At 42.1% G+C, this 71452-nt stretch overlaps 4 protein-coding genes and 1 long non-coding RNA gene across 7 annotated transcripts; 2 read left to right on the top strand and 3 right to left on the bottom strand.

Moving 5' to 3' along the window:
- Nucleotides 1–14744: 14744 nt before the first annotated feature.
- On the bottom strand, nt 14745–15945 carry LOC120654037. The gene is made up of 3 exons (XR_005666950.1): nt 15832–15945; nt 15642–15745; nt 14745–14852 (listed from the first exon to the last, which is right to left on the bottom strand). It is a non-coding gene; the product is annotated as an uncharacterized LOC120654037 (long non-coding RNA).
- Nucleotides 15946–24680: 8735 nt separating this feature from the next.
- On the top strand, nt 24681–34348 carry LOC120653441. Its single transcript, XM_039931191.1, has 9 exons — nt 24681–24811; nt 25051–25317; nt 25684–25840; nt 25921–26188; nt 26287–26512; nt 26591–26717; nt 28934–29149; nt 29598–30137; nt 33851–34348. The coding sequence occupies exons 3-9, from the start codon at nt 25685–25687 to the stop codon at nt 34346–34348; spliced, it is 2031 nt and encodes a 676-aa protein (XP_039787125.1). The 5' UTR covers nt 24681–24811; nt 25051–25317; nt 25684.
- An 887-nt stretch (nt 34349–35235) lies between these two features.
- On the top strand, nt 35236–45919 carry LOC120655598 (coatomer subunit beta'-2-like). 3 transcript variants are annotated; one of them, XM_039933497.1, is made up of 10 exons: nt 35236–35506; nt 37546–37569; nt 37665–37720; nt 37793–37847; nt 42473–42512; nt 42602–42921; nt 43017–43148; nt 43254–43399; nt 44782–44850; nt 45694–45919. In XM_039933497.1, exons 1-10 carry the CDS (start codon nt 35255–35257, stop codon nt 45728–45730), a joined length of 1131 nt encoding a protein of 376 aa, XP_039789431.1. In that variant the 5' UTR covers nt 35236–35254; the 3' UTR covers nt 45731–45919. The 3 variants fall into 3 exon arrangements, with proteins under 3 accessions (XP_039789431.1, XP_039789430.1, XP_039789429.1); XM_039933496.1 differs by lacking the exon at nt 45694–45919 and adding an exon at nt 45127–45596; XM_039933495.1 differs by lacking the exon at nt 45694–45919 and adding an exon at nt 45124–45596.
- Nucleotides 45920–48457: 2538 nt separating this feature from the next.
- Nucleotides 48458–50618, bottom strand: LOC120655597 (GTPase activating protein 1). The gene is made up of 3 exons (XM_039933494.1): nt 50291–50618; nt 49929–50024; nt 48458–48932 (listed from the first exon to the last, which is right to left on the bottom strand). The coding sequence occupies exons 1-3, from the start codon at nt 50402–50404 to the stop codon at nt 48645–48647; spliced, it is 498 nt and encodes a 165-aa protein (XP_039789428.1). The 5' UTR covers nt 50405–50618; the 3' UTR covers nt 48458–48644.
- Nucleotides 50619–61742: 11124 nt separating this feature from the next.
- LOC120655596 (guanylate-binding protein 4-like) lies at nt 61743–70797 on the bottom strand. The gene is made up of 14 exons (XM_039933493.1): nt 70297–70797; nt 68993–69154; nt 68735–68800; nt 68011–68154; nt 67804–67917; nt 67562–67663; nt 67276–67461; nt 66456–66545; nt 66250–66384; nt 65192–65314; nt 64782–64867; nt 63447–64059; nt 63286–63363; nt 61743–63188 (listed from the first exon to the last, which is right to left on the bottom strand). Exons 1-14 carry the CDS (start codon nt 70633–70635, stop codon nt 62145–62147), a joined length of 3282 nt encoding a protein of 1093 aa, XP_039789427.1. The 5' UTR covers nt 70636–70797; the 3' UTR covers nt 61743–62144.
- Between the last annotated feature and the right edge of the window lie 655 nt (nt 70798–71452).

The raw sequence follows: 71452 nt of genomic DNA, 5'->3' as shown, positions 1-71452 counted from the left end.
GATCTTTTTGGTTTGGAGTAACTTACCTGCGGGGCAAGAGTAGTAAGCTTCAATGGTCCCTGCTCCTCCGGCTTGGTCTGTGCTTGGATTGCGCTCCTGTGCTTGTACCCCCGGAGGTGGGCCCCATCGTCGCCGACCTAACTCTCGCGGTTACGCCTTACCAACGAGATTCTTTTTAAAGGCCTCGTAGTGAGTCGCTGGCCATCTCACCTAAGGAAGTGTGATGAACAACTGGCGTAGCTCACGACTTGTGGGTAAAGATGTGCAACCTCTGCAGAATGTAAAACTGGTATACTAGCCGTGCTCACGGTTATGAGCGGCCCAGATCCTCCTTTTGATTAGTGAAGTTATCTCCTTCCGACGAGGGAGGTGCTTCTCGGGGTTACCTTGGTGGCTTGGTCTTGGTTTGGTTCTCAGTAGTAGTATGATTAATTCTGATTAATTACTATGTAACTGGGTTAATGGTAATTCATCAACTAGTAGTAAATAGCTTAAATAAAATCTTGCCAACACTTAAAAGCTAATGCAGTTGAGTCAGCCAGCCTAGAGCCTCATAGTTTGTGTTATACTTGTTGAGTACAAGTTGTGTACTCACCCTTGCCTCTTCTCTACTTTTTCCTCTTGGTTTCGCTACTGCTGCTCAGTTCCTGCCGACGCGAGGGAGTTCGCTCAGCGCTACCAGGACTACGAGGACTTCTAGGTGTTCGTCTCCCAGTCGACGTCCCTGTGGCGCCCTGCTTCAGCTTCGGAGAGCTTTATCGTATTTTGTACTTCGCTTCCGCTGTATCAGACATTTTGTCATTATTATAATAAATAACATTCGTATTCGCTTTATTATGTCTTTTTACGTGATATGTGCTATGATATACTGTTCATTCTGTTGTATATACGTGTGACTTGATCCTGGCACGTATATGATTGCTCGGTTTATGTTCTTTTATAAACCGGGTGTTACAGGTGGTTCTGCCACAATACCCCCTGGGGAAAGCAAAAAGAAGTTAGTGCAAGAGAGCAAATGCCACCTATGGGATGCACCATATCTGTACCGAGTCTGTGCAGATAGGTTGCGCAGATGTTGTGTACCTACGGCAGAAGGACGATCATAGAGAAATGCCATGCAGCACCATATGGAGGTCACTATGGTGTATTTCGCACTGAAGCAAAAATCTGGCAGAGCGGTTTCTATTGGCCATCTATGTATGAAGATACAAAGAACTTCACCCGCAGATGTCCAAAATGCCAGAGGCCTAGAGTGATCACAGCTCGCGATTCAATGCCCCTAAACTACAATCTTCAAGTCGAACTTTTTGATGTCTGGGGTATTGATTACATGGGACCTTTTGTAAGATCCCAAGGATGCAAGTATATTCTGGTCGCCGTAGATTACGTCTCCAAATGGGTTGAAGCCATGCCATGCAAAGCCGCAGATGCAAAGCATGCCCGTAAGATGTTCCATGAGATTATCTTTCTAAGGTTTGGCACACCACAGATGGTAATCAGTGATGGAGGGTCACACTTCATTGACTCAGCCTTCCGGAACTTTCTCAAGGAACTAGGGATAAGGCACAACATCGCGACTCCGTATCACCCTCAGACCAGCGGTCAAGCAGAAACATCTAACAAGCAAATCAAGAATATTCAGCAGAAGACCATGAATGAGATGGGGAGGGGATGGAAGCTGAAATTACTGGATGCACTGTGGGCATACCGTACAGCATACAAGACACCCATTGGAATGTCACCCTATCAGCTTGTCTACGGGAAAACTTGCCACTTACCCGTAGAGCTGGAGCACAGAGCGCATTGGGCTATCCGGAAGTGGAACATGGTTCTTAAAATAGCCGGAGAATACCAGAAGCGTCAAATCTCGGAATTGGAAGAATGGAGAGACAAAGCTTATCATAGTGCCTCGATTTACAAAGAAAGAACCAAGAGATGGCACGATAAGCGATTGAAGCCTAAGAACTTCAATCTCGGAGACAAGATATTGCTCTTTAATTCCAGGGTCAAGTTATTTGGTCATGGGAAACTACGAAGCAAATGGCAAGGACCGTATCACGTCATCGACACATCACCACATGGAGCCATCACGATACAAGATGATGATGGTAACGCCTATAAGGTAAACGGTCAATGACTCAAGCTTTTCCTAGACCATAATAAAGCTCTTGACGAGGAGATAGATGTGATTGACTTAGTCGATCCCGTACTTATATTCAAAAAGAGCCATATAGGACAAAAGGGCAGGTGGGCCCATCCTACCTCTCAAACATACAACCCCACCAGTTGACCCGCGCAAGCTGGGGCCCACTGGGGGCCAGCTTGGGTCGGCCGACCTATAGGTCGGCCGAATCTGGGCCAGCCCCAGTGAGGCCCAGCTTCAGGGCACGGCCTCCTTGACCCACCTAGAGTCTAATTCCGTGAGGCGTGACGGTGTTTCGCGACGAGAAAAGGTGTCTTGTACCCTTCTTCTTCTCTTCAGAAACCCTAAACTCCACACCTTGTTTCCATCTTTTCCCCAAAATCCCCATTGATTCCAACAGCATCCCACCATTATCAACCCATGGCCGGCAAAGGAGAATCCAAAACTGTAGCCACCACACCGGCCATGACTCCTCCAGAGACTCTTCCAGCAATCAACACCCCAACTCCTGCAACTGAGGAAACAATGGAAGACGTGGCGACCATTGTGCAGCCCCTGGCCATGGTCCCGGCCGAGGGGAACTGCGGAGAGGAAGATCGAGGTGGAAGAGCTTCGGGATGACTTATGTCTTCTGCGGAGAGGGTTGAGCGCTAAGATGAAGCGCTTGTTTGTGGCTACGGGTCACAAGGACCTCTATTAGGAATCACTTCCTAAGAAAGGTCATTATCATAGGTCTAGTTGGGCGCTAGTCTTAGTCGAGTCGTTTAGGTTTAGGTCAGTCTAGTTGCGCCCAGTCTTTATTTCATCTAGATTTGTGAACTTTGGCTCCCCGGTGTTAATGCCGGCAGAGCCCCATTATCTTTCATATTTGGTTTGTTTTGTTTATGATCGAAGAGCAGGTCGAAAACAAGTGGGGGGGAGGAATCCCATGACGCTACACATCCATGATCACATTCACACGTCACGTGCACCTCCCGCTCTGACTCATGAGTTTGCACTACCTCACTTGTTTCCTCCCTTTAGCGTTTCTAAACATGAGAATATCTTTTCAAATTCTTGAACCTGTTTAAGAAATTTGCTAATAAGAGCTCTTGATAGATGCCATGAATAAATATTTTTCATGCTGCGCTTAAGTTTGTGAACCATATTTTATAGGACCCATGATGCTTAGTTGTTGACTAACGTGACATGTCTGGTTTAAAGTTGTTCGTCTCTTTCATGTTGACCAGTCTGTGATTTTTTATTTATAAAAACAAAAACTAAGTTCTTGGTCTTATCTCTTTATCCACCATGCTACCAGAGCCATATGATACGATCCACTTGAAAATAAAAAAAATCCCATGCTATGTCTCTTGGCTACATGATTGAGCTTGATCAAATTTTGTAACCCATCGTGGTTCTGCTCTGTTTACGCACTTAATTTAAGGTTTTATGTTTAGATGAATCTCGTGCTCCTTAAATACTGTCTGACAATGTTACTAAAAAAATAGAGAGAGAGAGATGAAAAGATGGCATGCCAAAGAAGCATGACCAAAAAAAAAGAGAGAGAGAGAAAAGATGGCATGCCAAAGAAGCATGACCCAGCAAATAAAACCAGACATGAAAAGGAGCATGTATTTATCTGTGCACTAACCTGATCAGTCATAAATATGAGTATAAACCTGTGGATCCAATCTTTGATCTTGCAACAGATTTGAGCCAAGCAGATGACATTCTACCTCATCCATCGAAACTCCACATATACCATCAGAGGCAGTGAGGTAAAATAAGGATAAATGCTGGTAAGAGGCTACGAGCGACTCTGAGAGACCCATGGAGGAGAGTAAGACCATGAACAATCTTTTCTAAAAAAAATCAAAAATCCCCAAGTCTGGCAACATGACAGGATGACACTTGAAGCCAAGATCATTCCGTTCTTCAACAACTCAAGATATCATGGTAGACACATTCAAGTTCACAAGCAAGAGCAAGGTATGAAATAACTTTTATGCAGGATATTCTATCAGGAAGCAAGGTACTCGGGACAAGCAAAGGGCCAAGTGTGGGGGATCTTGTTGACGGTCACTAACGACTAATTTTGACCGTCAACTCCTGCACAAAAAGGAACCAAAATGTGAAATAAATACTAGTATAGATTTATTTACTAACAAATTCCACAGATGATGTTCTAGAATGTGTGCAGGTGATTTTGAGCTAATTTTGCAGCATAATGGTGTGGTTTGATCCAAGACATAACGTTCCAACAAATCAGGAAGCGACACATGTCAAAACATGGATTAAAAGGGCCCACCAGAGCAATAAACCAAAACAACAAAAGCCAAACCCCGTGCCATTGACAAGTGGGCCCAGGAAGTGACCCACAGACCAAAGTGCAAGGTCGGTGGGCCCACTGGGGGTTCGGCCGACCAAGCAGGCCGGCCGACCTATAAGTGGGCCCCACCGCCTTTGGGTTCCATGTGGAGGTCTCCCATTGGCTGCTAATGGCTGTTTGATGAAGCTCGGCTACAGCTAACCCCGTGGCTCCCTCCTATAAATACAAGGGGGGTAGAGGAATGAACACACACACATCACACCCTCTCAACTCACGTTTCTCCCTTGGAGCTTGAGGCCTTCATCCTAGATGCTTAGGTAGACTAGGAGGTGTAGAAGAAGAGAAGGAGAGTGAGGAGGAGTCGGGGGAAGTGCCGGGTTTGTCGACACTTTTCTCCGCTTGTACCTCGACGGATGCTTATTCGGTTGTAAGTGTTCGAGACTTTCTTTGTTTGTTTATTTGGAATTAGAGTTTAGATCACAAGTTATTATCTCTGTCTTATATTAGTTGATGTGTATGCTAGCGAGTAGCATTTGATCTTAGCTTAAGACCCCGGATAGAAAAGGGTAATCTTGGCCAGGGCTAAGGTTAGTAGGGAAAGGCGTAGACGTGGTGTCTAGGCTGGACTATACCACTCAGTTGTCTGATAGTCCCACAGTTTGTAGAGGTAGCCAGCAGGTGGTGACAGCCCTGTTCGAGCCTTTTAGTAATCCTCCATGTTCGGATATTGGATAGAGCTCATATTGGAGCTACCGGCTTGTATAAGTCGGTCGATACCTTTAGCTCGAAGTATAACGGCGACGTGATCTCTTCTTCTAGGCATAGATTCTAGATATAAAAAGTTATCTCTTTTGTCTTCTCCACACCAGCGTGTGTGTCTTTGGATGAGCTTGAACCTGTAGATAGCGTACTCACGTTTCTCAGTGGATATGATACCATGGAATACTCTTGGGTGAAAGCTACAATGGTATCCGTGCGCTTGCGGATTTTATTCGTGACGTTGCAAAATACCAACACGCAGGCGGGGAGGCTTCTGAAAGTCCCCGAGAGCTTCGAAAGGTACGTCTCCACAACCACCCGACAGTACGTGGGACATGTACTCGGGTTGGTGAGGTCCTACTAGCCACGTACTCCCCTTGATCCACTTGGGAAGGGCGCGAAGGCTGACTGTACTGATGAGCAATTCAATCAGTATCAGCAAGAGACCTCTGGCATAGCAGATCAGATAGTGGAGACTTTAAACAAATCTGGGTCTCCCTGAACTGCTTGTGAAAATTGTTTGGCATGTGGGCCACAAGTACTTTGAACAAATGTTTAATATTTGTGTAATGTCAAGTACTTGTTTTATTGTTGGATTATACAATCCTTTTTGTTGAGTATTTGATACTCGAAAGGAATGAGTTCCGGCAGCATCGCGCCTGCTCAATCGTGATAGTGGATACAAAGAGTTGCATCCATAGGTGCCTTACATGGTAGAGTATTCTCGATTAGGGTCGAGTTGTATGGTTCTTAATCAGAACTCTAGTGCTGACCGGATAGGATTGAATCCCGTAAGATTAACCAAGTGGGAAAAGCACTTTGTGAGAGGGTATTTTGAGATGCAGATTTCCTTTTGAAAGGATATGCGTTAATGGTGCTCTTGTGGACTTGATTGTCCAATCAAACAAGGGAGAGCTCTTATCGAGTACTTGGAGAGTTAGGAGCTTAGAGGATGTTCTTTGATACATAGGTGAACAGGAGACTCTCATCAACTACACAGAGTGCCAAGGGAAAACAGAACACTTTTGATATCTCGAGCAAGTGAGTAACACCAGTCAAGTACTCAAGGCAAAAAATTCTGAAGTTGAAACTCCCTTAGTGGTCCAAGCAAGCAGAAGACTCGTGTCAACCTATTTAGGGTATCAAGAACTTGTTTTATGCTTCTTGGAATGACTTTCACAGTTGACCGATTAGGATAGACCTTATCTGGTCACCCAAGTGGGAAAAACTTTTTGTGAAAATATCCCCAAACTACTCGATCCAGCGAGTAGTATGTCCTACAAAAGGGCTGGATTGCTTTATAAAATAGGTCTGTTAGGATGAACTCCATCGAGTTACCCAAGACGAAAATATTTTAGAAATATCGCGAACTTACTCGAGCAAGGCGAGTAAGGTGTCCTACCTAAGGACTGGAGTAATTCTTAAGATAGATCAGTTAGGATGAACCCCGTCGAGTTACCCAATATGAAACCATCTTAAAAATATCCAAAATCTACTCGAGCCAATGAGTAGGGTGTCCTAACCAAGGACTGGAGTAATCCTTAGGACAGATCTATTAGGGTGAACCCCGTCGAGTTACCCAAGATGAAATCGTTGTAATGATATCCAAGACCTACCCAAGCCAGCGAGTAGGGTGTCCTAACCAAGGACTGGAGTGACTCTTAGGACAGGTATGTTAGGATGAACCCCGTCGGGTTACCCAAGACGAAAATGTCATAAAAGTATCCAAAACCTACTCAAGCCAGCGAGTAGGGTGTCCTAACCAAGGACTGGAGTAACTCTTATGATAGGTCTGTTAGGATGAAACCCGTCGGGTTACCCAAGACGAAAATGTCGTAAAAGTATCCAAAACCTACTCGAGCTAGCGAGTAGGGTGTCCTAAGCAAGGACTGGAGTGATTCTTAACACAGGTCTGTTTGGATGAACCCCGTCAGGTTACCCAAGACGAAAATATCAAAAGAATATCCAAAACCTACTCGAGCCAGCGAGTAGGGTGTCCTAACCAAGGACTGGAGTAATCCTTAAGACAGGTCTGTTAGGATGAACCCCGTCGGGTTACCCAAAATGAAAATGTCGAAAGGATATCCAAACCAAGGACTGGATTGATCTCTAAAATAGACCTGTTAGGATGAACTCCGACAAGTTACCCAAGACGAAAATATTTTAGAAATATCCCAAACTTACGCGAGCAAGGCGAGTAAGGTGTCCTACCCAAGGACTGGATCTTCGCCTCATAGCAATTCTCAAGCAGAGAAGCCATTTCTTTCTCTCTCTGATACAAATTCCCATCTCATGAATTTTTCTAAAAAAAAATTCTTAAGAAAATATAGGGCTGGCCTTTAAGATAGGATTCCATAATTGCAAATTTTTTTAGGACTCAAAAAGAAAGCAATAAGACTGAACGAAAAGTGGATTTTAGACCTGGCTGACTCGAGTTAGGATAAATCTGTTAGGATGAACCCCGTCGAGTTACCCAAGATGAAACCATCTTAAAAATATCCGAGACCTACTCGAGCCAGCGAGTAGGGTGTCCTAACCAAAGACTGGAGTAATTCTTAGGACAGATCTGTTAGGATGAACCCCGTCGGGTTACCCAAGACGAAACCATCGTACGAATATCCAAAACCTACTCAAGCCAGCGAGTAGGGTGTTCTAACCAAGGACTAGAGTAATTCTTAGGACAGACCTGTTAGGATGAACCCCGTCGGGTTACCCAAGACGAAACCATCGTAAGAATATCATAAACCTACTCGAGCCAGCGAGTAGGGTGTCCTAACCAAGGACTGGAGTAATTCTTAGGACAGATATGTTAGGATGAACCCCGTCGGGTTACCCAAGACGAAACCGTCATAAGAATATCCAAAACCTACTCGAGCCAGCGAGTAGGGTGTCCTAACCAAGGACTGGAGTAATTTTTAGGACATATCTATTAGGGTGAACCCCGTTGGGTTACCCAAGATGAAACCATCGTAAGAATATCATAAACCTACTCGAGCCAGTGAGTAGGGTGTCCTAACCAAGGACTGGAGTGATTCTTAGGACAGATCTGTTAGGATGAACCCCGTCGGGTTACCCAAGACAAAAATTTCAAAAGAATACTCGAGGTAAACCATAGCGGACTACTCGATAGTTGCTCCATGTTGAGCAGAGCTCCCAAAGTAGTATAAGTGATGGGGTGTAGGTCAGATGAGCGAGAGCATAGTAGTCGATTTATGAGATAATCAACTTTTATTAAAAACTTGTCGAAATTACAGTAATTGTAACATGACGGACTCTGACTCTTAAGACCTACCCCTTGCTCCTATATATGAGCAATGGTTTATACAACTGAATAAGATTATTCACGGGGAAACTAATCGATATTGCGGTCGACTAGATTTTGGGTAAAGTCTCTTTTACCTGTGGTGCCCCAAGGGCTTTGTGGAGTGAGTTGCACTCGAAGATCGTGTGAGAGATCTTTGGGTGCATGAAGCACTTGCGTAGGAGTGTTTTGTTGATCTTGTCTCTGCCAAGAGATGTTTCTCCATGGTGTTGGGTGCGAGGCTTACCCTGAGGAAGAATGTGCCGGAATGCGGTAGTTGGAAGAAGGGTTGTATGCCTTTATTTCCTCGCGCTTCTTTCTCCTTGAGATGATGACGTTGCGTGCATCGCGACCAATGTTGATCATATTGCTTAGGTCGCTGTTGGAGTAGTCATAGTTGTCGCCTTGCTGTTCCTGTTGGCAGTTGGCGAGGCGGTGGTGCCTAAACGCCCTTTTCTGGTTAAGCAGGTGGCGACGCTCGTAGAGATCTTCTATTGCGTGCTGCTCTTCCAGTTGGATAGTGACTGTTACTGCTGGAGGAGGTGCAGGCGGATCTTGCTTTGTAGCAGCTTGGGCTTCTGTGACTATGGGGGGAGTAGTTTCCATGTTGTCGGAAAGATACTCGTCGAAGTCGTCAAAATTGTAGTCATCGAGATTGAGATGCTCCGTGGAGTCATCCTCTGGTTCATAGACTTCAGAGATGCGAACTATGAGGATTTCATGGCAAAGATCTTGAATTTCTTGGTCTTGTTTGCTTGAAGACGGGTCTAGCGCAGTGCACTGCTGAAAGGGAAGATCCGTTGGCTGGGAGTTCAAAGCGTTGGGATCTTGTGCCTCCTTTAGGCGCACTGTCCGTCCTTGCGGCGTTGCATATATGACCAAGTTTGGGAGGGAGTCCTGATCGGACTTGGAATTCTTAGTCGAGTTGGATTCGACTTTCTTGCTATACTGGATTAGGTCATCCAGTTCATCCTCCGAATCAGAAGAGTACTCGGAGTCGGAATCGCCGATTTTTGAATATGTGTGCTTTGGCTGAGCGAGAAGCGGAATGCCCATCTCTACGCGCAGGGCGTTCTCATTCATCCAATGAAGCCATAATTGCGTGGGAGTCAATCCTTCACGCTCCTTGATCCAGGGTTTGTCGAAGATCGACTTGCTGGATTCTTCTGAAGCTTTGGATTTTCCCTTTTTGAGCTTGGGCAGTTCCCAGAGAGTATCAGCATTCTGGGGCGGATGGGCCATAGCATCCATGAACAGATCGACGCTGTCAGACCATTCTTCGAGATCATCGAATGGTTCAAAGTTGTCGAGGCTGTTCATGAATTGATCAAAGTCCTGATCGAATAAGGATTCGGCTGGTTCAGGAATCCGACTATGAGCAGGTTTTGGTGAAGGATTCTGAGGTTTCCTGGAGAAAGATGTTCCCATCCGAACAAGCCGGGGGTTTGACCTTCTAGATCTCCCGCAGATTCCTCCTCCCGATTTCTGCTTCTTGTTTTGCAGAGTGCCTTCAGCCATCTTAATGCAGTCAACGAGCATAGAATCTACTCGATCGACCCCTGAGAGTATATCACCCGACCGTTCCTGTGGTGGGTTCAATGCCTCTGGGTTCTGCTGTGTTTTTGATGAGCCAAGAGCGGATTCTGCAAGTTTAATGCATCCCTTTATTGATCGTGAAACTCGATCTACTCCATCGAGTAGTTCTGAGTTATCGATCTTGGGGTGTTTGATTGACTTGAGATAAGTCAGGTATTTTCTAAGGGTTTTAGAAAATTGGAGATTTTCGGGATCAGAATTTGTATCGGACTCGGCTAACTCGAGAATTCGAGTTGGAGTCGACATGTTTTCTGGAATATCCGAACTAAGCTCGGGTGGAGCTTGCTTTCCGTCGAGTTCTGCAATCTCGCAGACGTCGGCGGATTGGAAAGTGGTTTTCAGTTTAGGCGAGTTGGGCGTGACAAGGTGGCTTGAGAAGCCGCCCGATCTGTCAGCCGTGCAAGCCCAGGAACCGAAAACAAGGGTTGTGCCCTCAGGCACGTTGTTGGCGTCGCTTGATCCGACCATCGAATTCGCCAATGAACTTGCCGAACCCCCTACCTGGCGCGCCAGCTGTCGGTGTTTACCGCCAAGCCTGCTTAGGGATACCCTTAGCAGTAAGGTTTGTAGGTAGGGATCAACTGCTCTGGAACTCAATGGTGCAAGGAACACAAAGATTTAGACAGGTTCGGGCCACGAGTTGTGTAATACCCTACGTCCTGTGTGGTTGTTTGTATTGCCTTAGGTGTTGATGTGTTTCGAGGGGGTCCCTGCCCGCCCTTATATATCTGGGGGGACAGGGTTACATGGAAAGTCCTAGCCGAGTACAGTTGGAGTCCTACTATAACACAATCGGGTAGTTTCCTTTGTACTGCAGCTAGTTCTATGCCTATACGGGTAATTACAAGAGAAGTAAGGTACATCCATGAGCTATCCCTTATTCTAGAATATTCTATGCCTATAAGCAGTCCCGCTGCCCCAGGTCTGACACATGTTGTTCACACGAATACGATGATCCGGACCCCGAGCTAGAGCATATAGCATATCACTAACTTTTCCCTGTGCATGTAGTTCGCTGATCTGCGCTCACAATTATTTGAAAATAGGTGAACAAATATATAGTGTTGTTATCCATAAATAATTTATAAACAAATTACGAATAATCAAATTATACAATAAAATGACTCATCTTACCCTCGAACCATGATACAAATTGTTCCCTGTGCCTTTTATCAACATTCGCTGGATTTTTCCCTCTCAATTCTTTCTTATGCTCACTGCGAGAAAAATGATGATAGGTCTTGTCAATTACATATGCAGTCAACAAAATAAAATACGATTTCACTAGAACCATACTCTATCCATGGAATGACCTCATCACAATTAGATAACATGTAGTGTCTCATCATCCGGAGGTCATCAGAAGATGCAGACTCGACCTAACCACTTCTCTTCTTACTGAAGACCATGCTGCTGAATACACTCAAACCAGATGGTGGTTCACTAACAGTGCTCCTTTCTTGATGGTTTGGCCGATTAAGCTTTGTACTAACATCTTCAAAGAATTGAGAACAAAATCTAAGACACTCCTCTGAGATGTATCCCTCTGCTATCGAACTTTCTGGGCAAGCTATGTTTCTCACATAACCTTTGAGGGTATGTAGGTATCTCTCCACTGGATACATCCATCTATAGGAAACAGGGCCTCCTAATCTAGCCTCCCAAGCAATATGAGCTGACAAGTGCATCATAATATCAAAAAATGCTGGAGAGAATATCATCTCAAGCCGACAAAGAGTCTCTCCAATAGAATTGCAGAGTTTCTCAAGTTCAGATACCTCAAGCTCCTTTGAACATATTTTGTTAAAAAAAATTGCTGAGCTAGATCAATGGGATCACTACATCTGTAGGCAATATGCCACCAAGGGTAAAAGCTTTTGAAATATAATATGGTAGTCATGACTTTTATGTCCAGCAACCTTGCAACCTTAGACATCAATAGATCATGAAGAAAGTTGCATAGAATTTGCTTCAGCCCTAGACTCAACTTGTACAATCCTACTGGCAACTTGTATTTACCTTTTTCGAGCACAAGATGTTGATCCTTCCTTATGCCCATATCCTGCAGATCAAGTCGAGCCTTCTCAGTGTCCTTAGCTTTACTTGCTATCTCGAGCAAAGTCCCTAGCAAGGCCTCACATATATTCTTCTCAATATGCATCACATCAAGATTATGGCATATAAGCAATGAAGACCAGTACGGAAGAAAAAAATACTCTTCTTCCTCCAGTTGTGCCATCTATTATCTTCCTCACGCTGCTTCCTCTTCTTGCAAGTAGTCCTTCCAAAAGTTACTTGCTCAAAACTCATACTGCTATAAGACTTGTTCACCACTCAGTGGCACTGGAGCCTCCCTGTGTTCAACCTTGTGATTGAAGCTTCCTTCGCCACCTGTGGTCTGATGGCAAACAACGGCGATGCCCCATGTAGCAATGCTTCGATCCAAATTTTAACCACAAGTAATCAGTATCCTTATGGCAATAAGGGCAAGCAAACTTCCCTTTTTTGCTCCATCCAGATAGCATCGCATAAGCGGGAAAATCGTTTACTATCCAGAGTAGAACTGCACGCAGTGTAAAATTCTTTTTCACCTTTGCATCCCATGTTTCTACTCCTTTCTCGCAGGGCTCTTTGAGCTCATTGATCAAAGGCTGCAAATACACATCAATGTTATTTCCTGGAGATTTAGGCCCAGGAATCAACATTGACATCATCCAATACAATTGTTTCAAGCACAACCAAGGAGGCAGGTTATAAGAAATTAAGATAACCGGCTATGTTGTATAAGTCACGTTCAACATCCCAAATGGATCGAAGCCATCTGATGCAAGTCCTAGCTTTACATTACGTGGGTCAAATGCAAAGTGCTGATAAGTGTCATCTACGTGCTTCCAAGCCAAAGAATTGGCTGGGTGCCGCACTTTACCATCTTTAATCAATTCTTCTACGTGCCAACGCATATAGGCCGATGTCGTGTCATTCATATATAATCTTTGCAGCCAGGGAATAAGTGGAAAATGCCTAAGAATTTTACGAGGAACCTTCTTCTTTTTAACTCCACCATCTTCCACATCATTAGTCCCCTCAGAGTTTGTATGTTCCCACCTACTCTCCTCACATAATGGAAATTTGTCCAACTTCTCGTACTCCCCACGAAATAACACGCAGTCATTGAAACAGGCATGAATCTTTTCGTAGCTGAGGCCAAAGTCTCGAACTACCTTTCGAATTTTATCCATAGTATTTGGGACACAATGTTCTTCGGGGAGCACAAGGCAGATCAAGTGAAGTATTTGCTCCATTGCACTGTTGCTTATACCGAACATGCACTTAATCTGAAATAGCCTGACAATGAAGGATACTTGGCTAGCCTCCTTGCATCCAGGGTACAATTCCTTCCTGCCTTCTTCCATTAACTTGAAAATTTTTCTTGCCGTAACATTTGGCTCATCTTCATTTATTTCTCCATGGCAAGTACCACTAATTAGTGAGTTAAGCAGATTCCTGACAAAACCTTCATCACCACCTTCACTGATATTGCAAGCATCATCATTCATAGGTTCAGCAGCATGAACAACTGTTTTGCTTTTTATGAAACCATTATCCAACACTCTACGAAACACGTGTTCTACAACCTCTTCTCTGGACTTGTATGCCATGCCTCGACGCATGCAACATGGACATGCTGCTGTCTCTCCTACATATGTTCCTTCAAATGTATGTTCAATGAATTTCTGTAATGCCCCAGAAGAAAACAGAATAATCCTCCGGGGAATTACCACACGACAGCACAAACAAATAACAGATTTCGCGGAAGCAAAAGAAATCATTCAGATAGATTAACACAGATTTCACTGGAGCGAAATAAACATTTCACAAACAGAACCATGTGAGAGAATTTAAAACAACATCAAAATCTCCACATCCAAACATTTTATTATAAAGCATTTATTCAACATATATTGAAAAGTGAGTGCACACGTGCTGCTACTCCCATCCCAAGCATGCAACGTCAAGGCTCAAGCACCTGTGAGGGGAAAATTAAAGTGTGAGGTTTATGGAAAAAAAACTCAGCAAGCAAATTGCTTGAACCAAGCTATTTAAATCACAATTTGATTAAACATCAGATTAACAATTAGATAAAAAGAAGGATCATACTGAGACAATGAATAACTTCAGGTAGTTAAATATATGAAAACTTCATATCAATACATCAATGCACATGCAAAAGGTGCAAAGCAATGCATGACTTCACTTCAGACAACGAATAACTACGTGTAGAGAAATATATGAAAACTTCATATCAATACTCCAATGCACATGCAAATGGTGCAATCCAATGCGTGACTTCACTTCTACCCACAAATCCCAAGGAAGGAAGTGAGGGCTGCAACCACATTGCTACATCTCAATGTGCGTTGCTGTACCGGTACTTACCGCACCAATCCGGCTACGGTTTCTTCATATGCATATTCAATATGAGAGTGCAAATGTATGATTGTAATGCATGAACTTCATATACCTCTAAATTTTATAACTTCAAGAGTAATGCCACAAGTGGAAAAACATATAAATTCACAAATAAAGCAAAATTTAGATCTTATCTAGCTAGTGTGAGCTTCAAAAATTTAATGGAGGCAATTCAAATAACAAAGTTAAAGCGAGTAGACCATATCGCTATGTTTACTTGCCTTCACCGAAGATCAAGAATGTGAGCTAAGCACGGTCCGAAGGTGCACCACCTGTTCACGAATATATCTCAGCACCAAAACAAGCACACTTCAAAATAAAGACATCGAGTAAAGCAATCCTACACCCAAACACAACGTTCTCACATCAACATATGCTAATCTAGTGGAAACAGCAGAACTGTTGCTTCTCCTTTTTGGAGTCTTTAATTCTGATTGTCAAAAATTCTGATATTTTGCAAGAAGAAAGATAACTTCATAGCCTAAAACTTTTTAGTTATCCAAAAGTAGAGGGAAAATAATCATCATTGGGTAAATTTGAGGTGAATTTTAATCTGACAATCAGATAGATCCTGCAGAACAGTCATACTAAAACTGTCATAACTGAAACTCCAAAATTCATATGAATTTGAACTTTACCAATATGGAAAGCTTGCGAAATTATCTACAACTCTTTTAACTACCAGAAAGTCCAATGCTGCCATTATGATACCCTAAACTTCATGTTAACATAGGCTGCCCAGAATTACGAGACTGAAAAACAGTCAGATTCCAACCTTAGTTTCTCCCTCATCTTAAATCCAATTGAGGTGTTCTTTATGGCCACGGAAAGATCTCGAAGTTTTCTCCAACTCATATAAAGGTTTAATATTTTTCTGAGGTCATTAATATCACAAAAAACTGCTAGAAACAGAAACTGCGCAGATTGACAGCGTGCTGAGAACAGCGACGAGGGTAAACCCTTAACCCTAATCCAAACGACGACTAACACCACTAATCCCATGAGCTAAAAACTTCTGAAAACTGAGGGAAAACATGTTCAATAGCAAGGGAATGACTCACCTAGGGTTTGCCCTTGAAAAAAAACAAAGGGATCGGTGATGGTGATGACAACTACGGCGAATCCACTCTGTTCCCTCTTGTTCCTTGCATCCAACCTCGCTGCACTACACCACACAAGGCGGCACCACCATGAACAGCGAGGAGAAGCCATGGAGATTGGGAAAAATGGAAAGAGGAGAGGAAATCCAACCGGTTTTTGAAGAGGAACGGCGACGACGGATGGCGGCGTGCCCTAATCTTCATCCTCTTCTCTTCTCTTCTCTTCCTCTCCCTCTCCCCTCTCTTCTTTGGATCACGGCACAAGGGGTTGGCGGCGCAGGTAGGGGTCAGGATATTAGGGTTTGGAGATTACTGTAGCGCGCATCTACTGTATCACGGGCCCGTCTGCCTGGCAGCTAAAAAACTATAACTTGTTCATCCAATCTCCAAATGCGTCATGTAAATAGTCAAACGAAATGTACTCGACGAGCTCTACGCAACCACAATGTCTGTTTTTCCATTCGAGAAATGGATTAAAAAATAATTTTGGCAATCAACTTTTACGCTTTCCCATGTAGAAAGTGTATTTTGCCATTTCTTCATTTTGGGTGTTACAATTTCTCAAACCCAACATGCCAAGCAGGATCTGTGTTAGGCAAAAGCATCCAACTATAATCTTCTTGTGACATATTGCAAAATCCAGGCAAGCAAGTAACCTTTGCAAAAGTGTGCTAGCAGTAAGTATTAATTAAAACAATAAAATACGTGAATATACATGAATAAGTACGAAAGATCACATTTCATGATGGATATATACCTTAAATTCAGGGATTCAGATGAGATCGATTTTTCAAGCAGGGAGCACTAGAGATTCGTCGGCACGTCGATCAATTTCCTCGCCGGCCCTAGGCGCGCTAGCATTGCCTTGGGGGACCGTATCCTTCAAGCAGGGAGCACTGGAGATTCGTCAGCAAGTCTGGGATCGTAGAATATCAGGGCTCTCACCGCCGCACGTGTGTTGCATAGTCTCATCACACTTTTGTGTGGGCCATAGGGTTTTCTGTGGGCCAATTCTTTTTGGTCGTTGCTATAGCCTAGCTTTGTTGCAATGATTCCTTATTTTGTTTCTATATCTAATCCATGCTGCAACGACCCTTAAGTTCGTTGCCATATCTCTTAGCCTCGCAGCAACAACCATTAAATCGTTGCAACACAATTACCACATTGCAATGCCTCTGGTTTGCATCGCAATATCCAAGCTTCCATTGCCAACAACCTGGTATGCGTCGCAACATCTATGCTTCCATTTGCAACGACTAAATGTTGTGTTGCCATAACAAGAATCAATTGCAACAGAAGAGAATAGTAATAGCAACACTTCATTTTGGTTGTGACATCATCAAGAATAGCAACCAATCCAAGAAACGTTGTATTAGCCTCACCCTACATGCAACCCATATTTTTTCGTTGGGAATACCCCACCTTGTTGCAACGATCAAAAATATGCGTTGTGATATCTCCTACTTATCGCAACCAACAAAATTTTAATCGCGCACTAAGATTTAGGTTGCAACAAGTCACCCTAACGCAACCAAAATCGCCTGCCGTTGCGCTAAACCTACGTATCGCAACAAAATTATGGGTGTCGCAATAAAAACCGGTCGCATTAGCCAATTTTTCTGGTAGTGGATTTTCATTGATGAAACCCTGGGTTACAAGAATGGCGATGTTAACTATGTTCAATATCTCTTGCTTCAGAATAATCGTTAGATGATGTAACGTAGGCATGCAATCAAACTTTTGCGATTATGTATTCTCTATGAATTTGTTAAATCTTCTATCTCTAAGTGTGGGTTTGTGAGTTGGGACTATGTATTTCACACTATGCATGTGGCTGTGAACTTATGTTAGTATCGTTTGTTTATGTGTTTTCATGTAGTCATATCGGGTTTGTTGGATGATTGAGTATCGTACGGGTTTATTTTCGTAATATATCCACAATGAGTCCAAGTGTCATAATTAGAGTAAGGCTTGACAAAACACAAACAATACCGAACATTAATATATCTCATATTATTACAAATTTTAAAATACATAAATGCATGAGATATTAGCCGCATATATTTAAGAGGTAACAATTCTTGATTCGGCATCTTTGCGTGCCCACGACTTGTCATCTTTTCGTATGCCTGCTTCTATAATCTTCATCTTCTGTTGTAGGTCTGTGAAGAGGTTCATTTGATCATACTGATTATATTCTGTCACATCATCGATATCCTCGACTCCTATGATATCTTGATTTCCATGGACGACAACATGTTTTGTGTTCTTTGCAGGATCAACTACATAGAGTACCTGTGCGACCTGTAAAGCAAGTACCCATGGGTCGTCGTTATAACCAATATTGTTGAGGTCGACAATTGTGAGCCCATAGCTGTCCACCTCAACACCATTGGGGTGTTTGACCCAATGACACTGAAAGACCGGGATTTGTATGTAGCAACCATAGTGAACTTCCCATATATCATCTATGACACCAAAATATGTTGTATTTTGACCCGGTGTCTCATACAAGGCCTCAATACAAACACCACTATTCTGGGACAGGGTCTTCTTATCCTTGGGCGGCAATATAGAATAGATATCCATTTATATCATACCCTTGCCATGATGTGACCTGGCTAGAAGGGTCAGCTGCAAACCTTTTGATCATTTGCTCCTCGACAGTCTCCCCATCTGGTAGATCTTGGTCCTTCAACCATGTAGTAAGTCGACGTTTGTGCTCTCTCATGACCCAATCATCCGAGCGGCCATTACATTCTGCATGAATCATGCTCAAGTGTTCATCGACTAAAGGTGTCATTACCGTGAGATGCTGCATGATGCAATAATATGCTTGTTGCACATCTTTGAAATCTTTGTCGATGAAGGTTTTCCCCAATAATTATGGAATTGGCAAACCAAGGGACACGTTATCCTTTAGGTAACCTAGGAAAGACTCGATGACTCCCTCAGTATTATATCCCTCTATCATGGACCCCTCAGGATGAGCATGATTCAGTACATACCAGTTGAGGATAGGCATAAAGCGCTCATACGTCCACATTTCATGTAGATAAAGTGGACCAAGTGCTTGTATCTGATCGATAATGTGAATCATTTGGTGTTCGGTTATATCAGAATAACCCAGAGGGAAGCACATCTCGAGCTGCGCCATAGTCTACATAATGAATTCTTTAAGATCCTGCAACTCATCTTCATCGATCACCTTTTGTGAAATCCTATTGAAGAAGTAACACAACCGAGTGATTACCATCTTTACATATACTGGCTTGATTGCTACGATTGCAATCGGGAGGAACACAGTCAGCAGCACATGACAATCATGATAGTTATAGCCGCATAGTGATAAATCTATCATCGAGACTAGTTTTCTTATGTTGGCCGTGAAACGACTCGGGACTCGGATCCCTCTTAAGATATCACACATTGCCTTCTTCTCATCATGTGTCAAGTTCTAGGTAGCTGAGGGGAGTTCATATCTGCCATTCCCTTTATCCACGGGGTGAAGATCTTGTCTTATCTTCATGGCTACCAAGTCCTGACGCGACTTCAAGGTATCCTTTGTTTTGGCAGATGTCTCCAGGAGGAGCCCTAATGTGTTCCCAAACACATTCTTCTTCAGGTGCATACCATCGATTGCATGGCAAACCTCAAGATCCGCCCAATATGGCAAGTACTTGTGGAACATGGACTGTTTCTTGAATGGTATGCCATCGATAGGTGTCTTATCTCTCTTTCTCTTCTTCCCATCCTCCTTCTTCCCATAAATGACCAGGATGGTCCGAACCATTTTGAAAACATAGTGCTCGTCTCCTTGCACTGGAGCAGAATGGAAGTCAGGCTTGCCATCAAAATGATTTTAGAACTTCTTACATTGGTACATATGTCCTTCCACCAAGAAGCGTTTATACCCAAGGTAAACTACCTTTCGAGAACCTTCAAGGAAAGGCGATACGGTGCCATCCACACACACCGTGCATTCGGTCCTACCTTTGATCTATCCTGACAAGACAAACAATGCCTGATAATCATGGATGGTGAAGAATATAATAGCTATAAGATTAAAGGGCTGCCGTGCAAAACGATCAAAGATATTGATACTCTCCTTCCATAAAATTTACATCTCTTGCATCAGAGGCTCATGAAAATCATTTATATCGATGCCAGGATGCTTGGGGCCCTGTATAAGCACAGATAGAAAAAGATACTTCCTCTTCTGGCACAACCATGTTGGCAGGTTGTACATCGTCAGTATCACAGGCCATGTGTTGTGGGGGCTACTTCTTTCACCAAACAGATTCATTCCATCCATACTCAACGCAAACCAAACATTTCTTGGATCATTCCCAAATTCCACATAATTCTTGTCATTGAATTCCTTCCACTTCCGAGCATCAGCTGGATGTCGGAGCTTTCCGTCACCCTTCTTGCGCTGATCTAAATTCCACCATCGCATCATATCAACATCCTTTGGGTTCGAGAAGAAATACCTAAGGCAATCGGAAATATGGAGGTACCACATAACCATGGTGGGAATTTTGCGTTGTTTCTTAGAAATGCCTATAGTAGCGTTGAAAGTGATCGGGTGCTCTAGCCTAAGAGGGGGAGGGGGTGAATTAGGCACTAATAAAAACTTAGACCTATGGCTCCAACTAGTTTGCACAAAGCTTAAACTAAAACACGCTATCTAGATGTGCAACTAGGTTGTTCTAGTGTGAAACCCCTATCCCAAAAGAGTTTAGCAACCTATAGCCTTTCCTATCAAGAAACTATTCTATGAAAGTAAAGGCACATAAATTGCTAGTATGAAATGCGGAAGCTTAAAGAGAGGGACAGGAGATAGCAAACTCTTGACGCGGGTGTTTATCCCGTGGTTCGGTTAGCCACAAAGGCACACCTACATCCACGTTGTTGTAGCACTCACTAAGAGTATTGCTACTCGGCCACCAAGTCTCTTCCGTGAACACAATCACGGTCACCTTGGCCCCGGGTTCCACTAAGGAGGTTCTCCACAAAGGATGGGGGTCTCCACGTCCCCCGCACAAAGTGTCGTCGCCGCTCCACACCAAGTCGGAGGGTCGATGATGTTGCCGGCGAGCTTCACGCTCCAAGGTGCCGGCGCACCAAGCTCTTGTTTTGGTTTACTAGAGAACCACAGCACAAAGGCTCAAGGCCTTGCAATCACACTCACTAAGAGCTAATCTAGCACTCACACTTTACAAAGCTAGTGCTATAAGCTAAGGATATGATCTATGAGCTCTTGTATGGCTTGGAGATGTTCTTGGATGTGTATGAGGTGTCTTGGGACTCCAGCAAGCTTCAAATGGCCGGGGTGAGGCGTATATATAGGCCACCAAGTCTTGTAGCCATTGCTCCAACGGTTAGCTGAAAATCTGCGTACCACCGGAAGAACCGATGCCTCTTGGCGGGGTAGCGTCGGTTCATCCAGTCACTCATAACACGAAGTAGCCGTTGGACTCCTGTCGGCTGACGCAGAGACCACCGGTTGAACCGATGCTTTGCACCGATGCCTCACCAGTTCAACCGGTGCTGAAGGAATCTTCTCCTGGACGCTGACGTCATTACACCGGTGGTATGCACCGATGCCCCGTCGGTTGAACCAGTGCTGAAGAAACTTCTCCTGGGCACTTGACATCGTCTCTGGTACAAAGAACGGCCAATGCACCGATGCCCTTTCTTGGACCGTCGGTTCAACCGGTGCCTGTAGGCTGACTTGGCTTCGATTTCCTCCTGTACCAAACATCGTAGCGTCGGTTCTTCCGACAAGCGTCGGATGCACCGGTGCCCCTGGCGTCGGTTCTTCCGGTGCTAGCGGAACCCCCGTAGGGGCTGCCCTTCGGGCCTTGCTACGCCTATTTTCTCTTTCTCTTTGTCATCACTTGAACCTAAAAGCCTGAGAATGATCATCTTAACAATCATATTAGTCCAAGTGTTGTGTTGTCATTCGATCACCAAAATCACTCGAAATGGCATAAATGGTGCCATGTTCGTTACAAGCGTCATCTGCCTCAACGGTTGGACTTGGATTGTCGTCACCACAATAACCCGCATTGTTTTTGTACCAACTTGCAGAACATGCAGGGCATTTATTCAAGTCTTTGAAACTATCCCCACAATACAAAATACAATGATTTGGGTATGAATGGATTGTTTCAACACCCATCATGAACGGGCTAGCAAGCTTCTTGGCTCGATATGTGTTGGCTGGTACTTTATTTGGCTTTGGAAGCAACCAAACCAAGATACATAGTAGATTGTTGAAACTACCATCTGACAAACTATGCTTAGCCTTCAGAGTCAACAACTCCAATATGAAACGAAGGACAGTCCAGTGTTTCAGGCATCCCTTTGATCACTCATATATATTTTTCTCTACTGATTTTCTCACAGCCTCAAAGTATGGCAACCCCCTAGCACTAGCAGTCAATACCTCTGTTTTGGTGTGGCGCAACAACTGGCTCCGAAAATCTCCGTCATCAAGTTCATATTCACTACTATCACTACCGATGGGCCTGTCATCGACATCATCACTATGGAATCCACCCACTCCATCATCAATGTTGACACCATCATCTCTTCTATCAACATCATAATAAGCATCAAACATTCTGTCGAACTCCTCGCCTTGTATGATTTCATCTAGTGGATTATTCGTCGGAGGGGGAGCATCTATCTCGCCATGTTTCTTCCAGATTGTGTAGTCCTTAACAAAACAACTCACCATCACATGCGATCTGATTGTAGTTGGGTCACTAAATACTTTCAAATTCCTGCAGGCTCTGCACAGGAAATGTATCAATTGTGTATTCTCCTTTCTTGCGTGGTTCTCCGCAACTTTAATGAATTTATCAAGTTCTCCACGAAAATATGTGTCTAACCTATTTGCATTGTACATCCATGCCCTATCCAAATATGAACAGCAACAAATAATAAATAATGGATTAAAACATTCATAAATTCTTATCTCCAAGGAAAACCATAAATGGCAATAAAAATATACACCTTTAAATGCGTGGATACTGAGAAAAGTAATTTACATAGTACTAAACGAGAAAAATTAAAACCAAAGATCATGCATAAATTAAAACCTATTATCGTACCACTACATCTTAAAAAAGTTCATGCATGTGTGTAAAAAAAAGGAAAAAAATCAAATCTTCTTCTCCCTGCTCCATAGATCTAGTAAATAATTTGTTTAGGAATGAGGGTAAAACATATAGATCTAGTCCAAATGCTTAGATAATCTTGTTCTCCTACTAAAATAGCACAACTTCATCCAAAAGTTTGAGGCAAATAGTATCTTAAATGGCTAATCCACAATATGGAGATCTAGATCTAGGGAGAGGCAAAGTGAGCTCCATTTGAGCCATAAATCTAACAAAAAATTTTACAAATGACAAGGATTTAGCATTAACTTACCTTCTAGAGCCCCCAACTCGATGGAAATCAAGTTGAAAACCTCCCCTTTTTTCTTTTTTTTCAGATAGTGTGCCCTCCCAAGCCAAATGGGGGTCGGGAGGAGGAAGAAGGTGCACAGAATTTGTACACTAGGAGAGGGTTGGCGGTGAACCGCCCGTAAACATCCATTTGTAAAGGTGGCTCACTCCCCTTCTCCCAGCCGGCCCTAAAAATGGACGCCATTTGTAAGGGCAGCCGTGGGGTGAGCCGCCCCTACAAATGGTATTTATAGGGGTGGCTCGATCGCTACAGTACCGAGAATTATTTGTATAGGTCAAATTTTGGTCCGTTCCTAAAAAATGGGCCATTGCTACAAATTTTTTTTGCAGCAGTGAACCAAACAGCCCCTAAAAGATATCATCTGTTCTCCATACTTTGTACTCCCTCCGTTCCAAATAATAAGTCATTCCAAGAATTTTGGAGAGTCAAACCATTTTAAAGTTTGATCAAAATTATAGAGAGAAATACAAAGATTTATGACATCAAATAGGTATACTTTAAAAATATAACTAACAAATAATCGAATGATACTTAATTGGTATCGTAAATGTTATTATCTTGTTGTATAAATTTGGTCAAACTTAGAAAATTTTGATTCTCCAAGATTCTTGGAATGACTTATAATTTGGAACGGAGGGAGTACATTGATATGATATGATGTTTTTTACAGCCGTAGCACTGTATGACCACGAACTTAGTAAAAAAGTAGAAAAAGTTTAGGATAGTGGTTGCCTCGATCGACGCCTCCACCATATATGGCCCGTATGCCTGTATATCGTGCTGGCATCTCGAGAACGTCCATGTGTTCACATTGGGACAAGCAGCGGGTACACGGAAACTAGAAACCACGGCCCAACCTTTTTAATTTACAAATGCAGCTTTAATTTTTTGTCGTTGGTTTGGTAACCTTTTCATATGTCTATAAAACGGTGTTGTGGAAGACTTTTTTAATTTTGTGGATTTGACGGCTCAATTTTCGAAAATGCTTATAGGAATAGGATCTGCATTTCGTGGGTTCATAAGGTTGAGTTTACGTGTGTTTCGAATGTTTGAGTTGTGCTGTGTAATCTTAAAAAAAGATGAGCCAAATATGTAGTAGGACTAGCGGGAGTTATCAAAATACTCTATACTCCCTCCGCGAGTTTTCCATTTTAAATAATTTTAAATTTCATAAAATTTATAGAAAATAATATTAATATATTTGTTACAAAATAAGTATTATTAGATTTATTATATATTTGAAGACATAAATATTAGTAATTTTTATATAAACTTGATTAAATTTGAAATTGTGTTTGAGTTCTGGGAAGGCGAGTCGCATTGTTTTTTACCTAGGGAGTAGTGTTGACGGGGAGGTAGCTCTAACAAACTATACTCCAAGAGACTTGATTAGTTTACCAAGTCCTCCAAATCCCAGGAGATATTTCGATACCACTTGCAGGTACGACTACAATAAAAAAAAGCATGGGCGCATCACGCTTAAATTAAGAAATCATATTTGGCTATTAGCATAAAAAATTGATCCATTATATGCCTATGTCCCTAATTGCGTGCCTTTGTCCCTCCGTGACCAAGAACACAAATGAGTAACTGAAATCAGATCTGTATGTCTGACGGGAGTGCAACTCTCCAGTCCTAACAACGAGCAGGTGTGTACGGCTCTTTATATCCATTATATGCCTATAGTATCCTTCTTATCTCTACTGAACATGTATAGATCTAGCACACTAGATTCTTCTTACCTATTCATTCTCTTTTTGCCTCAAATCTGCAAGCCTGTTTGCGTCTTTTAGATCTGCACGTCGATTTAATTTGCTTCTTAGTGACAAGCATCTTGTTTGTGTCTTCAGATCTCTGCAAGCCTGATAGTTTATCCTCATTTTGACAGGCATCTTTTTGTCTCCTTTATACTTCGTGTTTTATGGTTTAGTCCCGTCATAGGATACTGTCCCCAGCATTTCCCGCAGCTACCAGCAAAATCTCTCTCGCACAGGTGCGCACTTCATTTTTAAGTTTCTCTAGTTGTCTTCTCGCTCATGGTTAATGATTGCTTATGGATATCTCTCAAGCTAGTTGACCTCAAGCTTTAGATCTAATGTCTTGAACATCTGAAAGATTCAAAAGTCTTCATTACAACACTGCAGGTCTTCTCCAGGTAATTGCCATATTTTTTTCCTTGATAAGAACATCATGGGACCGGCTTTTTCGATAACATTCTATCCAATTCATCAAGTTTAGCATGTTCTGAAATACTCCACAAAGTTTATGCTGCATCATCCAACTTGCTGCCAACTTTGTAGGTTTTTTCATGAAGGAAAAATGACCCCTTGTAGAATAATAATGAATAAACCGGACATACTATGTGACAATGTAGTTCTTTAATCAAAATTAAGAAAACATATTGTGCAATATGCCACTGCTTTTGCAATCCAATCTCAGCTTGTACTAGCTACATACATACGCATGGATGAGCTTGAATTTGATTGCTCTAATTTTGTATGCTCATTGCGATACTTATTAGAATGGAAGAAATTTATCTGAACCATGACCCTCTAGAGAGTATACTGGATGGAAGGACCAACCCAACAAATTTACCATTACCATATTTACGATACATAACCCAAAATTTCTCCGAGGAGCGAAAAATCGGAAGTGGTGGGTTCGCAGATGTTTACAAGGTATTGCTAATTTTAGCTGCACATTTCGTGCAAGTTTCCTCAGTGAAAAAAATGTTAGGCTAATAACAGAAGTTAAACAGGGGGTGCTCAGCAACAACAGGATTGTTGCTGTGAAGAAGCTTTCCAATGAACAGACAATCACAGAGGAGACATTTTATCGCGAGGTTGATAATCTAATGGAAGTTAAGCACAAGAATATGGTACAGTTTCTAGGCTTCTGTGCTAATACAGAGGACATACCTGTGAAAGACCCAGAATTAGAAGAAAAATATGTTTATGCGGAGCAGAGGGAAAGATTGCTATGCTTTGAATATATAAGCAATGGAAGTCTTGACAGATATCTTAGTGGTATGGAAATAAATGTGCAAATTGGCACGTGATCAAGTTATTAGCTTTGTTTGTAGTCTTTCTTCCCTTTACTCACTGATTATTATGTACTTATGCAGGTGAATTAAGAGGACTTGAATGGAATGCTCGTTATCAAATAATTAGGAATATTTGTGAAGGATTACGGTATCTCCATGAGGACAAACATATGATTCATAGGGATCTCAAGCCTCAAAATGTATTGTTAGATGATTTTATGGTGCCTAAAATTGCGGATTTTGGTATATCAAAACTCCTTGACGATGGAGCATCAAAAGCCATCACTAAAAGTCCATGGTCTTCACTGTAAGCTTTGCGTGAAAAGAAGCTAATGCTTTCTGCAATGTTTTTGTTAAGTCATATTAAAATCACATTTTTATGCAGAGGATATTGTGCTCCGGAATTCACAGCGCGTGGCGAGGTTTCATTCAAATTTGACATTTATAGCTTGGGTGTTATTATCACCGAGCTTGTGACTGGACGTAGAAGCCGAAACCCCAGTATTCAAAACGTAAGAATTATTTACCTCACTATTTTACAAAGAGAAGATCGATGCACAAATTTTACCTTTTATGTACTGCACTTCTTAGATGAGTACTTTATATACCATATAAAATCAAGTTGGTTGGCTGGCAAGATTACAACGCACATGCTAATTCAAAAAAAAAATATCAGAGCACAAAACCTTCTCGTATTTATCTAGTGCTTCATTGTCTTGACGTATACAGAAAATTAATTAGCGAGTCCATCAACAAAATCGAGGGCATTGGCACCAAATATCTCAAAACATACGCCATGCTATATAGTTTTAAATGGATATATTTTGGACAAGCCTCAAATGCTTTTGATTGGAGCCAGGAACAGCAGAGCAGGTTCGGAAGCCTGACTGGTCAGCACTCAGCAGCAGGATCAGATGCTTGAGTATTTATCTCTTGCGTGTAACAAAAGCTAAATAGAGCGTCGTCCCCAAAGAAAGAAAATAAGAGACGACCATAAGATTTAAATTCAGTGCACTTATATTAGTCTTGTAGTGAATTTCTATATTTGAAAGTCCAAGGTAAAATAAGGTGACCAGGATGGAACTGATGCTCTGTAGTCCGTTCATTCAAAAAAAATATTACCATTGTGTTAAGCGACAAGAGGACAAGAAGCGAGTACTGAGAAATTTTCCTTTACCATCATACTCAACAACCATTGGAGTCTCTCTACTAGGGATGCAAGTTATTTTGGGTTGGGTAGACCCCAAAAAGTCATAAAATGAACTTGAATGACATTGTGCATAAATACTTTGGGAGAAAAAATAAACTAGAGTGGTATACCATTGTAATTAATTAGATGGCCCAAAAAACACATTGGCAATGGCAATGCTATCTTGATTAATTAAATCATCCAAAAAATATTGTTGGATACCCACTTTTGCATCCTTAATGTGTACAAAACATAGAACTTCTGACACCTGCCCGCCGCTTGGAGGGGACATAGAAGCCGTAGTGGGATGTGCATTTGGAGGATTAGTTGCGTCTTCTGTACAAGCTCTGAGGATGAATCGGAGGAACACATCTGCTTTTACATTGCCCTTTTGTTCAAGAATGTTGGAATAGTACAGTTATTCTACGGACCTTGCCCTCCTGGTCACCAGCATTTGCCTTTGTGTAGTTAAAGCAACAGTTTGCAACTCCTTTCTTCGTAGAGGTCATCATCCTCCATTCTTGGAGCATTATTTGGAAATAAGAAACAATTTCATCTTCAATGGAATTCAGCCGACCACCCAGATATGAAAGCTTCTATTCACCATGTCTTTTCCATGGTTATCCATAGGGCAAAGCAAACGTACTTTCCCGGCATTAAAATTTGACTATGAATTAAATTAGGCCTATGAGTGCTTTCACACATCAAAATAATATATTAAAGTGTATGGCAGGTTCTTAAACATATCTTCCTATGTCACTTAGCTTCATATACACACAGATTGCGTATTCGGAACCTTATCCTTAGCTTCAGGTGTCATATAGGTTCCAATACTTCCAAAATAAATATCCGGCGCTCCTAAACATGGCTTCAAATATCATCGAGGTCCATGTTTATACAGATATAACTTAATTATACTCAAATAAAGTAAGCTTTGCCTTAGCGTCTCACTACTCCAACAGGGGCTATCACCCCGGTTCTAAAACTCCATCACCGCCGGTTTTGGACCCCGTTGACTTAGGGCCGATGGTGTACATGGAAAATTATGCTCTGTTCTAGGAAGATTAGTCAAACTTAATAACTTTTAGCTATGCTTTGCAAACCAGAATCAATGGCTTATAACCAACATGACTTACCTAATGAGATATGCGGAGAAGCTGGAGTAGCAACTAAATGAGTTATAGGAAAGGAGGCAATGAAAGTGATGGCTTGCTTGAAATTATAACAACTTGATCATATCATACTTTAATGGTGGTGAGATGACACTGCAATTTTAGAGTAGAGGAATTTAGGGGTTGAGACATGCATTATTTTGATATTGTAGGCACCTAAATGGTATCCAAAGCCAAGTTTGGGGAGCTAGATTTGCAATTTAAGAGTATAATGAGGTATGTGACACAGCCTGACAAGTTAAGAGCCGGCCATGAGATTTTCTCAAAAGAATATACCTAAGTGGAAACAATTTGTGATGTTGAGCGATGCACTCATATGCTTTCAGTTTTTTATGTTCAAACCGCTGATATCACGTTGAAATGCCAGGTACTTCGAAGATGGAGGTACAGGTGGAATAACGCGGAGGGAACAGCATTGATGTGCCGACAAATAGCAAAGTGCATTGATATAGGGCGACAGTGTAGAAAAGAAGATCCCAAAGAACGGCCTTCCATATCAAAGATAATGAGCGATCTCGATGAAGTGGACAGTGCAAATGGTCGGAGCAGCAACCCCGATGATGAAGAATCAGGGGATTTAAAGGTAAAGTGCTATGGCGGCCAAATACTGACCATTCAAGCACTTGAAGCTATTTTTTTTTGCTCCAAAGTGTTTTCTTGTTTCACTACACAGTACACTATCAAATCAATTGTCTTCTTCTATTCTCTCCATCCCAAATTATTAGTCATTTTGGTTTTCTAGATACATTGATTTTGCTATGCATCTAAACATGATATGTATCTTGATGCATAGCAAAAAACAATACACATAGAAAAGCTAAAACTGCAAATAATTTGGAATGGAGGGAGTACCTTCTAAGAGTTACTTTGTATATACAAACCCTTGCACGCTAGCATATCTTACTTTTCATAGATGATGAACATTTATTAGTGGGAAGGAATTAAATATCTAATCCTCGGTGAAATCCTTATAAAACAATTAATGATATTTTGCTAAGTCGACAAAATATAACTTAACATTTTTGCTGCAGATAATCCCTGGATTCAATTGTCTGCTTTTGGTCGAGCCTCTCGAATTGTTTTTTCCTTTCGAGATTAACAAGGACATATCGTGTCCACTATATCTGACGAATCAAACAAATTGCTACATTGCCTTCAACATCCACCCAGCGAGCCAATTGCAATACTGCATAAAGCCAAACTTGGGCATTGTTCCACCACTCTATAGTTGTAGGGTCAACATAACATTGCAAGCACAAGACAAGGCGCCGCCGAAAGATATGCTGCATGATGAGTTCATTGTAATGTGCACCCAAGTGAAAGAGGGTCTTACATCTGAGGATATAACTGACGACATTTTCAGTAAAGAGAGGGGCAATTTGGTTGAGGAGGTCAATTTGGATGCTATTTTTAACGTACAAGTAAAAACCGCATGCATCTTCCAACAACGCAATCAGGATTTACCAGCAGGGGCGATAGGAGTGTCAGGCATAGGTAATAAGAATGAGCTTGAGGCATCTGGAGGACCACAATCAAGTACAAACACCAGTTCAGTACGAACAGATCTTCAGGTAAGTACATGTTTTTCTAATATTTACTGTGCGTTCTTATAGAATAATGATATGATGCGGACACTTAAAGAACATTTCATTATCCATTTCACAAATTCATGTGGAGACTATGAAGAGCATGCTGTTTTTTTTCTTTTACGAAAATAATACCATATTTCTCTTTTTTCCAATTGGGCAACCAATATGCATATTTGTCAGCATGTTATGGTTGATATAATTCAATATAAATTGGATCTGCTCCAAATTCCTCATGCAACAGAGCATGGGACGCAGCAGTATCCAAATTGCTAGGACGATGCAAGGCAACAAAAATGTGAATATCACCCCTTAATCCATCAACAAAGCCCATAGCGTAGTAAATGGATTCAGTAACATAAGCAGTCAATTGATCTACAAGTTCCGAGAACTTCTCTGTTGATGCCTTTTCGGGGCCAATACACGATCGCACTAGCACGTGCGTCGAGAGAAAGGGCTCGATGCAGCACTTCCTGCGTGAAGTGGTCAGACCGGTTAAAGGAACCGGTCAGACCGGTCACCGGGCAGACCAGTGATGAACCGACGAACGCTCACCCAGGAGGGACCCCCGTCAGGGCAAGCGCGTGCAGATGAAGGAAGAACACCTTCAAACATCGCTGAGATGAAGGAAGAACAGAAAATAGGGGTTGGAAGAGCTAGAGTTTGGAGAAAAAGATAGAGACGATAAATAAAGCGTATTGATTTGTGTTTTGATCGATTGGATCCCTCAATCGGCCGTGACCCTTTATATATATTAGATGGGGAGGACTTACCCCGCAAGAAATCTTTTTCATAGATCTAAATCTATGAAAATCCTAATTCTAATTTGCACTCGGACTCCTCATGGACCGGTCAGACTTGTCAGACCCACCAGTCAGACTGCTTAGCACTTGCCAGCCCGGCTACATAAACCAAACCGGTCGGACCGCCTGGGCGCACGGGTCAGACCAATGCCAATTTTGGCCGTCAACATATGCCCCTATTTTTTTTTGGTAAAGCTTACTTGCCAAAAACCAAACTTCCAGACCAAAATTGTCTGAGGACGATGATTAACAATACATCGGCCATTTATTTGTGCTAATGGTGATAAATAATTATCGACCATGACTTGCTCTATTCAAGTCGATGTTGAAACAACCTGCTTCGGCCGCCACACCTTCTTCATGATAGTTGACTTCACTGGCACGACCTGTATTTATTGTTCTATTGTCTCCTTCTTGCGCATACGTTGCAGTCTTCGTTTTTTAGTATGAGACAGGCCTGAAGGACACCACCTCGGCTGTAAATATTTTGAATCTTGCTTCGCACTCTTTCCTTCCTCTTTGTTGCAATCAAGATCTTTTTTGACAAGATTATTGATAGCAACAATTAGTCTTTGTGATGAAGCATTATTTGGATACATAGGAAGATATTGAATGTAATATGATTGCATATGCATCCTACTATATTCTAACGGCGTATAAAAATAAGGTTATGATCAAAACTAGGGGAAAACCGGCCCATAAGGCATAGCAACAAAATTACCTTGGTCTAGATCATCAAAGTCTTCAATGGCTTCACACATATTGTCCGTATGCGCCTGATAGTGATCTATCCTCTGCTAGAGTCACTCTGAGCTGGACCGGTCTAACCGGTCGGGGTATCTAGTCTGATCAGTGGCCTCTGTGCGCCAATATGGGTTAGATCGGTCTGACCGGTTGGTACAAGCGGTCTGACTGGTCATATCTGGTGTTTCTCCTGAACTCATCTGATTTACATTAAATGATTTAGCCAATTATCCATTGGCTTTAGCACAGCAGAAACAAAGCTATCTTTGGCACAACTGATCAGTTCATAATCGAACAGATCCAAGCAGTATAGGCACTTGATGTTGTCATGTGCACCAATAGAGTCAGAATCGGCCGTAGCAATGAAAGATGAAGTGTCACAATGGACTACTTCGACCTCTTCGCCGATCCACCGAATCAATAACTTATGCAAGGTAGAAGGAACGCACTGGTTTGCATGATTCCAATCCCTCCCAAAATCATATTGAAGTTACCTTGCACCTCCGAGACGAAGATGACTGTGGCAAGCGTCTTGCTCCCGATGGTCAACCCCATGAAAGCAACCCCTTTGGCATCAATGAGGTCACCTCCACCAATGTCGTTGACCGTCATGTTTGTCTTAATCAGCTCGTCATCCTTGCCACCAAGCTTCTTGAAAAAAGAATAGGGCATAAGATTTACAATAGCCCCACCATCCACAAGCATGCGAGTGATGTGCCCCCTCATATAAAGGGCTTTCAAATGGTTCTCCGATTCTTTGGATTTTTGGAACACAGCATCACGAGGCCCAAACTGAAAATGAGCAACCTTCTCCTCCTCCAGAATTATAAAGTAATCCGAAGACAAATGCACCACATTGATTTCAATGTTGCTGTGCTCCAGAGACGCCTCATAATCCACCAATTTCTCATCTTCTTGTACTGGAGGAACTGCTGAGGCTTCATCAACAGAAGGAACCGAAACAGGCGCTGCTGAATCGGCTATCTGCTCTGTGCTGGGTTAAACCGGTCTGACCGGTTGCTCAGGGTGGTCAGACCGATCGGCGTCACCGGACAAACCGGTCGGCTGGGGCAGTCCGACCTCAGTTAATTGATTTTGCAAGGTGGTTTCTATAACTGCTTCAGTTAATTAATTTTGTGAGGTGGTTTCTATAATTTTCTCGGTTAATAAAAAATGTCCGCCACTAACCGAGGCGGTTGAAATTTCTGCCCGCCCCAGAGGGGTTTTCAAAAGGTCACAGTCAATGTTTTTTGTAGCAGTGTTTGGACATTCCTAAAATATTCTCTTTAGTTTTTCACTATGGTTTTGCATCTTGATAGTGATTTGGACATCTTGACTATGGATTGGACTTCATCCATTTGACAAACTTGAGCTCACAAACTCATTAATCCCGTTGACTATATTGTCACACAATTACCGTAAGCACAACTACAACCTAATAGGGTCATATTTCTTACGGGGTAACGTATGTGGTGCAAACCGCAACCTCATGAAAACTCATGCAAACCGCGGCAAAAAAATCATCTAAATTCACCCAAAAAATCACACATGTAGATGATATGATGATACACAATCTTATAAAATATCTTGTCCAAACTCGATTGCGTTTGTGAGATATAAAATAACAAATTTCAAGCCAGAAAACTGTCCAGATAATTTGTTAGAAATTTGTTATTTTTATATCTCACAAATGAAGTCAAGTTTAGACAAGATATTTTACAAAGTTGTGTATCATCATATCATCTACATGTGTCATTTTTTGGTGAATTTAGACGACTATTTTGCCATAGTTTGTATAGGTTTTCACGAGGTTGCAATTTGCACCACATACGCAGCCTTCTTATGGACTCATAGGTAGGATTCCGAAGTGAGTTTTTGATGGCTATCGGTGTATTTTGCACACCTAACATCAATCGGAACGGCAAGACTGTTGATGAATCAGTTAGAGACCATGATAATGGGCTGGGATCAATCCTAATAATATTTTATCTGCTTTTGCTATATGATGTGATATCCATATGGTAAAGGGGTTCCTTCCAGTATAATCATAAATTTTGCATAAGTTTTTCGTATACATTTGCCATCATGTGTTCGTTTGGATTTCACTTTAATGATTGACCAATTTCTCTTTTCTTATGGATCTTTTTGTAGATGAACTCGTCGACATCAAATGCACTAATCCAGGCCGATCCCCTTGAGTTCATCCTTCCCGTGAACGCAAAGGAAGTGGAATTCTCACTAAGGATAATAAACATCACAGAGGACTACGTCGCTTTCCATGTGGGGTATTTGTTGCCCAAACAATACACAGGAACCCCGAAGAAAGGAATTCTTTCACCACGGTCCAATGTGGTAATTGACATCACAAGGTCGGCGGATGGACCACATGCAGGGAGTGACTCGGTTTTTGTCAGAAGCACCATCGTGAGCAAGAATTTCAAAATAAGTGACACCACGTATGATTGGTTCCTTAACCTTCCGGCCGGCAGCATTGCGCATGCGGTGGTGCTGCGGGTTATTCTTGTAGCCCCATCAAGAGAACTGCGGTCATGGGAGATTACACCTTATTCCATTCCTTCTCTGTCACCGATTGACAAACATGGTGGTCAAAAGTCCAATTTTGAGAAGTCTCTGGTGAGTTTGCTTTGATGTGCAGAAAAAACAATATTGAGGCCATGTTCAATGAGGTCTTCAAAACTTACTTCCACTTTTTCTTTCTTTCAAAATATATCTCCTTCCCTTTTCCTCACAACCGGTACAGGTAATGCTAAACTCTTAAATAAAAAATTTTGAAGCCCAATGGACATATGTCATCCTTTCCTTCATTCTCAAAGTTACCCTTACCATTAGTGAAGTGTTAGATCTCATTTATACTATATACCACCAAGTGGTGGTATTGTGCGTCATAAAAGATCTGCAAGTGGATCGCAATACTGGTCTATCTATACTAGTGTTTTGAAAGGACTAGTATATTCAGATTAATTGTGTATCACTGAAAAGATCATTAGTAGTATATATAGTATGCGTAGTATGAGGGTACTATGAGAAAAAATATTAATGACATCAGGATCCATTTTATTTGGACTATCTTTCTATTTGAAAATTTTAATTTTCATATATAACTGAAAGATATTTACGAAATTACCCTTACTAATGAAAGGTTAGATCTTATCTATACGATATACCACCAAGTGGTGGTATTGTATATCATAAAAGACCTTTCTCAAAATATCTTGATAAATTCAAGCCTAATGGCTGTTGCTGCTAGCAACACTGCAATGAATCTTTTCCTCATACTAGCAGGCTGCAGCCATGCCTTAGCTTTGTGTTCCCTGGTGAAGGATGTTGAGTCACTCCACATCTGTAGGTCAATGTTAAATGGAGTAAGTCGGAAAACCATATCCATGCATATGATTTCGCATTGGCAACTAAAACCAGTGGAGGGGGTCGTTAAGCATGTTTTGAGAACCAAACTGACAAAACGATCGGCAGATATTCATTTTTCTTTTTTGTTTTCCAAACATTACACAGCTAATTGATCATTTTACTACGACCATGGTGGTAATTGATATGACAAGGTTGAACCCAACGACGCCACAGGCAGCAGTGGTAGCGAATGAGGCGGTTTATGTGAACAGCACAGTCGTGAGCAAGCATTTCAAAACCAGCGCCATCACCTACGACCTATTTAATAAACCGGAAACTGGTAGATTAGTGCACAAGATGACACTGCCTGTTATTTTGGCAGCTACAAGTGGACCGCAGTCATGGGAGGTTACGACGTCACTCTCTCCACTAGACCAACAAGTGAGTTCTCCAGTTTAAAGCAATAGTTTTGTTTCAGAAATTATAATGTCTACATTTGGAATCGATTTAAAAATTTTCGGGAGAAATTAGTTCATACTACTTTAGCATTTTTATTTTTTATTCAATATCGTTTAAATTGTTTAAGAAAATAATAATCCAATTCTCTTGTTTGAACTATTTTTGGGACGCACACTTTATTACCCTTAAAAGATCGTTCTATTTCAACTCCTACCTAAGTACCTAACCAAAGCACTTCAGGGATTTTATGACGCAAAGCATAGGATTACAATCTGAACCTAACAACTCCAAAACAAAGTTAGGGGCCCATCTAACCAGACACTTCAATTACCAAAAACCAGATTTCAAACAACAGATTTCGATGATCTGATGGGTGGTTTTCCCAGCTTGGCGTCCACATCATTTTGTTTTTACACATGCGGTCTGCCATGCCATTACGAGGAAAAAGTGGAACTCAGCCAGCATACAAAGCTATGGTGACGTGGATGCTAAATGAGCAAAACAACATTATACATACACATCACCAAAATCTGCTATGCCGCAGAAACTTAAGGGGCAGAATCCTATGATAAACATAGTAGGGGGTTATGTGACACCAAGTTTATCTGAGGGCCAATTTAAAAGTTTATAATATAATTTGCTTAGAGTAGATAATTGGATAGAGGTTTTTTTTTTTAGGGCGATAATTGGATAGAGGTTTTGCACGTTTATTAGCACACTAAGTAGTGTAATTGTTTTTGGCGGAGGGTCAGCTGTAGGTTACGTAGAATAATGAAGTTTCGTTGATACCTTTGCTAAAATAACATGTTATATATCTTCATTACATCTCCAGCCCCATGCAAAATTTCAAACCATCTCCGTCGCCTAGCATTTCCAATCTGTATTTTAGAGATGCTAATAAGTAATAACAATAATGAAGATCCCCAAGCAAGGCGGGGAGACCTGATTTTCGACCCCCACCTTCATCACTATGTCCACCACGTGAGTGGATTAAATTAGACAACATTAAATTTTTCAAAATTGTTCAGAAAATACATCAAAGTCTATCAAATCAAATAAATATAGTATAAAGATATTCTTTCATAGTGGATCCAATCGAACTGATCGATTTGATGCCATAAATATTTATATACTTTAGTATAAAAACTAGGTCAAACATGAATAAAATTTTGACACAAATAGAAAAATATCAAACATTTGGAAGGTAGGGAGCACTACTAAGGAAACATGCCAAAGATCCACCCTAAAAGTACCAGTATGAAGAAGATCTAGTATCAATGCTAGCATAGGTAACAGGTCTTCCTCATGCCTGTACATTTGGAGTGGATGACACCCATGGATGAGCCTTTGGTACCAAGTGGTGTTATAAGATAACACCACCCAGTACCTAAGGATATCCATAGGCACCGGATGGTGTTACCACCCAGTACTTCTACATTAGTACCTGGTGGTAACACCATCCTGTCCCTATGGATAGCCTTAGGTACCGGATGGTGTTACCACTTAGTACCAAAGCCTCATCCATGAGTTACTAACTTTAAAAGGAAAGATATCTCTCTTCCCATCACAAGTGATACATAGGTGAGATGGTAAGAAAGGTATATGCGAGGCAAGAGATCCCGACTTCGAATCCTAGCCACTGCACGCATGTGTATTTCGCGTGAAAAATCATGTGACTGCTTCGGTACCGGGTGGAACCTTCACCCGGTACTAAAGAGAACCTTAGGTACCAAGTGTTTTACCCGGTGAAGAAGACCGAGTCTGTAGTCTCGGTTTCATAGTAATCGGTACCTAAGGCTCTCTCCAACTTGTGCGGATGGCGTGTTTTCTAATAGTGGAGTATCTTTCAGCATAATGACATATTTCATGTTTATGTGACTTGATATATATTGTGGTACATGTAAACAACAATTTTATAATTCCATTTTCTAGAAGTACCTGTAGCACATATCTAATGATAATTGTAATCTTTCTTCTGCATGTCTTTACTGCTTGATTACTCTTGGTGCTTACAATTCTAGATGATGGGGTGGTTGCCAAGCAAGGTATGCAATTTGCTTTTGTATATATGTCTTAAATACATTTTCCGTATGCCCATTTTTGAGTGTTTACACCTTCTTTGTTTGGTATTTGTATTCAGTATGAAACTGGGTTCACTTGGGTGAACTCCTTGGATGTCCATCCCACGGAGCCATGGTGAGTGGATGTTTGTTTCAGATTGAGATGATATAAGTTCATAATTATAAAGTTTCTTCTCTTGCAACCCAGGATAACGACGACTCAACAGGACCCTTATGTGCGCATATGGAATTACCAGACGCAGGCAGGTGACTGCTCTATATTTAGTAATAAAGAGCCAAGTACATTGCTAATTTTGTTGCCCACTAGTTATTTATGGGGGCAACATCCACACACCCACCCATTGTGGGGCGGGGGGTGACTATGAGCGTATTTGGATGAGAACCATAAGTGCCCAGGCCCAAGGCCAAATATTGCCGTAAAAGAGGCTACCACATTAACGTAAGTAGGCGGTTCCTGTAGTACCGACTTGTATTTTCTGTTAGATATTTGGGGATTTTATGGATTATTTAGTTCCAAGAATCAACATTTTAATCATGATAAATTGTAGTGAACTTATGACAACATGATATCTCAATATGTGCAAGTTTAATATCCTATTGAATAAGGACATAATAGAAAACAAGAACCAGAAGGATTTCATTATATACCCTGAGGTAGGTCCTTTGCCGAAGGCACTGGATGCGCTGTCTCTAGCGGGAGTAGACATTCTACTCGGCTTGGTTCCAGGTAGCAGCAGACTTCTCAATTTCTAAAGGCCACAAGCACTGGCCTATGCAAGGCGACAACCTTCGAATCTCCTTTGGTGCCTCTTAGACAAAAAATATATATATATCAGTATTAAGGGCTGTGTAGAGGCAGAGTATGTGGTCCGTTCTAAATCATAGATCGTTTTGGATTTTCTAGATATGGTTTTTATTATATAATTAGACGTAGCCTATATTTTGGTGCATAATAAAATCAATATATTTAGAAAAGACAAAATGTTCTATAATAATTTGGAACGAAGGGGGTTAGGTTCTAAGGTATACTCTCACCTTGTCTATATAGATGCTCTGGGACGGAGGGATACTATATGTATTGTATAAAACCCAAAATGTCCATCTAGTTTATCCATTGTAGCCAATCAACTTTCCACCGCGGACATCCTTAATATGTTTCTTACTGTTTATTGAACAATCTGTAAACTATGTCGATGTCAACATTTTAGATAGACCAATTCAGCATTTATAGGTAATCTTAAAAACTTATAGTTTCAACTAGTTTGCACAAAACTTTATCTAGATGTCAAACAAGGGTTGTTCTAGTGTTCCAACCTAACCCAAAAGAGTTTTGCACCCTATAGCCAACTACTCTAAGGAAGAAAAAGCACACAAGTTGCAAGTAAGAAGTGCAAAAATATAAAGAGTGGGTTAGGAAAATACAAACTTGGCACATCAATTTTTCCGTGGTGTTGGTGGGCTAAATCCACCCCTAGTCCACGTTGGAGCTCCACCAAGGTACGCTCCCGGTCAACAAGTCTCTTCCTGTCAAGAGCTTGGTCTCGCTACTAAGGCTCACCCAAGTAGATGAAGGTCTTCCCACAAAGGCTAAGCCCACCACCTCTTGCACCAGTCACCTTGACGCCGTCTTCACTGCGAGCTTCCACGAAGGAGGGGTCTCCTCATCCCCCGCATAAAGCCGTCGCCACTGTTCCACGACAAGCCGAAGGATTTGACTTGCCGGCGAGCCATCAAGAATCTAAGTGGTCGGCACACCAAGATTACACTAGTGGTTCACTCTAGAACCAAACATAAGGTAGCAACACCTTGCTCTCTCAATCTCTCTAGGCATAACCTAGCACTAGCACTCCGAAAACATGACCTAAAGCCTATGGATGCGATCAATTAGCACTATTGATGGCTTGAAGCTAGTCTTTAATGTTTATGTGCTTCTCCTGAACTCCAGCCACATCAAATGGGCCAGCGAAGAGGGTATTTATAGCCAAACAACTCCAAAGACCTATTGCTCCAATGGCCAGGTTAGGTGGGTGTCAGATCATCCAGTCACCCTAAGCTTACATGCTAGCCATTGGCCCAACCTAGCACTAAAACTCTCAAAGCATGTGCTAAAATCCTATCGATATGATCAATTAGCACTATGGATGGCTTGGAGGTCTTCTTCAGTGTCTATGTGCTTCTCCTGAGCTCCAGCAACCTCAAATGGACTAGTGAAGGGGGGTATTTATAGCCGAACAATTGTAAAGAGTCATTACTCCAACAACTGAGAAAACAATTGTAGTGTTGGATAAACCGGCACTCTCTATAGGTTGGTGTCAGATCATCCAGTCCTCTTAAGCTTGCATGCTATCCATTGGCCCCTTTCTGCCCAAAGTCACTTTTGCTTGTGTCATTGGTCCAGCACTTTGTTCGACGCTTCATCCGACTCTCGTTAGTTTATCCGGCGCTGAAGGGTTTTCTTCCCAAAACCTTCTAGATGTTTTGTGTCAATAGTTAGAGCAATTTGGAATTACACCGACACCTTCTTTCAAAGTGTCGAACCATACGGTGTTCCTGAGTATCTGCGGAGTTGATCATCATTTGAATTCTTCATTATTCCAACATGTTCATTTTCTATGCTGTCGGATCATCCGGCACCCTTTTTCATGTTGAACTCATTTAAAGAATCATTTCTTTAAGTTCTATTTTGGTTTCTTTCTTTGCTAGAGCTTATGCTTCATCCATGGGACCTAAGATCAATTCACTTGAGAAACAAAATTAGTCTCACTGATCATGTTGTCACACAATTACCAAAATCACAATAATAGCCTTGATGCGTCTTGTACTTGGCCTCCCCCTAAGTCCATGGTTTCTCCCCCCCCCCCCCCCCCCCCACCCCCCCTTTGCTTTCTCAAAAATTTTGAATTTTGTATTGAGTTTTTCTATGGATTCTTGTACCCCAATCCTTGCTTGACCACCAAAATGATCTGGTTTGACTCCAAACGTCTCCCCTTTAAAATAAAATCACCTAAAAAGGCTTAGCAAAATAATATAGCTCAAGGGGAAATTTTAGTAGCCTAAGGAGTTAGCTCTATGAATTCGGATTCATATAGGATGATATCAAAAAAGATACCACTTTGAAGCTCACTAAGGTGGAACACAAAATCATGAAACATGCATGATATAAGCTAAGCTTTCCACAAAAGTATGCACAAAATGATAATATGAAATCAAGTGCACAACTCTATATTTTGAGTAAGAAAGCTTAGATCATATCATGCACGGAGGTAGCCCAGATGTAAGAATTGACAATGATACCAAAGAAGGGTTTGAACCTTGCAAACCTCCGGAGGAGTATAGTTACCTTGATTGTACCACTTGAAAGAAATTTGGGTATGAGCTCTTGGTACACTAAGGTGAGCAAATGTATGAGCACAAAGTTTTTGAACTAAGATATAGAATTTAAGTTCGATAGAGCATGACTCAATATGCATGAAAGCACACTAATTTCTCTAATCACACTTACAGAGTTGTTAGTTCACAATGTGAAAGATGCTCCATCAAGAGACTACAAAGGATAAGCGCTTGCATACTTTTTAGTCTCCAAAATCAAAAACTATACGATGAACTCCCTCTAAATGTATGCATTTAGTGTTTGAATCACCAATTATTATTTTTGAAAACAATGGGATCATCCGGTAGTGTCGAATGAACCAACGCTATGTTTAGGTGGGTGTCTGATCATCCGCTCCCCCTAAGCTTTCATCCTAGCTATTGGCCTTTCTGTCCAAAAGTCACTTTTTCTTGGATCACTGCACTGATGATTTGTCTGATGCTTCATCCAAGCACGTTGGTTTATCTGGCGCTGAATGGTTCTCTTCCCAGAACATGTTTTGTGCCAATCGTTAGAGCAATTTGGAATTGCATTGACGCCTTCTTCCAGAGTGTCAGATCATACGGTTCTAATGGGTATTTGTGCACTTGATCGTCGTTTGAGTTCTGCATTAGTCCGACCTGTCCATTTCCACACTGTCAGATCATCAAGTACCTCTTTTTCATGCTAAACATATCCAAGTTTTATGATACAGTCTGTGCAATTCTTTGAGTTCATTATTTGTTTCTTGCTTTGCTAGGGTATAATGCTTCATCTATGGACCTAAGATCTTTCACTTGACAAACTTGATTAGTCCCATTGATCATGTTATCACACAATCACTAAAATCACAATAATATATAGCCTTAATGCGGCCATGGTTCTTGCATTGGGGATTTCACAATTAGTTAGTTAGCCTGCTCCTTACCATCACAGGCTTGGTAATTTAAACTAATCTCACAAGTTAGATAAAAAAACTCGCGTAAGTGAAACCTCAGTTGCTGACTAAGATCACATCCCCAATCCCCACATTGGGTTCTACAAGTGAATTTAATTCTATAATAAGAGAATTTAATCCACATTTTCTATTAGCTAAAGTGCATATTAGGAGTTTTCTGAAGAATGGGTTCACCATTATATCATGTCATCAACGTCCATGATATATTGCCAACAGAATCTGGCCCTGATCATGGAGATGCAATACAAAATTATTGATTAGCCACCGAGGAGATGACCATCTTTATTTACGCAACAGAGTGAGACGGTGAAAGCCTCCTTGACTGTGCGTACAACATATGCTGAAGATGTTAAAATGGGACAACAGAAAACAGCAGGTAGGGGAGAGGATGGGCAGAAGGCTGTGGCCTGTGGGCAAATAATTCTGTAGAATATACTTAAGCACTTGAGACGGCATGAGCCCATGAGCCCTGGACAATATGATATATACTAGAAGCTAGCTATCTTCATTTTCGATTCAGAAATGAACTAATATGTGCACTACACTTTTTTTGTAAGCAGGAAGTGAAACGCTTTTGTCTCGGAGTTCGCGAGTTACAAGGCATGCTTCTGATTTGGCCTTCCTTTTCTTATTACATCACAACTATTGTAAGCATGCATAGAGTTATATTACTGTCATTGTGGTTGCAGTAACCTCGGTTAAATTTATAGCACGGGAAAAATGGATTGTGGCCGGTACCAGTTATGGTCTAATCTACCTATTCAGTTATGATCCACTCCAACAAATCCGTGTTGTGAAAGCGCACTCGGGATCTGTCAACTCTCTGGCCATCCATCCGAACGAGCCATATGTCCTGTCAGCATCCTTTGGTGGTGACGTACAGCTCCGGGACTATGAGGAGGATATGGAGATAATCGAAAGTTTTTCTGCAAGAAATTGGTGCGCAAGATGTGTCGTGTTTGATCCATCAGGAGCTACTTTTGCTAATGCTTGCGGAGATTTAATAAAGGTTAGTTCTCTTGAATATTCAATTTCATAAAACAAAATTGTGGACGGACACACAAACATTTTATCTTTTTTCTAATGATATTGAAATAACTACAGATGTGGAATGTGGATTCCGGTGAGTGTAAGCTCATACTGTCTGGACATTCACACGAGGTGACTTGTTTAGAGTACTTTACTCGTGAGGATGAGTTATACTTGATCAGTGGTTCTCAAGACAGAACTGCCAAGGTATGGCACTTTGACGACTTTAGTGAAGAATAATAGTCTAGATATGTAAGGCTTCATTATCAGTATAGAATGTTGACTATGACCGTTGCTTCTTTCTTGACTCAGATATGGGACTGTCAAACAGGGCGCTGTGTAAAGACACTCCAAGCGTACTCGCCTGTTCGTGCGGTCTGTTCCCATCCAGATCTTCCAATACTAATTACAGGTTCATATGACGGGTCACTTCGCCTTTGGAACTCCACAAGCTTCAGGTAATTGTAAACACCTGTGTGTTCTCTTGACCGCAAAAATAAAATCTTTGTACTACACCCTCTGTTCCTAATATAAAGATGTTCAGGCAGTAAAATTGAACTGTCAGGACGTCTTATTATAAACAAAGGGTTAAGGCCTAGTGACCCCATGGACGGCAACGTCTTATTATAAACCCCCTTAAAGGATTAGCTCTATCCATGGACGGCAACATCTCCAATTCTCCAAAAAAAAATTTGCAAAAAGAAGCCTACATACTTCTTTCCTATTCATCAGGCATGTCCTTGGATGCCGTGCTACATTAAGGTGACTCAGAACTGGCTCTTAGACTACTTACCGTACTCTAGCTGAGATTATTCCAGTGCAATATTTCACCTTGGGCCTTCTTCATCTTGTTTGGCCAGCCTCGGTAGGGAGTGTTATCGCACAGTTACCAAGACTCAAAACTTGGTAACATAGTGATGACACTCTTCTCTTATTCAATGAAATTCCTCTCCTCTCTCTTTATAAATGACTCTACCATATCAGAAAATTTGCTGATTTGACATAATATTTAATGCTCATGACTACTATGATACTCTTATTGGAATTGATCTTATATAAAGAAAATGCCACGAGGGCTAAGGGCAACTCCACTGTATTGCACGTGTGTTTCGCTAATATGGGACCCACCTGAGCAAAAATTGCTCCAACGCTTAGCATTATTTCTCTAGTCAAAGTTGGTCCCACACTCACATATAAAGATTCTCTCTTCACTCCTGAACAATAACATCTACTATTCTGATCATTTGCTCTCATCTCTCTGGCAATGGGATCTTGGATGCAACTTTTTTATTTGTATCTCATGCCCAAGTTAGCTTCCGGCCGGTGCCAAGCAAGCACCTCTTGCAAATTTCACTCCAACATTTAGTTATGATGCTATCTCTTCTTTGCACACCCTCAAAAACTCCGAACCGGAGCTGCTCTAAGTCCCCAGCCGGTCCTTTTTCTTTTAAATCGTATGAACTTCAGTGCTTTAGGATCTTTATGTCCAGAGCTCTACTATCAATTCTGCCCACTGTTTCCCAATGACTGATGATAACGGTAACTTCCATGATTTTTTCGATCCCCCCCACTAAGCAACATCATTTTGCACATTTGATATTTTCTAGAGTAAACACAAGGAGTATCATATATTACGTCGTGAAGTACTTACGGAGTTTTTTTTTTTGAATTAAGCAATAATGTCCAATTTTTGGGTAGAGCAACAAGATCAATCTCGGCATATCATGAGATGTCTGACATACTATAAATACTACCATTATTTTGTGTTACGGACTCGTGTAAACCCCTGTTATTGTACCAGAAAAACTAATACTTATATCGCACTCCGTATGTTTTTCAGGCGCGAGCGTATAATGAAGTTTGACGTCGGAGGTGTGAAAGCTATAGCTTGCTTAAAGGGGTCAACAAGGTATAACATGATACTACATATGCTGTTTTAAGAATTTAATTTGCTTATTATTAAATGACATTCAACAACCACATGACTTTATAGTTGCAAATAAAAACACAATAATTGCAGATAGAATAATCCTATATATGTAGCAGTATGGTGTTCTGGATTGGAACAAGGAATTGCTGCGTTTTCTCCTTGTAATGCACATATTGGGAGTCCTAGAACAAGTGGTTTAGCGTACGCCGTCCCAACAGCAAATATAATAATACTGGTATTTGTTTATTCCAGCAGGATTGTGATCGGACATGCTGGTGGATTAGGATTTGCAGAAATTGGCCCCGAGTAATTGAGTGCATGAGAAGCCGCGTATACAAGCTAAACCAATAAATTTCAAATAGTTACGTCTTTAACAATTCATCCATCCACTCAAACTTAGAGCATGTCTAATAATATAGCAAGCTGTTGGCTATACATATTGTTGCCTGCTTCTCATCAAGAGCCATCATTAATAAACACTCGTATAGTTATCTGTAAGATTGGATGTTATAGATTGGCCATTTTCTCCCTTTTTTCTGTTTCCTTTGTGTTTCAATTGTTTTGTTTGCTTTGGACCACGTAGAGGCGGGATCTTGCATGAGGGCCCACTTCGTTCATTTTCCCTTGTATTTCTCTTCCAGACAAACAAATGCACTATTACCAAGACTGGCATGTCAGCTCTACAATGAAATGCAATTGTCTCTCCCATGTAAAGTTTCATTGCATTACTTCAGAAACAGGCTGCAACATTTAATTTCAGTATGGTGTTATGATCAAATGTGAGATTTGATGAAAACATAACACCCTCACTGCATGTTTCAGGACTTCGACCCAAGCCTGCCGGATTTCTTGGGGATGAAATTTCTCCCCTTCTCTCCTAATAATAAGGTTGCCAAGTGAGCAAAATTGCCGATGTGTCATAGAATTTAAGGCCCATAAAATTCTTATGAAACCCTCTTGAGATTGACTTATTATACTTTGCTCCTGGGGGAGAATGATTGACATTATATTTCAACGGTTTCACCTTTCTTTAACCCATTGGCTACTACTCCGGTGACCGGTTGAGAACTGATGGAAAGGGGGTGATGCACTCAGAGATCATGCTGTAGAATCGATCTCATCTGATTATCAGATCAGCCTCCATGCGAGTCCTCGCAATCTGACCCATAACAAGGTTGGAGATCTTGAACTTGCCACCTCGTTTGCTGAGCAATCATGTCGAGTTGTGGAGAGTCCAAAGGTGAGAACTCGGTGGCGCAGCTCACGCTTCCAAATGTGAAACATGAACCTTAGGGAATGATGGCATTGAAGTATATTGCCGCCATCAAGATGTCCAAACGTACACTAGTACAGGAAACTTGATTTATCTCAGTTGGGAACCTGGAATATTCACGGTTTCTCAACCGGAACCACCGGATAGTCCTTGTAAGGTTGATCTCCTTTCCACACAGGGCCCAATGGTCGACATGGTCTCACGCCCTGATCGGGGACGCTCAGCCAAACCCTAGCTAGTGGGCCCCTGTCAGACAGTGCCGATAAAAGGAGGTTGGGGGAAAGGGGGTTCGAGTTACGAAGTTCGACGCCGCCAACAGAAAGCTCCACCTTCTAACCCTTGTCCGATCAAGCGGGGGCACTGGACTGATGGGAAGTGCCACCGGCACCAGCCACTGCACCACGTCGGCATCAGCTCCACCACGCCATTGCCAGGACTCAACCGCCTCTGTAGCATGCCGCCGTCATGTGCCTCTGTTCCAAAACCCTAACGGTGGCGCCATGGAAGATAGTGGCGGCTATTAGCAAGGTTCATTCCTTTGTTAAAGTTTTACCCCATCTACTCCTAGGGATCCAAAAGTGTTTCTAACAATGGTATCAAAAGCCGATCTAGCGAGTAGATCTAAAGAGGAAAGATGATTCGGTTACGAATCGAAAGAACCAGAGAAAGAAATCGATCCCAAATCGACAAAGTTAAAGAAAAATGCAAACCCTAACCCAAGAGGAACAAAGTGGCAGCGAGGCTTACTTGACCCAACCGCCAACTCCAGTGCCAGCCACCGCCGCGCAGGAGCCCAACGGAGCTACCGGTTCGCCGACACACACAGACAGCCGCACCTAGGGTGGCCCAAGTGTCGATGATGTTCTCTGGGAGGGAGTTGAGCCATAGGAGCTGTGATGTCTCCAAGGCTAACGGGAAATAGGAGACTTTTGTAGTATCGGTGCCGCCGGCTACGTCGATTGCTTGGGAGTAGATCCGAAGCCATTGGTGTGGTGGGTTTTGCCGTCGTACTTATTGAAGCCGATTGGTTTGAAGCCCTCGGGGTAGACGTAGAGGCTGAATTGCTGCCTGAACGCCGGGAAACGATCGGCGTCGAATGAAGCCTTGTATTCTTCCTAGAGGGGACGTGCCTCCTGCCGGGCATTGATGATTTGCCTGGCGTCGTACCCTGCAGCTGCAAAATTGCGAAGTTCAATGGAAGGGCGTCCTGTAGACGTTGGTGATTACCTCGAGGTGGTGGTTGTCGAGGTCGGTTGTTCCCTACGCCGCCGGTTGCTGAATGAGCCAGAGGTGCAGGGGTGCGCCTTGATTGGCAGCACCGATCTGCTGGTTTTGGTTGTTCTATCCGCCTCCTTCCTGCCTTCTGCGCCTTCCTCCTGGAGTTCTGCTGGATCTTGCGCAGTTGTGGCTCTTGGACTGAGATGGCATCTTCTGTTTATCGTTGAGTTGTAGCGCTACGTGTTGTAGTAGATGGATGCTCTGTTGGACTGCTGGATCGTTGACATGATCCAGGTGTCTCGCGGCATGCATGATGTTGGCCACTGGGAATGTTTCAGCAGCTCTTTCAAGCTCTTCCTAGAGATTGCACTGAGGTTGTTGTTGCTGGTATTGCCGCGCGTCTGCTCTTCTTTGCTCATGCAGGCGATTTCTTTCACGCCTCGCGTCGCATTCGGCGTCGTTTTCGTTGCCGGCGTTTGCGGTGAGGTCATCTGCTGAGATGTCCTCTGGCAGTTCATTATCTCTTCTGCTATTGGCAGTATCTGCCATGTAAACGCGGCGATCGTTGTAGGATTCATCAGAATAGTCTGTGACTGGTATTGTGAATCCAAATCTATCCTCTTGGATAGGAGAGAGTTGGTTTTCTTCTTGGTATGGGAGTTCGGGGATGTATGCCGCTAGTCGTGCATCCAATCCGAGTAGTTCTGGGGGCTCAAATCCCTTTCAGCACATGAAAGTGGCCTTGAGGCGTAGATGCAATGTTGAGATCTAGGTGACGACCAATAACAAATATTGGTTCACCATATATGGTCTCGCCAAGTGCCAATGCCTTCCCATGGTTGGTGGCGTTTGTGAGTGAGTGATTTCTGAAGCTTTTTCAAGATTGAATTCGTTTTTAGATCGGATCTCTTCCCGATCATTAAGGGATAACTCCCTGATTTGATCGGAGCAGTGGTCTAGCGCAACTTGTCGTGGCTCGAAATTGCCAGCTCTAGGTTTATGAAAAGCCTCTGGATTCACTTTTCTTGATTTCCGAGCAGCTTGTTTTAGAAAAACCCAAGTTAGTTGGATTAAAGGTTGTTAGGCCAAACACGGTTTTATGAAATCTGGTTTTCACAAAACACAGATCCAAACAACCCCTTATATACAAATCATAAAAGAACATCAAAATCCTAATCAGCAGTTTAGCACTTGCTGTACCATAACCATCCTTAGCTTACATTCGTCACATGAACTTTACTTTTACTCGAGAACCCCTGAAAACAGCAGGGCAGCGCTGAGCTCATACACCCTTTGAACCAGGAAGGTCGACCCACTGAAGCTGGAGCTCTATCTCCCCGCACTCCACGTTCTTCAGCCTGATAACCAGGTCCTGCTTCACCTTCCCCTCGGAGATGTAAATCGAGCTCTCCTCGGCTAGGCAGTTCTGTCTGTTGGGCACCAGTTTCTTTACCACAGTTCCATCGGCAACATCCTGAAGCTTCATCTTCACGACCTCAACCAACGGTCGAATGTCCAGCTCCGCGTTACCCATCGAATCATCCACGAATGTGTCCTTGTCAAACACTTCCTGGAGATTGAGAAAGAAGCATCACTGTCAACGCATGATAACCAAGAATATGAGCATTCATTTCTCTCTTTAAGAGAGAGAGCTGGCTAACGAAATCACGGTGTGTGTGTGTGTGGTTCTAGGATAAATGTTTAGTAGCGGTGCTGTAAAATAACGTCTTCTCAGGGATGTGGAATCAGTGGTTCAACTATGAAAGTTCAGGGATGGCTATTTTCTAGCTCAAATTTACAACTTCTCAGGTATTTATATTTTTCCTTTAGATTGAAATATTAAAACAATAGCAAGCTTCAGGAAACTAAAGCATTAGAGGATCCTAAATATGGCTTGACTTGAAATTTATTTGGCTGGAATCGGCAAATCGCAAGTGTGCATAAATTCCATCGATCAGTCACATGTAAGAATACACGATGTTAATTGAATTCCAAAAATATGGAAGTTATTCAGTAAGATTCAGAAATTAAAAAGGGGAAACATTTACTCCTCTCAAAGTAATGACTGCAGGATTTAGCAAAGAAGCATGGTAAGGAATGCTTTTCTTCGTACAACTACAAACCGAAAATATCGAGAAAGCCGGGTGATAATGAATAACTTATGAATATACTCCCTCCTTCCCCGTTTATAAGGCATACACGTATATCAAGATTCAAACCTTCTCATCTTTGACCAATAATTTGACTATTAAATTTTTATTTTTATAATGCAAATTTCATATGATTGGATTCATAATCAAATATAGTTTACAATAATTATAAGTTTATAATCAAAAGTGATATAATATATGATAAATAAATGGTCAAAGTGTTATTTAGAAGACCGTGTCATGTTCCACCATGCCTTATAAATGGGGAAGGAGGGAGTAAATGTCATGTGGGTAACGTGAAGCAGTAAAATAATTCCTTCTGAGTATCATTCTTAGAGTTCCAAGGAGTAGGGGTAGAAAAAAAAGACAACGGATTCAGGAAAGGAAAGGAGAAATTGACGGAAGGGGATGCATACCAGTTTGACAGGATGTGCAGGGTCTTCAATCGAGAGGGTGAGTTCTTCATTCCATTCCGGATTGGTATTCTTCTTGATCACCTTCGTCCTCAGCTTCTGCGGAATGTCGAAAAAAAATAATCAAAGTTAGCGCGCGCTCGCATACGGGGAATTAGACCGGCAACTAAAACAGGGGAACTCCTAATCAGGGAAAATGAAATCCCTCTGCAGTGGGCTGGGTGTTGACTAGAACGAAATTCGACAGATCTCTTGATCGGGCAAAATCGATCAGGGAATCAGAGGAAATTCCGGAAACCTGTCTTGGAAAGAAGACGGAAGCAAAGCAGGCAAGAGGACGAAAGGGGGGAGAGGATGGAACGAACCTGCATGCCGATGCGGACGACGACGTAGGGGTCGCTGGATCGGAGGTCGCGGATGGCGAGGTTCACCCCCCTGACCACGCGCACCCTCACCAGCCCGACGAGATGGTCCAGCATGGCTACCCCTCTTCTTCTCCCTCTCCGATGCTCCTCCTCCCCCGTCTCCTCGGCGACCTCTCGAATGGGTTTGGTTGGGCTTTGCTTGCTGCCTTTAAAAAAGCGCTCCGGCTTCGCGGCGGAGAGGGGAGAGCTGACGAGAGCCGCAAGTCAAGGAAAAGTGGGCTAGCTAGGCGATGGTGGAGCAGTCAGCAGTGGACTCCCTCCACTAATAATACTGACTCCCCCAGGCGGCGGTGCCCCCGGATGGCAACTGCTGTGGACGCAGTATTCCTTCGTTCCTCCGCGGCTGCTGGCTAGCCAAGTCCCGGGTCTTGACCGACCCGGCACAACTCCAGACGCAGCAGAAGCGGCAGGGGACGGACGAGCGCGCCCGTTGACAAATCAACGGCGATTCCGAATTCGGATGCCACGGGCGGCCGGCTTGGGTGACGCGGCTCCGGCGCTGACCGGTTCCTGTCCTGCTTGGCTTTCGCTCCAGGCCCCTGTACGTGCTAGCGTGCCTTCTCTTCTCTGTTTTTTTTTTTGAGAAACCTTCTCTTCTCTGTTGACGGAGCGGATAGATGAACGGATGTGGCTAATTTACGGTCAACCGTACGGAGGAGTTCCGTGCGATCGATTTTCCGACCGTTTGTTTTTTTCTATTTTAGTAAGTTTTTTGTTGTTTTCTGATTTCAAAATAAAATTCAAGAAAAAAAATTTTAGAAAAAAAAAAGACAGAAAATTTTGACAAGAAAAATTTAGAGAGAAAAAATTTGAGAAAAAAATTTAAGATGGAAAATCAAAGAAAAAAATTGGAGAGCAGAAAACTTTTTGAAAAAAAATAGAAAACAAAGAACCTTCAAGAGAAAAAAATTTTGCAGTGGAAAAATTTTGCAAAAAAATTTTGCGAGAAAAAAAAACTCAAAACCTGGGAGCTCCGCCTCCCCGCCGCCGCTGGCCCGCCCCGCCACCTCCCCGCCGCCGGAGCCGCCGCGCCGCGCCTCCCCGCTGCATCCAGGGAGGCAGATCCGGCAGCGGCGGCACCGGAGGAGCCCGCGGCAGCGCCGCAGCCGCCGTGTGCTTGCCTCCGCCACCGGATCCGGTCACAGGATGGTTGGAGAAGACGGCCGCCAGCCGGATTGGGCCGGGAGGAGCGCCCGCGCCGTCATGGAGGGTGCACCCCCGCCGCCCGCCGCGAAGAGCTGCTGGATGTCGTGCCTCGCCGCGTGACGCGCCGCCGCGGAGGCTGCTCCCTGCCGGCCGTCGCTCCCGCGCCTTGCCGCGTGCTGCAGCGGAGGATGCGCCCCGCCGCGCCCTGCCGTGGAGGAAGCACAGCGCCGCTGCGCCACGAGCGACATGCTCAGCAGCCCAAGCCCCAAGGTGCGCCTCACCTCACGAGCCTCACAGCCCAGATCCAAGCTGCGCCTCACCAAGGACCCCGTGGAGATAGATGAGAGAGAGAGAGTAGGAGAGAGATGGGAGAGAAGGAGAGAGATGAGAGGCTGAGAGGACGAGAGCCGCATATAAATGACGACACGCTCCATTCTTTTTGGCACGCCTGTAAGTTGCTGCGGGGAAATGGGGAAAGGAAGGGAGAACGGGGAAGTGAGAGGCTTGCGGGGGACGGGGAAAAGGAAATGGAATCGACCGTAAGTTGCTGAGTCTACGGTCAACCATAAACTCAGCATCGCGTAGATGAACGCGCCTTCAGTTGGCTTGGATGCATCTGACTGAGAGCTTCGTTCCCACGCACATGGGCTTGCACGGCCTGTCTCCCGGCCGGCGCCGGCGTGCCGAGGCTGGCCGTTCCGGTGGGTATGGAAAGGGGCCCACACGTCACGGGGCCGGCCGCTGGTCCCAACCAAACATGTCGTAGCAACGAAGGAAATGACCCCTTGGAACTCTCTAGATGGCGTCCGTTGGTCTCATGCTTCCACAGGGAGGAAATCATTGTACGTAGTTGGTAAGCAGCCCAACTCCCACGGTCCCACCACGGCACCAGAAAACGGTACCGACACCGCTAGTCAATGTCAACGTAAGCAAACCAAAGTCTCCCGATTTATCTTCACGTCCACCGAGTCTACAGAATGCGTATATATGACGTACACGTGATTTTAAGGATTCATCACCCTACGCGGGTGTGTCCTTTTTACGATTTAAGCTGCGATGAATACCCTGGCTAGGAATTGTCGGGGAGTGGGGGATTCTGGAACAATTCATGATCTAACTGGCTTAGTGCAGTCTCATAAATCAAAGCTGATCTTTTATCGGAGACCAGACAATGCGAAGCTACAGTTAAAAAATCTAAGGTAGAGAATTGGATTAAAGGGTTGTCTTGCCATCAGCAGTAAAGATTTCAGTGGCAGTGGAGGTATTGCTCTTTGTCTGGGATGAGAATTTCGGTATTTCTTTGGTCACTTTTAGAATATTCGGCGTACGTTGCGCGCCCTACTACGATCTTAATATTTTGGCTATCTTTACTACATAGGAGAATAAGTAAATACATATGAATTCATTTTTTAAGTAAATGCATAATTCCACCGGTTAACCCAAGACATGCAACACATACATACATACATACATACATACATACATACATACATAGCAAAAAAAAGTTAATACATCGGAGCAAATTTAAACTGAATCAGGGTATTATTCCTATTGGCCGTGGCAACGACATTAGTTCACATAGAGATAAAGATTATTCAGGTTGGGAATATAACTTGGTAAATAAAAAGCACAACCGAAAGCGAAGCACTCTGATCAGAACTTCCACAATAGTATGACACATGGATGGAAATACCTCGGCCATAATAACATAGAATAATATATTTGGCTTCCTCTTGGTGCTCTTGAACTACTACTTGCACCTCACCTGCAAAAATGGGTATTACAATTGCACACTGGTGCACCTTAGCTTCTCTACCTTCTCCGCCATGTGTCTCCACACGAGCTTCTTGTTGGCGCTCGACCTCGTGCTGACGCCTCCCTCCATTCCTCGCAGCGAGCCTAAGTAGCGGCGTACGGATGGAACCGCGATCAGACTGAAGGAAAGAGACTTCTATTCTCAGCGCGCGCAAGATGCTGCTATGTTGTCGCAGAGCACGACTCCCACCACTGCTATATGCACAACACATGTATAGGGGGAACTGCTACGGCACGCGTATCGACACATTAATTAAGATTAGCATATGCACTTGATAAAAGAAGCGTAGATCGTCAACAACACTTTCAAATATAATATAATTTATATTATTATATTTCAACTAATTAGCTCAATAAGATCCGCATTTAAATATATTCGGATGATTTTTTAATTGGAACAATTTGGTGGTGAAGCTAGAACAAATTTCATTACAAATATTGTCATAACTAAAGAATATAAATTGTTGGAAACAAATAAATCGATTCAATGGAAAGAAATGTTCCGAATGTATTCTATAAAAAAATAAAAGTTGGTCCTCGAACAAAAAAATCCAAAATAAGAAAGTATTTTAGAATAAAAAAATATTTTAGAAAAATGAATCGTTATGGAATAAATAAAAGTATTTTATAAAAAATGTTACCTAAATATAGTCAAGTATAGTCTAGTTTTGAAGACCCGTACGAAACACAACAGCACAATTAAAATTTAATTTAGATAATTGTGAAATACAATTTTTTTTGTTTGGATGTATGCTTCGTACGGAAATCGAGGTGTGTGAGCTGTTGCAAAACCTTCTCGTGCATAATGTTGAAGAAAATAGATTAATTAGTTATCAATATGTAATTATTTATTTAATTCAGTAATTAGTGGATAAATCAACAAGGGGAACTGTCATCCCCAAGTGGTGCCACGAAGGGGCCACTTCCTGTCTATTAGCACAGTATAAATATGTACAATCTCCCTTCATCAATAATCAATCAATCATTACATCATTCTCTCTTTCATTTTCCATTCACAACACGTTATCAGCCTCTTCACTGAGCGCAAGGCAACAACAAGAGAAGGGAAACAGAAAGTAGAACTAGTGGAGTTCTCGAATTCTTGAACAAGAGAAGAAGGCAACCGGGGCTAGGGAGACTCGCTGGAGACTCACCGGAGTTCTCGCCGGAGTTCACGCAAGGTAAAGAGACATGACGACCCCCAACGTACCTTCCATGAACACCATGGTCAATTCCATCACGGACGCAATGGAGAACGCCATCATTCGTGACAACCAGGCCGGTGGAGTTCGTCACTTCATGGTGCAAGGCGTTGTTCGCCGTGCCCTGTGCGACATCCACCACCACCAATGGCCATCACCAGTGCCGTTCACCGGCACTGCAGTGTGCACTAGGCCCTGTCCTCCCCATCAGGGGCGATGGAATGGCGCCACCGCACCAACGACGCCGCCGATGTTGCTCACGCCATGGAATGGAGGCAGAACCATGGCTTCAAGCCGTGGAGCACCTCCGCTTCCCAAAAGAGAAGTCGACGCCGAGAAGTGGCCACCGGGCTTCGCTTACGACATCACCGTCGCACCTCCACCGCCACCGCTATAGATCCTCTCGCGCTCCTACACCGACATCACCCCGCAACACCCTCCCATCCAAGAGTGCCCTTGGGGCCCTCTTCGTCTCCTCCGAGGAGGGGGAGTTTCCCCGCCTCTGAACAAGGAATCGACGGCCGGCCGGGGCCACTTTGCTCCGGCCGACCAGCACCCATGTGAAAGGCCCTTGTTTTTTTTCCTGGTAATCGAGTGACAATTTAGGTGGACTAATAAGTATTTATGTTGAGATACATAGGTGATTAGTCCACACAAAGACACTAGTATGAGCAATATGTGCCATGGAGCCGCATACTCCTGCAAAAGGTTAGTGACAACAGGGGGGCAAGGAAAGAGGTATGTCCTGAAGTGAAAACAAGGTTTGTTTGCAAATCAGGGCATAGCAAACAGCAGTGGTAGCATCAATCTCATCCAAATCAGATTTAGTAGCAATGAAACATGCCCCTTTCAGCTTGATCTCATTTCTGTTATCATGAACAGATTTGGCACTTCTCTTTTTGTGCTTCTCAAGTTCATTTGCCACAATCTGATTTTCACTTTTAGCCTGTTCCTGATTCTTCATTTTACTAGCTCTAGCAAGTTCATCTTTTAAAATTGCTTCAGGATAAATTGGATGCAACACAATCCTTTTATCATGGTATTGGAAGGAATACTGATTTGATCTACCATGATGCATAGAATCTTTATCAAATTGCCATGGCCTTCCTAGCAGAATACTACATGCTTGCATTGGCACAACATCACATTCAACAACATCTTTATAGGATCCGATGGCAAGATTAATTCGCACAAGTTTTGTTACCTTTGCCTTACCAGTGTTATTCAGCCATTGAATGCAATATGGATGCGGGTGTGGTTGGGTGGTAAGCGCAAGCTTCTCCACCATGTCGCTGCTGGCCAAGTTGTTGCAGCTACCTCCATCGATGGTCACTCGACACGAACGCTCTTTGATGACACACTTTGTTTGGAATAATGTGTGCCGCTGATTTTGCTCCGCTTTCTCCATTTGTGCGCTCAGCACACGCTGCACAATTAGGCTCTCATAGCGGTCGGCTTCAGCTGCATTAATATGTTCTTCCGAGCAGCCCTCACTTTCTGCATGGTCAGCCGCAAGCAATGCAAGGATATCTTCAGCAAGTTCACTAGTAGATGAGTACTCACCATCATTTTTGACCACCAAAACACTCTTGCTTGGGCAGTCACGCATGACATGTCCAAATCCCTTGCAGCGGTGGCATTGAACATCTCTTGTTCTACCTGTGGATGCCACCGATGAAGTGGTTGCAGCAGGTTTTTGCGTTGTCTTTGCTGCTGAATTTGCAGGGTTGTCACGAGGCTTGTCGCTAGAAGGTGGGGCTGCTGTTCGAGCTGACGATGAATAAGGTGCAGCAGCACGTCCAATTGATGGAATGCTTGAGCGGGGCTGCGTGGAAAAATTCCTTCCTGCAGAAATGTTAGTCCTGGTACTTGCACGTCGTCCCTGCACTTCCCTTTCAGCTTTGCAAGCAAGATGGAACAAACGGGTTATGTTAGTGTACTCTTTATAAGCAAGGATGTCCTGAATTTCCCGGTTTAACCCGCCCAAAAATCTAGCCATAGCAGGTTCCACATCCTCCTCTAAATTGCAGCGTAGCATGCCCATTTGCAGCTCTTGATAGTATTCTTCTACACTTTTAGTACCTTGTTTTAACTGCTGCAGCTAGTTTAAAAGATCACGTGCATAGTAAGATGGAACAAATCTAGCCCTCATGATCCGTTTCAAAGCATCCCAAGTTTGTGGCATGTTATTAGGATTTTTCTTTCCATGTTCTATCCACCAAACGGAAGCAAAATCAGTGAATTCACTAGTTGCAGCCCTAACATATGCATTTTCAGGAAAATCATGACAAGTAAACTTTTGTTCAACAGCCATCTCCCAAGTAAGATAAGCATCTGGATCATATTTACCATCAAAAGAGGGTATCTTAAATTTTATCTTACTGAAAGCAATGTCATTGTTATGTACCTCATGTGGACGCTGTCCACCCATACCTCGACGGTTACGACGTAGACGTCGCTGGCCTCGATCCTCAACTTCGGTGTCAGCAGCATAATTAGCACCTGAATTTTTTACGCCATCCTCATCCTCTTGGCCACGTCCTCTATGCTGATCATTCGTCTTCGCGTGGAGCTCATCAAAGCGCCTTAGAAGAGCAGCGAGACTCTTGTCCACGCAAGCAACCGCCGTCTCCAAACCTGCAAGCTTGGTGTTGTTGGAAATCTGTGCGGCCTCCATTTGCCCAATCTTCTCATTTATCACCTTCAAATCATTATCAATTCCAAAGGTGTACTCCCTCACTTGCTTTTGAAAATGATGTACGATGCCTTTGGTGCGAGGTGTAAGCAGACCTCCACCATCCTCATCCTCACTCCCTGCACCTGCCATGGTTAGCTTGCAGCAAACAAAGTCACAAGAAGTTGCCTACCAACTAAAGGAAATAGGTGGTGGCACACTATATGTTCACTCACACTTGTCCATTCAAGTTCTTACATGTTCTTACCAAGCAAGGCAGGAGGTGTCGGCAGCCAGCAAGAACAACACAAATGGTTACACAAGCACAACCCCGTGATGTAGTAGATAATTTGTGGAGCTATAGGTGGTTGCAAACAAAACAAATCAAGGTACAGCTAGAACCACATTAGTCAAAGCAAGTTGAATAGACATTCATTGATGGTCCTATGCTGGTCCTAGTGCCAAATCAAGCTAGAGACATGAGCCTGAACACAAATGTTGTCACACACCAAGACAGCAAGGAATGTAAGAAAACAACAGCTCTATTCCCTTCACTTTTTTTCTCTTCTCTTCTCTTTCTTTTTTTTTTTGCTCTTTCTTTTTCAGGGGCTAAAACTCTTTTGAAAACCCAACAACCCAAACAAAGGGATTGCTGCACACAACTCCTTTGAAATCAGTTCCAACATCTCAACTTTCAGACAGCAGGTCGCGAATCTCAAGTGCTATTGCGACGCGCTCAGAAGGAGTTAGGAGAAAATTTAGATCCGTTGGAAAGAACATGAGATAAGCTTTCCAGATTGTATTTAAACATTTGAATCGGACATGTAACACAAGATATAGGACTGTTTTCTTCCAGTGCTCAGATCTGGGATGATGGATTCGTGGTGGCAGAAATGACAGCGGAAATATGAATAGATTTCGTGGATTTCGTGGTGACTAAAACGTGACCAGAACTCAAAACTCTAAAGATTGAACCACTAAGAACCAGCAACTAGCCCAAACAATGCAACTGAAACTCAACAAGCAAAGAACTAAGCAGAACAGCAAAAGCTCAAACTTGTTGTTGGGATTTTCAGATCTAGCCTATTTTTGTGTAGTTTTCTGGACTGTAGGTAAAGGGATGGGTAGAATCTCTCACCAAAAAAAACCTTGCTCTGATTACCACATGATGGAACCCGCTGGGGTTTGCTCCCGATCTTTCGATGAGAGTGGGGGATAACTCGATTTGAGGAGGATCGATGTTGTGCTGCCCGACTACAACACCACAAGGGTTGCACTGCGACTTAGCGACAGTTACACCGCCTCCAATTTGTGTTATTCTTGCTGTGCCAAGAACAACCTTGAACCTGCAAGCAAATCGAAGAACAAGCAAGAACAAGTGGACAAGCAAACAGCACACAGACCTTGCCCAAAGGATAAATCTGATACACACGAAGTTGGGGTTCTGAATCAAGCAAATCGGGTGGTCTAATCGACACACGCGTTTACAAGGAAGTAGCAGCAGCTAAACTTACAACCAAACAAAACACAAGTCTCAAATGGTGGCTGCTGGTGGTTTATATAGGTGGGGGGGCAGCCAAAAGGCGTGGGGGTGTAAACCCTAACTTAGAATGGGCTCCTAGTGGGCTGAACTAGATACAAGGGCCTCAGCCCAAGACTGGAAGACTGAACGTCATTTTGGCGATTCTGCTTAAGTCCTTTGGAATTTCGTCTTGAGGTTGGATCCATCTGAAAGTAGACTTCAAGAGCTTTCCAACAAGTACTCATGGACTTCAAACAATATTCGGAGCTAAGAGTTATGGCCTTCCGAAGTTGCCCCTTCCTGGAGGTCCGAACTGGTATGGTCCAATCTGATCATCCACACTCGCTTTCTTGTCGTGTTTGCTCTCCCTCCAATCTGGTTCATGTCCCAAGTTCCTAAGAATAAGAAAAGCATCACAAGAATTTAGTAGTACCCCATTCATGGATGATGGTTTATGGACAACGAGGAACGAGTTTACCTGATAATTTAGCTCTCGTGCACGAGCTCTTGTCATTGGTCCTTGCTGCGTAGTAGGCATGGGTGTATCGTTGGGAGGGATGTCCTCATCAGACAAGCTAAAGAACCAAGACTTGAAGCACACTTCAATCTTCCATCTCTAGCTAAGGAAGCCAGTTGTTCTCAACAGGTTCCGAAAGAACCAAGCAACAATCTGACTAATCACCCACAAGGCGATTTCGTCGAGTATGCTTCACATGATGTGTTTGGAGACATGGACTAATTTTATGTCCATAGATTCCATATGTTGATGTTCTCAGACATGTAGTTATATATTTATGTAACTAATTAATATTCTATGGTATTGTATATCATACTTATGTATCAGCATATTTGATATTCAATAATGTTTATATGTATCTCAATATATTTGATAAGATTTCCTTTTGAATTTCTTTTTTGTATATAGTTTGCTACATATAAAATGACATACTTTAACACAAATGCATTAATAAATAAATTCATTTCTACTGCAAACGTCTCCCTCCGTTGGAGTTACTACGTGATCATATTTTGGTAGAAATGCCAGTATTTCCCATTGCGGACCTCGGCTACATATTATATGTACCGATATCACCACCTGAGAGTTAACATGATAGGGCTAATTACATCTCAAAAATTTTATAGTTGAATTTGTTTAGCCCCCTTCATTTACTCTTATATGAGGAGCAATCTAGGCATTAGGGGGAGATTTAACCACTAAAATGCCAGGAATGAATGTATGCACATTCGCCCTCATATCACGTACTAACTTTAAGCAGTGCACCATTTGCAATGCACTTGCAAATAATCCACTAGTTTTATTTACTAACAAGGTGGTAAATCCGATTATAACTTTGTGCCAGAAAGAGTGGAGGTACCAAATAAACCACTCAAACCCCAAATCAAGATATGAGGGGGAGAAGTATGCCACAAAAGTTACCAACTTACGGATACCTTGTACATATATGAAAAGTCCTGCACAACTATGCACTTAATATGTGCTAGACTAATGAGAACGCTTAACTCCATACCTTTGGGAAATACATGGAGTTAAATGAGGAATATTTCCACAAGCAATATTTATTGTATTATTTAAAGGCTACTAAATGTCGACATAATTTTTCTCTACTGTATTGCCATATACAAATGATCAAAAATCCTAGGCAGATTCGGACGTAATCAGCCCATACGGTGCTTTGAATTCTAAATCTACTTGGTCAAATTTTGTGTGAGCAATTAAAGTAGAATTGCGCTTGCTTCACATGTGAGAAGAGATTTCCCATATTGTTTCCTTTTTAAGATGGTGAATAAGCAAGAGCTGGTAGCATAAAGGTTTCACGCAGAACCTAAATATATAGTTGTGGAAATTATGTTCTAACTTATTTTGTGGATCAAATGAATTTAACAGATTCAAACATAATCAGTCCCTGTTTGGACATTGAACTTTTGGATCAAAGATAGAATCAGTCCTAATTGGATTTTGTATTCTAAATCAAATTTATATTGTGTTTTATTGAAGTCAAATCTTGACTAGAATCAGTCAATTAATTGTGGTACAATTGACTGGACATATTTTCATGATTATGGAAATTTGTTTTGTTATGATGATTCATTGTATATCATCATTTATGACATATGAATCTAACAAGTAATCCGTTTGAGATGAAAGTTAAGATGTGATGTTCAGGTGGAGAATTATCTTATATTTGACCCGAACAAACCTTGTATTGTACTCTTTTCCTATATGAATTTTTTCAATTTCTCATAGAGATTTTTAATGAGACAATATCAACACAAGGACATATATCTATCTCTGATTTTCCCCATGGGGGTTTTTAAAGAGATATCAAAGATATATTAATCTTTCTCATATTTTTCCCACTGGATTTTAGGAGAAAGATATTACGTATATGCTATATTATTTTCTCCTCATTTTCCTATTAGGTTTAAGGAGTTTTTCATGGCATATAAATAAAAGATATGGTTTCTCCTCACATTTTTCCTACATGGTTTTTGGAGGAGTTTTTCCCATTATTTTGGATATTCTCAAGAACAAAGAACAAAGATTACATGAAGCATACTTGAAGCCAATTGATCAAGAGGGAGTGTTAGAAATAATAATAGTGTGATCAATTAGATTAACAGCGTAATTAACAAGCGGCTTAGTTAGTTAATCCAATCATTAGTGTCCGCTAATGACAGGGCGCGTCCGTACGGCGATGACCCGTTCGGAAGGGGCATGCCCCTCCCGAACAGGCGTCTGTCCCTTGAGTATATATGTAATCACTGTTTATTTGAGATCAATCAAGAGAATCAGTTCATCCATTACAGTTTTCATTTAACATTCTGCACCCTGAGTTAAGATTATATTTCTCCGACTAGGGCGAGTCCGAGACCGAGAAACTCTCGAGTATGCCTGGCTCCTTGCCATCGGGCGACAGGTGAAGACTTCGCGTGACTCCAACCAACGCGTCCAACAAGACATTAGTGGCCTACTGGATGCACTACGTTTTTTTTGGAGAAAACACAATCCAATACAAATATAATCCACATACCACGCAACCGAAGTATTTCACAGCTGTCTGACAAACTTGACAAAGATTTTAGCGTTGGCTTTGGGTAATTTAAGACCTAGCTTATCAAGCTAGCACCAATATACAAGCTTGATGTCATAACTCAACACAATCAGCAAGCTACCAAATACACAAGCCTAGACACAAACCACAAACCAATGGACGCAAATGCACCACCAAAATACAAACCAATCAGCAGAACTGAATGCCTTGGAAACAATTTAGGCATCAGTTTGTTAAATATATAGGCTTCTAGGAGACACTACTCTACACTGATTCCCGCACTAGTTTGGATAAATGTACACTTCGGGAACATACTTGATACTTCATACAGCCAAAGAAGCAGACAAGTACTTGAGGCAATTTACTCGCACAGAACAAGCTTCTTATAAAGCACGAGTATGTCCTTCTTGGTAGGATTCTTTAGCTCTAGCAACTGAGCACCAAATCCATGCTTTGTTAGCTCCTCTTTCAGTTTTGCAATGGTGAACTTTTTGTAACCATCTGGATTGATGCCCTTCATATCCGTACTAACTGTGACACTGTCTTCTCCCATATGAACAGAACCACCATCATCAGTATGTATACCCTTTAACGGGCTTGTGTTGCTTTTGGTTCTTTTTCTACTCCTCTCCGGAGGATCAATGTCCATATGGTGGACAGAGTCCACGCCTACTTCATTACCTCGCAGCCTTTTGCCCCGAGTAGTGGTCCGAAGCTTGCCATCACGTGCAGTCCCAGCAAGACGGATCAATGTCAACTCCTGCTGGAGTACATCAAGTTCACCTTGGGTGGACTGTAGCTGCAGAGATATGGCCTCTGCACGCTTATTGGCTTCAGCTCTAGCTGCACGCTCCGTTGCCAACAGACTATCAAGGACATGGACAGTACTGGACCTTTGTTCATTGCTACGGCTCAGTAAATCATCCATTTCTTTCTCCCTCTCAGCAACCCTACTCTCAAGCAAAGTAACCTTGGACCAGGCATCAGATTCAGAACTACGCATCCTCTGGACTTCACCTAATAGATTAACTTTTTCCTGCTCTAGTCTGTCAACCTGTCTTTGAATTCTCTCAATAACTGCTACCTTTTCCATCGATAACCGCTGTGCCTCATCCTTCTCTTTCTGAGATGCAATAGCCTCTGTTCGAGACACGTCAGCCAACTCAGTAGCTTTCTTTGCATCCCTTTCTGCAGACTTGTATCTTTGTTCTGCCTCATCATATTTCTTACATTCAGACAAGAACTTCTCTTGAAGATGGATTTTTTCTTGTTCAAGCATTCTAGCTTGCTTTTCATATGATACTGCTCTGTCTCTTAGAAATTCTAATTTGTTCATTAATTCTTTGATTTCATCCTTCAAGCCTGCAGTTTCCTTGTTGTGGCCCTGTGTTTTTGATTCTGCAACCTGAATAACGTTCAAGCATTAAAAACAATCATTCGCATGTAACAGAATGACGCAATTCAAGGGAAGACTGAAGTGCTAACAGAAAAGTCATCACCACCTGCAAGCGCTCCATCAACACACTTTCTTCACTCTCCGCCTGTCTAATCTTTGCAAGTAATTTCCTTATTTCCTCTTCCTGTCAGCAATGAGATGATGTCATGTATACATGCAAATATCATAACAAAGATATCAAAGAAATTTTAAAAAAATAGAGATAACCTTTTCCTCCAAATGTGTGGCAAATTCTGCCCTTATAGCACTCTCCCTTTCTTGTGCAATTTTGTTAATTTGTTCTTGCACTGATGCTAATCTCTCCAGTGCAGTTTTAGCATGCAGAGCAGCTGTTTCATATTTCTTCTTCCACTCTGCAGCCTCCTCCGTGGCAGAGGATGCTTGTTCACGAGCTGCGCCCAACTTTCCCTCTGCAGAGCTGTATCTAGACTCAAGAGAGGCCAACTGAGCAACATATCTATCTTGCTCAGCTTTTTGCTGAGAAGCAGATTGCTCATACTTTGCCCTCCAACCAGTGCATTCATGTCGGACATGGTCAAGTTCCTTAGATATGCTTACACAGCGTTCTTCTAATGTGCTACACTTGGTCCTCAGGTTCGCAAGATGCCCACTAAGATCAGCAGAAGTCCTCTGTTTTTCACTTATGGCAGTTTCATAGCGCTTCAAATATTCAGATTTGTGTGCCTCATTAGCTTCAAGTTGCTTCTTTAAAAGTTCCAGTTGGTCCTCATTTGACCGACATCTTAGAGCAAAAGAAGTCCTCTCTGATTCAGCTTCATTTATTAACTTCAAGCAGAGGTCTAATATAGGCCCTTCCAAACTAGAACAAGCATATTATCAGATCCTTGGAGATGACAAGGAATCAACAGATTGAAATTTAGAAAATAACAAAGTGTAGAGCTATTCACTCAAACAATAAATTCGGGAGAACTAACAAAAAAATATCAAGTATATGCTAAGTTTTGTACAAAATGGCTCCAACTTAATTATATTGATCTTATGAAAATTTTATTACGAGATACCACAATCAGTTGATATATGCAATAGTGTAGTGTGTCTACAACTTGGATTTTTAAGTCACAGTAATTAAGTGTAAAAAATAATAATCCATAAAATCATCACTTAGAAACCTATAGATAATAATTGTCTGTTTTGGTTCTCTCAACCCCACAAAGCAAGAAATTGCAAGAGACAGTAAGTAAATTCATCCAAAAAGGTGTCCTATCACTTAAATAGAGAGAGGTTCAACAAAATAAGAGGCAATAGCATAGCAAAATGTAATGTTTCAATCAGTTGTTAAATCAACATAATCTGGTAACACAATACATTGGAAGTTCTATCTCCGAACAAACAACGTACTGCGCAAAAAGATTTTTTTTTCTCGAATGCGCAGAACTGTGCAGTATATTAAGAAGAATTACTGCTTGAAAGATCATAAGCTGGTGACAGAAACACTGAAGATTGTGGTCTTCTGAAAGCAACTAAGCCAAAAAGGTAACAAGAAATGAGCATGAAATTTCTAATCCCAGAGGCAGGACGAACCATTGTCTTAAAAAAGCTGCAAGCGTTCTCCATTTCGCTGGGCCAGTACAGGAAGTTTCATATTCAGCTAGTGAAGTTTCCAGGACCTGCAAATTTTACTATGTTATTATCTCAACATTAAATAAAATAAGGCGAATGGAAACTAGTAGCTTAACTAACTAAAAAAAGTTGTGCAGGGTTGCAATCTAAGTAGTTGAAAGAGCTCTTGGAAATTTAGAAAGAATAATGTGTTCTCTCAAATTTGGCTAAAACTCGGGGCATAAATTGCACATCTAACAAAAACACAGGCAGAAAAATAAATAGGCAGAAAAATAAATAAGCAGAAAAAAATATCAATAAAAGAAGTTAGACAGCAGGTTAGGGAGATCGGATCGCTACACGGATTGAAGCATATCTTCCTGAATAAATACCTGAATCACTGCAGAAACTTTGACTCTAGGAGCAGCACATGCCGCTCGGATCTTGTTCTCCATGTTTTGTATAGCATTTGAGCACTGCTTGTCAGCCTCTAAGAAAGCATTCCTTTTGTAATCCTGAAACAATGGAACAGTTGTTAATCCATGCCAGTAATAAGCCATACGGAAAAGGAAATAAATATCATTAAACCAAAGTTAAAGAAATATAAACTGGACAGGTACTATCCCATGAGGAATTGAGCAATATGTTCAACAACTAAATAATAAAACATTTAACCATGTGCAGAAGAAACCACATCAATTTGAACATCGAATATACCACACCTTAACTATTTGGTATGAGTTATGAAGATAAAACTGTTTGTGTCAGGGTGGGTGGACCTTGGAACCAAGTTATGTGTTCACCGCATGAACAGTGAGAACCTAAACATGCTGAGTCACGCATAATTTATGCTTAGGAAGAACCTAAACAACCTTGTTTTCTTATTGAGCTGTGAAATGTACAGCATACCAAAGAGGTATACAACTTGAGAACAATCTTTAACATGAGTCTTTTCAAGCTTTCAAATATCAAGTCTTTTGCTCAATGAGGTGAGAGTATCAATAAGTTCTCTTTTTCTTCCACATCAAACTTCAATTAACAAAGAAAGTTTTACCATTTACCAATTGACCACCACGTTATGATTAAGGATCATATAAGAATGTCAAAGCACACCTAAACTAAAGCTAAAAACTTACTTCAACACTATAAACAACCAATGGTCACACACCTATATCATTGTGAAATATTAAAATGTGTTCCAGTGTTTTAAAGGCGACAAGGCGACCCAAGGCGAGCTAGCTGGGCACACCCGGACGCCTAGGCGAAAAAAGCATTACTGCTCCCCAATGCGAGCTAGGTCTGCCCAGATGCCTAGGTGCCGCCTTTTAAACACTGATGTATTCTCTACGTTGTCAACCAAGAAATGTGAAGGAATTTGTAAAACTTACTAAATACAAAAGAAATCAGGATCAACGCAATCTTGCACAACAATGACAGGTATACAGTGTACCTGAAATGCCTTTCTGCAGAAATTGTTAAGAACTTTCTCATAGTGAGCACGTGAAGTACCAGTTCCAACAGCAGCAGTATTGTATGCATCAAGTGCCTTTCTTAAAGCAGCTTCATGTGCATCCCTTAAAGCATCCTAAATTAACAAAGTTAACAATTTGCAATGTATGAGCATATGCACCACACTTAATTGACCTTTAAACTTACTTCTTCAGCTAATCTGCTGTGGATGAAAGATGACATGTAAATCTCTGCCGCAGAATCATATGCTTTTCGGCATTCTGCTTCTTCTACGCTCTGCAGTCAAATATAGGAGGCAGCTAAGCCCAAGAATGGCAAAAGTAGAATATTTATTATTAAGAAAACTGTTTAAATAATTTAAGCAGTCAACATAGACCAGAACCCCAATATTCTATCGAACCTCGTATTTTCTTAATATGCTGCTTATTTAATAACATTTGCAAAATACTACGGAGGTTTTTCTAAATCTCACAGTGATTAATTACCAGGAAAATTCTACTATTTACATCATCAAAGCCAAGGATGGCTAATCTTTGACAGCAATGGATAGACTTTGTATGTGTTTCATTTGTCCTGAAATTTTTGCATAAATCTATTACCATTGACAAAGTCCATTCTCCTTCCAAATGATGTACAACCAAATTTCCGCATATATTCTCACGGTGATTATTATTTGTCTTGTTTACCTTTTTTTCCATTGTACTTCACTTTATATACGATTTTCCTTTTTGTTGGTGGTTCATGTTGGGTTTTATCTCTAGCCTACCTGAACTTAGTTGGGACTCGAAGGCTTTTTTTTGTTGTCTTTTTGGAAATTAAAATCATTAAATGAGTGTTCATATTAAAAAAAATAGTTGAGAGGTGACACCAATATTATGCAAAATAAAACTACAAGGTTCCTAGATTATGGAATATTTGTTTCATGCTTAGCATTGTAACACTCAACATGCATCACCTTATAAATTACAGAAATGCTCTGACGGGCATCGCTCAAGAGACAAAATACCTGCCAAGAGGATGATATGGTAGGCACAGCACCATTATTTAGTGCATCCAGGAAGGACTGTGTAACACCAGCTAGTACCGGTCCTGTCATGATTGTACCAGCAACTTGCTTAGGCCTTGTCCTCTCAAAAATAAACCTTGTTAATTCATCCAGTCCCGCTTGGAATTCAGGCCGTAATTTCTCTATCTGGTAAATGTGATTCAAATATTAAATGTGCCAAACAAAGAAAATATTATTGTAGGGTATGCATACTTCCATAATGAAAATAGAAGAGAACAGAGCTTACAGGAATTTGATCTAGACGTTGAAGTTCATTTTCATTGTTCAATGGGCGCACCAATGTGAAACATTCTCTATCAGGAAAGAGCGAACGGATGGATTCACGGATCTAAGACAATTGGCAAATGAAATTGAAATTGTAAGTAACATTGCAAACAAAATAATGCAAAAATCATCCTATAAGATCAGAAAATATTTGAATCTAATATAAGAAATTCAAACCAATACAAATATAGTATGGCACAATACCTCATTCTTTGAAGATATATCCTTTCCTCTACCATCAAGAGGCCTCAGTGCAATTTCCAAGTAATCCCGTGGAGTTATCTTTCTATCATTTTCCACTAAATCTAGATAGAAATCCTAACAAAAATATCTTCTTTAGACTGGGAAAAACTATTATGATAACTTATCAAAGAATTAAAAACAACATTCCCAAATCAGAGAACCAGTTACCCTCAGCAGCCAGATGAAGATAGGTGAAAATTGCCCAAGCTCAGATGCAGTAGACCTCCCACCATTAGCCCTCACACGGATATGCTTGGTCATCTCAGTAACAAGTGAAAGGCGGTCAAGGGCTGCCTCATCTATACCACCCATCTGCACAGGGCAATAAAATATATTTCTTCTTCCTTTAAAAATGATCATTGAAGAAATAACACACAGTGCAACATAAGAGTTTAGATTTTCATGTCCATGTGCTCGCATTATCATATATCTTGAATAGGAATAAGTGCAGATACTACTCCTAGCCTTTAGATTGCATACATAATATATTCATTTCGTATTCAGCCACCACTAATATAAGCCCCTCTTGTTTTAAATTAAATAAAAGCTACAGAATCAAGAAGCCTGTATAGATACTAGATACGAGACATCTGGTTTAAAGCATATTCTTGCTGCGTGAGACGGTTTTTCCTGTGAATTTATTTGCCGAACAACTAGGCAACCACTGTCCAATAAAACTTAGGTGGAAGGGCATAATAGTTGTACAAGTTTTCCACACATACACAAAGCCATTTCCTTTTCTTATATTTGAAGCGCTTTTGCTAATACATGTTCTAATGGCCATATGTATTAATTATTGTAAGTACAAATGTGAAACAGTCCAACATTTTTAGGGCTGAATTTGAGACAACCCTATAACAAAGGCTTGTAAATAAGAAACCATTAAGCAGACCTGATTATATATGAACATGCTCGATAGTAGGACCGCCAAAGAAAAAATCTGAATGCTGTAGGTGCCCTGTAAAAGAGGAAACGTGTTATGTTTCATTCATTGTAAAGATAAAATAAGATTAAGTGCATCAATACAGACTGGAAGACTAAGCATAAACCATGAAAAATATAACAACTCAACTCAGCAGAACAACCATTGAAGATATCTAGAATTTAGAAGTGGATGGAAATGAAGTGAGTTCCCTAAGATATTTCGCACCGTCTGATCGTAGGCATCAATGCCCTCGCTGTCAAGTAGCAGAAGACTGTATTCAGTTCCATCAAGGGCAGTTCTCTTTATTGGGGCACTCCACATCCAAAGGCCCTTGGTGCAGGGCCGATGGGTACTTGCTACTTGAAATCCACTGCTCCTTCCTAGAAGCTATTACAAACACAGAAATAAGCATCATTCCACTTTAACAGGGCATTTGGCAACAATATAATAATTTCTTTATGTTGGAACAATATTATTTAACATGTTCTAGAGGCTAGATAACATAAAAAACATGTTTAAGACAAAAAATTATTGATGTTTGAAAACGCTGACAAAAGCCGAATACTATCAGTCTGGCATGAATACTTTACAGCCCAGCTAGCCCATTAATCAATGATGTAGAACTATACAAGACTGGTGCCTCTTTCAACTAGTAGAACTTAAATCACAAGAGTTGTCATATGATTATTATATCCTATTCCTGTTGCTGTCCTCATACTTGCCAACCTAAATATGAATATGAACGAAAGGTCCATGTTCCACTAGATCAGACAATGTGACAAAATTTTAACACCAAATATCCACAGCAGCAATTATTTATAACAACAATATGGTGATAAGCATTGTTTTGAGTTTTTTTAATAATGATGATTACAGAAATAGAACTGCTACCATCTTTTGATTCATTTTAATCAGAAGAATAGCACGTTTGTCTACAACATTTATCAGCTACCAAACCAATCCAGCACGTTACAAAAAATTAGAAAAAAGTACTTTGAAAATACAACTTTCAGAGCACATAGAGAGCTGGGTAGAAATAAAAGGGCGTACCCAGTGCCGTAGGCTTCCCGCACTGCGCGGGGTCTGGGGAAGGGTTGTTTTTAAGCCCCGAGCCTTACCCACACAAATATGCAGAGGCTGGGGCTCGAACCCGGGACCTTCCGGTTATAGACGGTAACCAGGTTAGAGAGCTGGGTAGAAATGCTATGAGAAAAAAAAAAACTCATGTTTTCGATGATCCATTGCTTTGCAATTTCTTTTTCGAAAGACCATTACTTTGTAATATCTCCGATGATCTGTAATTTGAATAGCTCGCAAAAAGTGATGTCTGCTTCCAGCTCCAAGTGGGACCAAAATCTTGTTAAACCAGCCGTCAACTATCTCCTAAAAGCAATATCTATCTTTCCTCTCCTCGATGGCGCTGATTCCAACTTGACCAATTCGACGCTGGTACTAGTAAGCTCTAGGAACGAACCAGACCAGGAGTGGTGGACTCAAGAGGGCGCCGCGGCGAGAGAGGGTGGGCGAACCTGGTTAAGGATGAAGCTCTTCCCCTGGCGCGCGCGGCCGCAGACAGAGACGACCCCGACGGGCCCCTTGACGAGCTGCAGCGCGGCCACGGCCTCCGGGTCCATCCGGAACCGGCCGCGCTCGTCGCAGTACACCAGCCGCAGCGGCCGGCCGCCCCCGCCCTCGCCCCCCGCCTCGGCGGCGAACGGCGAGCGCGGCGAGGACGCCGGGGTCCACGGCGAGCGCGGGGTCCCCGTGCCACCGGCCGCCGCCGCCGCCGAGGAGGAGGACGGGGACGCGTCGCCCCCGCGACCCCGGTCCTTGGACACGGAGCCGCGGAGGCCCAGCATCTGCAACATCTTGGCCTCGCGGGGTGGTGTGCTGGGGGAGAAAGGGGATTGGGCTGCTTCGTCTAGGGTTTTGGATTTGGGAGTGCCGGGGCGAGGGGATTCCGGGAGCGGTGCTGGCGCAGTCGCGCTTCGCGAGCAAGCAGGAGGTGGGGATTCGCGTTCCTTCGCTGCCAGAGCAAATGAAGAAGGGGTGTGTTTAGATGTTCAAAAACCCCCCAAAATCCAAACTTTTCATCACATATCCATCACATCGAAATATTAAATATAGCAAATGACTCATGCATGGAGTACTAAATGTAGTTAAATAAAAAAACTAATTGCATAGTTTTGATGTACGTTGCGAGACGAATTTTTTGAGCCTAGTTAGGTCATGGTATGACAATATTTACCACAAACAAACGAAAAGTGCTACAGTGTGCTACAGTGTTAAACAAAGTCAGTTTACAAAACCAACTCCAGAACTCCCGCATTAGTGACCCTGAAGAATCTAATAAGGCCTTTGACCGCACGAGTAGAGGATGGTTACTGTAGCATCACTGTAGCAAATCATCGATTAATTACCGTCATTAGATTCGTCGCGAAAAGTTACACTCATTCCTAAAAAGATTTTGCAAATAAACTTTATTTAGTACTTCATGCAGGCGAGATTCTTTTTTCGAGACGTGTGCGTACTAGAATTCTTGCCGATCCAAATAAGGCCCTGCTGTGCGCCTGTGCCCCCTCCGCGCTCTAGTCTGTACTGTAGACTAGTGTTTAGCGTGCGCCATGCGCGCGATGATTGAACTGAATGTGAAAACTGTAATTTGTGAAAACTATAATGATATAA

Source organism: Panicum virgatum, chromosome 1N (genome assembly GCF_016808335.1).
Source record: "Panicum virgatum strain AP13 chromosome 1N, P.virgatum_v5, whole genome shotgun sequence".
Taxonomy (NCBI): domain Eukaryota; kingdom Viridiplantae; phylum Streptophyta; class Magnoliopsida; order Poales; family Poaceae; genus Panicum; species Panicum virgatum.
The sequence above is the reverse complement of the archived record's forward strand: the minus strand, read 5'-3'. Positions and strand labels throughout refer to the sequence as shown.

Excerpts from the sequence above, each read along its gene's own strand:
- LOC120655596 (XM_039933493.1), bottom strand. The coding sequence starts at position 70,635 with ATGTTGCAGATGCTGGGCCTCCGCGGCTCCGTGTCCAAGGACCGGGGT. Across the intron at positions 67,664-67,803 it reads ATATATCTTCAAAGAATGAG|ATCCGTGAATCCATCCGTTC; the intron begins GTATTGTGCCAT and ends CAATTGTCTTAG. Across the intron at positions 64,060-64,781 it reads GCAGCTTTTTTAAGACAATG|TTTGGAAGGGCCTATATTAG; the intron begins GTTCGTCCTGCC and ends TGCTTGTTCTAG.
- LOC120655597 (XM_039933494.1), bottom strand. The coding sequence starts at position 50,404 with ATGCTGGACCATCTCGTCGGGCTGGTGAGGGTGCGCGTGGTCAGGGGG. Across the intron at positions 50,025-50,290 it reads TCGTCCGCATCGGCATGCAG|AAGCTGAGGACGAAGGTGAT; the intron begins GTTCGTTCCATC and ends GACATTCCGCAG. Across the intron at positions 48,933-49,928 it reads CTGCACATCCTGTCAAACTG|GAAGTGTTTGACAAGGACAC; the intron begins GTATGCATCCCC and ends CTCAATCTCCAG.
- LOC120655598 (XM_039933495.1), top strand. The coding sequence starts at position 35,255 with ATGGTGGTAATTGATATGACAAGGTTGAACCCAACGACGCCACAGGCA. Across the intron at positions 37,848-42,472 it reads TATGGAATTACCAGACGCAG|GAAGTGAAACGCTTTTGTCT; the intron begins GCAGGTGACTGC and ends TTTTGTAAGCAG. Across the intron at positions 42,513-42,601 it reads CGGAGTTCGCGAGTTACAAG|TAACCTCGGTTAAATTTATA; the intron begins GCATGCTTCTGA and ends TTGTGGTTGCAG.
- LOC120653441 (XM_039931191.1), top strand. The coding sequence starts at position 25,685 with ATGGAAGAAATTTATCTGAACCATGACCCTCTAGAGAGTATACTGGAT. Across the intron at positions 25,841-25,920 it reads GGTTCGCAGATGTTTACAAG|GGGGTGCTCAGCAACAACAG; the intron begins GTATTGCTAATT and ends GAAGTTAAACAG. Across the intron at positions 30,138-33,850 it reads CAGTACGAACAGATCTTCAG|ATGAACTCGTCGACATCAAA; the intron begins GTAAGTACATGT and ends ATCTTTTTGTAG.